We start from the raw sequence: 72,089 nt of genomic DNA, 5'->3' as shown, positions 1-72,089 counted from the left end.
CCTTTGTTTTCCATAATAAGTTCCTGTAACATTTTGTTTGATAGGTCTAAACATTGCAACCTGATGTTATTCCTGTTAAGTCTGAAACTGTTATTATTTGCAATCTTGCCATGTGCTTTTGAGCATGTTCTATTAGTTTCTGGAGATAACTCACTGTTCATGTTTTGTCGTGCTTTACCTGTACTTCATGCCCATTCCTTTTGTTCTTATGTGAGGTGCTGTAGCATATTGTTTTGATGCTTGCTAGATGCCTAGTTGCTGTTTTGAACAGCTTGTACTTTAAACTTGTATAGAGTGCATGTGTTGAACCGTTGCTCCGTTTTGAGTGTGCTCTATATGGAACTTGCTTGTTTTTGCATGAAGTTTCATATTATCATGTTGCATCCTTGTTTTGAGGTTCTTGCTTGATGTTTGGATGCATTTTGCATCAATGCCATGTTTAACTTGCTTTGCTCATATCTTCTAGGCCGTAGCTCCGAACTAAATGAACTTTATATGTAACTTGACTAGAATCTCGTGTAGATCATCTTGGTGCATCTTAACTTGCTGTTTAACAACTTCAACTTAATGTTTGTTCAGATCTGGACCAACGTCTAAATTTGAATATGAGGGCTTGCCGAAATTGTTATATGTTGGTTCCGGCCTCATTTAAACTTGCTTTGATGTGTTGCTCTTGTATGCATCATCTCTCGCCATGAGTAGCTTCATGTAGTCTTGTAATGCATCATACTTGGTTGAGCATCATGTGTTGTTCATGTGTGGTGTCTTTACCATGTTGTGAGCTTCTTCTCGATAGTTCCCGTTTCATTGCGATCGTGAGGATTCGTTCGTCTACGCTTGGTTCGTATTCGTGGCTTCATCTTCTTTATGGACTCGTTCTTCTTCCTTGCGTGATTTCAGGCAAGATGACCGCTACCCTAGACCTCATTACTATCATTGCTATTCTAGTTGCTTCGTTCTATCGCTTTGCCGCGCTACCTATCTTTTTTGCTCTTCAAGCCTCCCCAAATTGCCGTGTCAGCCTCTAACCTTTTCACCCTTCCTAGCAAACCGTTGTTTGGCTATGTTACCGCTTTGCTCATCCCCTCTTATAGCGTTGTTAGTTGCAGGTGAAGTTGAAGATTGCTCCATGGTGGACAGGATTTTGTTGGGATATCACAATATCTCTTATTCAGTTAATGCATCTATATACTTGGTAAAGGGTGGAAGGCTCGGCCTTATGCCTGGTGTTTTGTTCGACTCTTGCCGCCCTAGTTTCAGTCATACCGGTGTTATGTTCCCGGATTTTGCATTCCTTACGCGGTTGGGTTATTTATGGGACCCCCTTGACAGTTCGCTTTGAATAAAACTCCTCCAACAAGGCCCAACCTAGGTTTACCCATTTGCCTCACCTAGCCCTTTTTCCCTTGGGTTTCTGGAGCCCGAGGGTCATCTTTATTTACCCCCCCCCCCCGGGCCAGTGCTCGTCGTGAGTGTTGGTCCAACCTGTCAGCCGTCGGTGGCCACCAGGGGCAACTCTAGGATGGCCTACCGGAAGTTTGGACAATCTGGTGTGCCTTGAGAACGAGATATGTGCAACTCCTATTAGGATTTTTTGGCACATTCGGGCGGCTTTGCCGGTCTTGTTTTACCATTGTCGAAATGTCTTATAAACTGGGATTCCGAGACTGATCGGGTCTTCCTGGGAGAAGGTATATCCTTCGTTGATCGGAAGAGCTTATCATGGTCTAAGTTGGGACACCCCAGCAGGGTATTATCTTTCGAAAGCCGTGCCCGCGGTTATGTGGCAGATGGGAATTTGTTAATGTCCGGTTGTAGATAACTTGACACCAGATCTGAATTAAAACGCATCAACCGCGTGTGTAGCCGTGATGGTCTCTTCTCGGCGGAGTCCGGGAAGTGAACACGGTTGTTGGGTTATTTTTGACATAAGTAGGAGTTCAGGATCACCTCTTGATCATTGCTAGCTTCACGATCGTTCTGTTTGCTTCTCTCCTCGCTCTTATTTGCGTACGTTAGCCACCATACTTGCTTAGCCGCTGCTGCAACCTCACCACTTTACCCCTTCCTTTCCCATTAAGCTTTGCTAGTCCTGATACCCATGGTAATGGGATTGCTGAGTCCTCGTGGCTCACAGATTACTACAACAACAGTTGCAGGTACAGGTTATGCGATGATCATGATGCGAGAGCGATGTTTGCTTGGTTTGGAGTTCTTCTTCTTCTTCTTCTTCATCGATCAGGGGATAGGTTCCAGGTCGGCAGCCTGGGCTAGCAGGGTGGATGTCATTTGAGTTTCTGTTTGTGTTTCATCCGTAGTCGGATGTTGCTCTTATGTATTGTGAAGTTGTATTTGTGTGGCATTGTATGCCTTATGTATGTATCCCCATCTATTATGTAATGTTGATGTAATGATATCCACCTTGCAAAAGCATATCAATATGCGGTTCTATCCTTGGTGGGACCTTCGAGCCTCTTTAGGATAGTATCGCTTATTGGGCATGACAAGCTCCAACTTCACAGCCGACGACGTGAAAACTTGGTGCGGCAAAATGGGCATTAAGCTCAATTATGCCTCTGTCTATCACCCCCAAACAAACGGACAAGTCGAACGAGCAAATGGTCTTATTATGAGCGGCATCAAACCCAGACTAGTGCGATCCTTGAAGGAATCAGATACGCACTGGGCCGAGGAGCTTGACTCCGTACTATGGGGGTTGGGGACCACGCCAAATCGCACCACCAGATACACACCATTTTTTATGGTGTATGGCACAGAGGAAGTACTACCCTGCGATATCATTCATGACTCACCTCGAGTGCGCATGTACGAAGAGAGAGAAACTGAGCTAGACCGATAGGACAGTTTAGATGCCCTAGAGGAGGAGCGTGATGTTGCAAAGGCCCGTTCCACATTCTATCAGAAGTAGGCTCGAAGGTATCAAAGCAGAGAAGTATGGTCCAAAACTTATAACGTTGGTGAACTAGTTCTACACCTACCGGAGAAGAAAAAGGACAATCTCAAGCCCAAGTGGGAGGGTCACTTCATCATTGATAAAGTTCTAACCGGAGGAGCGTACCGTCTGCGTGATGCATCAGATAACCGACTCGAGCCGAACCCATGGAACGCGGCTAGACTCCGAAGATTCTACGCCTAGTGCCGAACTCTGTGTTCGTCTCCCTACCTCCGCCTTTTTAAAAAAAGTTATGTCTTCTTTCTTTCTTTCTCTCTTTCTTTCCTTTTTATATATAGCCTTAAAAGCTTTAAGTGTGCTTCGATCGCACACTCCTACCGCGCTATGCATGCTCAATATACCTTTGGGCTTCTTATACATAAGCTTAATATAATTATTTCTGGGCTTCATGCCCACCACATATGTGTCACTTCTCCATATGTGCCTTTTTTTCACCATTATATGCATTGATATGACTTAAGTTTTGGCCAAGCTGGGTTGCCTGGCTCTTGTGTTTATGCCCTACATTCCCATTAATTCGGCTAGGGAATAAGGGGAGCACCTCTACGATTGTTACTGCCGGGTCAGCTGGATGTGTACCTCAGACTGGGTGAAGCCGAAAGCTAGCGTTCTTAAGGGAATATTCGATCGGTGAACAAAAGATGTTTCTTACTTATTTTAATACATGCCCCCATATGTTTATATCCTGCGTCGCTTTTCACAGTTCGGACATGCACATTAATGAATGCGTACCCAGGGAAAGGAACCCTTAACAGGTATATTCTCCCTGGAAGATGTTTCTTACTATCCATGTAATGTAACATAGCTAGTTGGGTACTTGTCTGTTCAAGCACTTATGACCCCAACGCCTGGTTTCCACGCATACCCCGGTTTTTACATAATTGAGAGGGTATTCGGATACACTTCAGACTGTCGGTTCCGGAGGTTGAAGAGAAATGGTCCGCCATGACAAATGATTTACAATCCGGCTAGGGACAAAATATGTCATTTGAAGTACATAGTCACTTAGACTGACTAAATCTTCTTCTATACCATCCAACAGCCTGACTAGCCTAAAATCCTATTGGGAATACTTTGCGGCTAATGCTACCTAGTCATATACCAGACTAATGGGGATCTCGCTCCCATCTGACCCTACGGGTCCGACCTCGGCCATGTGGTTCGGGTCAGCCTTGGTGTACCGCGTCTTCACCATGGCCCTGGCTTCCCTTGCACCTTGTCGGTAGGCCAATATCTGCCATAATCGGAAGCGCCGCCATGCTCCCTTGAGAATCACCACAAGCTCTCCCATGCCTCCGAGCAGGGATGCGGACGACCACAAGGCCTGGGCAATACCCTGCATCACCTGCCAAATTTGTTCGTGCAGTTGTGAGAGCTCTTGCAGAAGATCGCCTATAGATCCGGGCATCTCCTCTTCGGGATGACCTGTCAGCATACCTACACACATAATTCTGTTAGCCCACTTCTTTGCCGAACTTTATAAAGGTTCGTTAGAGCCCTTACTAAAAATGCCATGTCGAAGCCTCTTATTCTCCTTCATGGAGTCAGCAAGCTGGTCCCGAACATCTTTTAATTCAACGTCCAGCCGGGTCTTCGTGTCCTGGAGATCATTTTTCTCCTGTATAACCTTTGTAAGAACGCACTCCCCAGCCCTTAGCTGTCGTTCAGCATATTGCTCATCCCCCGGTACGATCTCCGGATTACCTTCGGGATTGTCTGCAGAATCTATTGTTAGATTTGCATTCATCTCGAATACTAACTGGTACACATCATTATATTCGTTCCGATCAAGACAAGTATTACCAGATGGGGCCTTCTTGGACTCCTCCATTCCGGCAACTGCGGCCCGCAGCTGGGATTTGCACTCCTCCATCTCTTTAGATAGCTGGGTATTCTTCTCTGTAAGAACCTATGCATACAATGATCCTTAAAATTAGTTGTGCCAACTATTTCAAGTCTCGGGGGCTACTGATATACATACTTATCAAATTTTCTTACCCGTATATCCTTTACATACTGGTCTGTGGCTTTGGCGAGGCCATCTTGAGCAGCTCAGATGTACGCGTCCCCTAAGTTGAAGGCATTGAAAGCCTCTTCAGAGAAATTAGGGTCGTGTAGTGTGGCCCATCGGCGCCTGTGATTCATGGCGCTCTCCACTTCGGAGTTTGTAGCGGAGAATATATCTGCATCCTCTGTAGGAGGACCATCCGGCGTTGTCCCCGTGTTGATCTCTGCCCTTGAGTCCGGCCTCGGAGTCCGGCTGGCGGAGGCGTGACTGGCAGGCTTTCTGGATATAGTTTGGCAAACGCTTTTTCTGCCGGGGAACCATGGACATTGTTATATTTTAAGGACAATAATTACGTAGCAGGTTTTTAATCGTACCTCTTCGACGGTGTCTCGGTCCTGACCGCCTTCCTTTTAAGCCTACTTGGCCTCGGATGCAGGGAGTAGGCCAGGACAATCAGCTATGATGGACACCAAGGCACCGTCACAGCTTAACTGATAAAATGTCCTGTCGACGAATTCCACAAATATGTCTGAATCTTCTTCAAGTCCAGGGACGAGGGCCCGGTCAGGGTCCTCTAGCCGTGGAGACGGGCTGTGGACCTCCTTCATAGCTTTTCGCAGTTCCTGGTATGAATTAGCAAGGTAAATATTTATGATGAAGAATGCGGGAAGGACTGGAGTAAAAGATAGCAGCTCACCCAGCTTGGGTGGTTGTACATGGAGAATCCATCCCGTGGATTAATACGGGCGAACTCCTCTTCTTCTCCTTTGTACAAATCGAACAGTATCTTCGGCAGAGCAGCGGCAGAGTCCAGACCTTTACGACCGCAGCGGGTGGCATCATCTTCTCCATTGAAGTGCCACATCGGTTTCCCCCAATACTGAAGTGGCTGCACCCCCCGTATTATACAAATTGACATAACCTCAATAATTGTCAGCCCTGATTTGGCCAACATCTTTATCCTGTCCATCAGGAAAAGGACATCCCTGTTATCTTCCTCCTAGGGGCTCCGAGGGCACCAGCTATGGCGTTTCTTCAACGGGGCATTTACAAACTCAGGAAGGCCCATCCGAATAGGGTCCTAAAGGGGGACGTCCTCCATATAAAACCACTCCGAAGGCCAGTCTTCGGACGTCTTCTTCGGAGTACTGAACAGGTATCCGGTACTAGCGATGCGCCATATTTCGGCTCCGCCCACTTGATATATCGACCCCTCCTGAGTGTGGGGTACGAGGCAGAATAGCCTCTTCCATAGCTCAAATTGAGCTTCGCAGCCCAGAAACAGCTTGCAGAAGGTGACATAGCCTGCGATGTGTAGAATGGAGGTAGGAGTAAAGTTATGCAGTTGGAGGCTGTAGAACTCCAAGAGCCCACGGAGGAACGGATGGATTGGAAATCCGAGTCCCCTCAGCAAATAAGGGACAAGTCATACCCGCTCCCCCTTGGATGGGTTGGGAAAACTCTCCGCTTGCTCCCCGCCATTATAAGTGGCTAGTCCGACTCAGACGGGCACCATATACGCAGGCGGGAGAAACCCCTTGGTCTGCAACTCTACCAATCGGCTATGGGGAACATAACACTTCTCCCAATCGCCTGGCTTAGCGCTACGGGAGCGAGAGGAGGAGCTAGACGATCGGCCATGATGGGATGGTTTCTTCTGGGTGCGCTCTAATGAACACTCGCTGGGGGAGGATGGTGTGATTTGGATATGAGGATCCCCATCTCTTTAAATAGACGATTTACCTACATGGTCAGGGTGGCAAATGTAAAAATGCCCTGACTTCTCGCATTCGCTCGACACATGGAGATAGCCATTATTAAAGCACATAAGCCGAGGAGTGCAGCATTGATGGGAAGCCGGACACTGGTCGTTACAACAAGTACTCAAGGATTTTGGAGAAGAACCCGCCTTGGAATGCCGAAGACAATCTGCACCGGACTGGTTCAGGGGCTACTGAGGGAGTCCTGGATTAGGGGGTCCTCGGACTGCCGGACTATATACTTTGGCCGGACTGTTGAACTATGAAGATACAAGATTGAAGACTTCGTCCCGTCTCCGGGTGGGACTGTCCTTTGGGTGGAAGGAAAGCTTGGCATTTCAGATATGTAGATCTCCTTCTCTGTAATCGACTTTCTGTAACCCTAGACCCCTCCGGTGTCTATATAAACCAGAGGATTTAGTCCGTAGGACAACAACAATCATAATCATAGGCTAGCTTCTAGGGTTTAGCCTGTACGATCTCGTGGTAGATCAACTCTTGTGATACTCATATCATCAAGATCAATCAAGCAGGAAGTAGGGTATTACCTCCATCGAGATGGCCCGAACCTGGGTAAACATCGTGTACCCCGCCTCCTGTTACCATTAGCCTTAGACACATAGTTTGGGACCCCCTACCCGAGATCCGCCGGTTTTGACACCGACAGTACCAATCCGCCCGGAGAAGAGAGTTAATGCTTTAGAAAGACTATGTCTCGATCATCCGATCATGGATGCGGTCGATTCTTGTGGGTAAAAGTGCGCAAACCTCTACAGATTGTATAAACTAATCATGATTAGCTGTGTCCCCGAGTATGGACATCTTGAGTATCTAGTACTTGAATCTATTGATGTGATCTCAACACGTTACTTTAATTAATTTGTTTGGATTAATGATGATACTTATAATTGGGATTTGAGTTGGGGTTACCTTCTCAAATAATGGACAACTTGGGAGTAGTTAAATAAATTTATTCCTTTGTTGTAGAGAAAAACTAGCTTTATGCAAAATCATAAACTTACAACCTCCACCAGCCAAATATTGCATGTAGATGTAGTTCTTGCATTTCATTGCTTTACAGTGTAACTCTGCCAGCATGTTCAATGTGCTGACCTACGTGGCTGCAATGTCTCATGTTCCAGACTAATCAGATGACGAATACGGTGCGATAGGTCGTTGTTCTGCACTCAACTATGCTGTTGGAGTTGATCGACTCATTTGCCTACGAAGGCTGCCGCAGTTATCTAGTTTAGATAGCCTTCAACCATGATATTTTTTGTGTAATCATACTCTTTATGAGGACTCGATGTAATAAGTGTGTGATTGAAACTCTGTTATAATTCCTCGAGTACTGTGCATGTCAGCATTACCGATCCAGGGATGACACTGATTGACAGAGACTTGACCATTTGAGGTCTGGTCGCTACAAGATGGTATTAGAGCACACGCTGACTGTAGGATGCGACCACTAGAATGAGCCACAGGATTTCTCTTCTCTACTCATTTCTAATTCTCCTCTCTTTCTACTCTATAGATGGCGGATCCCACTAACAAGTTCACTCAGCCGGATGATGACTCCCCTTTCGGAAAACACTTGAAGGAAGTCACTAAGTATTTGAACATCGGACTACCAAGCTTCACGAGGCTTTCTCCACATCTGTACCGAAAGAGGCGCGCTAGAAGATCAAAGTCTGGGTACCTCGGAGGTCATTTGCGCCAACAATGGAGCCTATTGATTTCTACCTGGATGCACCAAGCTGGAGTATACGAAAGAGCATGGCAGCACATATCACCTGTGGACGCATATGTGAGGTGTATCACAAGGAGGTGGAGAATACCATTTACTAGATATGTGGCCGCTGAGATGACAAATGGGAGATGATTCGTACCAGGAGGGATGGATCAATTACAGCCTACATTCAAGAGATGGGAGGTCATATTCGTCGACAAGAAAATCAACAAATTATCCACATGAAGAAGATCAAGAAAATGGTGAAGAGAAACGACGAGCTAGAAGAGGAACTCAAGTGTACACGCAATGGATACGAGGAAGAGATTGTCATACTACTGGAGAAGCATGAAGACCTGAAGAGGAAGATGGGAATACCAGTGGAGAATATCAAGCGAGCAACAGAGATCCATTCAGATGTCTACATCATCCTGGACGACATCGACACGGATAGTGATGCAAATGATGACAGCGATGACAACTACGTCAATGAAGCTGGAGCAGACATCACGGATTCTTCCTCTAATGAAAATTACTAGATGACCCCCATTGTAACTAGTAGTATTCCTCCATGTAGTTATCAACGGTCGAGTTTGTAATCATAGGTTAGACCGATTGTGTGATCTTGTGTGATATTGATTGAAGTGAAATTGATTGTGTTTGTATCATTAGCATTATGAGTAGTGAATCTCTCTTAGACCTCATTCTATTCTGTTTTCTCACCTCTTCTAACCCATCAGATGCCTCCGAGACATGAGGATTTGCCTTCCCACTAGAGTTCACTCAGTTGATCCAGCAGCAGAATGCCTTGGTACAGATACTAGTTCAGAACCAGAACCAAGGAAACAACAACAACAACCCACCACCACCACCCCCTGTTGATCACCTAGCCCGCTTTCTAAGGTTGAATCCGCTGGTGTTCTCTAGTAGCACTGAGCCGATTGTTGCAGATGATTGGCTCCGCAAGATTGGAAGAGAGCTGACCACTGCAGGATGCACAGATGCAAAGAGAGTGCATTTTGCCGCACATCAGCTTGATGGACCCGCAACATCTTGGTGGGAGAATTTCATAGCCACTTACCCCATTGACACTATTACATGGGATCAGTTTCAGCATGCTTTCCACACTGCCCAAGTCTCAGCAGGAGCTATGAGCATGAAGAAGCGCGAGTTTTGCAACTTGTGCCAAGGAGGACGTACAGTGGGCCAGTATGTGGATGAGTTTAGTAAGTTAGCACACTATGCCCCAGATGACATAGCTACAGATGCCGCTAAGTAGGAGAAGTTTCTGGAGGGACTAAATGATGAGATGAGCATGCAGTTGATGGTGGAAACATTCAACAACTATCATGAGTTGGTAGACAGGGCTCTCATGATTGAAGGCAAGCATCAATAGATTGATAATCGCAGGAGAAAGTATGGACATGGGAGGTACACTTCAGGAGCTCAGCAGAAGCCCCGCTATTCCCTGTACTCAGGAGGACATAACCACAACCATGGAGGACATACGCACAATGGAGCAGGTTCGCACAACCATAGTGGCCCCAAGAATGGCAATGGGAATGGAGGAAGCAGCAGCCAGAATCGTTCCAACCCTTCAACACGAGCCAAGAGGGATCTCAGCCACATTACCTGTTTCAAGTGCCAGAAGATCGAACAATATGTCACTGAATGTCCTCAAGCGAAGAATGGAAATAGCAATGGAGGTTCTGCCAAGAAGCCCAACACCTTCACCAAAGGTCAGGTGAACCACGTCAGCATGGAGGAGATTGAGGATCATCATGACGCAGTTGTCGGTAAGTTTTTGATTAGTGTATTTACCGCACTTGTTCTTTTCGATATTGGTGCATCGGATTCATACATATAAAGGGGATCTGTGGATAAGTATAACCTGCCAACCGTAGCCCTTAAGTCACCTATGTTAGTAAGTTCCCCAGGAGCGGAGTATATAGCTAGTAGCGGATGCTATCAGTTGCCACTAACCATAGGTAGACATGTTTTCCCCACCGACCTAATTGTTCTGGAGTCCCAAGGATTGGATGTGATACTAGGAATGGATTGGCTATCCAAGTTTGAGGGAAACATCGACTGCGCCAGTAAATCAATTCTTCTCACCACCCAAAAATAAGGAGGATCAAGTATGTATCCTGGCATGCGCCGAGGAGGACTTAGGTGAATTCCTTATCAGGAGTTGTACAGGAGGAAGTACCAGTGGTGAAGGATTACCCTGACGTATTTCGGGAAGAGTTACCAGGCATGCCACCGGATCAAAACATTTAGTTTTTGATCGAGGTATTGCCAGGCACCGGACGAATATCACAGAGACTGTGTCGGATGCCCGCAAAGGATCTGGAGGAACTTAAGACGCAGATAAAGGAGTTACTGGAGAAAGGTTACATTCAACCAAGTTCATCACCTTGGGGAGCCCCAGTGCTTCTAGTGGAGAAGAAGGATGGATCTTTAAGGATGGTTGTTGACTATTGTGCGCTGAATGAGGTTACGATCAAGAACAAATACCCTCTGCCAATGATCAATGATTTGTTTGATGAGTTGCAAGGAGCTAAAGTTTTCTCTAATATCGATCTTCCATCGGGTTATCACCAGTAGAAGATCCGAGAGTAGGATATACCTAAGACAACTTTTTCCACAAGGTACATGCTATATGAGTATACCGTTATGTCATTTGGTCTGACTAACGCACCTGCTTATTTCATGAATATGATGAACAAAGTGTTTATGGAGTTTTTGGATAAGTTCATCGTGGTGTTCATTGATGATATATTGGTCTACTCGAAGAACGAAGAGGAGCATAAGGAGCATTTGCATTTGGTTCTCGAGAAGCTCAGGGAACATCAGTTGTATGCCAAGTTCAGCAAATGTGAATTTTGGTTAAAGGAAGTTGGTTTTCTTGGACATGTCATATCCGGAGAAGGAATAGCAGTAGACCCTATGATGGTTACTTCTGTCACTAAATTGGGGGCACCCACATCAGTTGGAGAGATCAGGAGTTTTCTTGGACTCGCGGCTTATTATCAGAGGTTTATTGAGAATTTCTCCAGGATTGCAAAGCCCATGACGGAGTTATTGAAGAAGGACACCAAGTTTAAATGGACTGAGGAGGAGAAGCCAATTTTCAGGAGTTGAAGAAACGTTTGGTTACATCCCCAGTGTTGATTCTCCCAGACCAATGCAAGGATTATCAAGTATATTGCGACGCTTCACGACGAGGACTTGGAGTTGTACTTATGCAAGAAGGAAGAGTTGTTTCATATGCCTGATGACAACTTAAATCTCATGAGCTGACTTATGCTACGCATGATTTGGAGTTAGCAGCTGTAGTGCATGCGCTGAAGACATGGAGACACTTTCTCATCAGAAACCATTGTGATGTGTACATGAATCATAAGAGTTTGAAATACATCTTCACGCAGAAGGAGTTGAACCTCAGACAAAGGAGATGGTTGGAGGCCATAAAGGATTATGATATGAAATAAGACTATCATCCCAGAAATGCCAATGTCGTAGTAGATGCGTTGAGCCGTAAGAGTTATGTTAACACGCTCATAACCGGAGGATTACCTAAGGAGCTAGCAGATGATCTTCGAGAGCTTTGCTTGGAGATAGTTCCAAGAGGTTATGTTGCAACAATGGAAATTTAGTCTATTCTTTTGGGTAAGATCAGAAAAGCCCAGAAGACTGACAAGGAGATTGCAGAGATAAAGGAAAGGATGAGTAAAGGAAAGGCTAAAGGATTTCGCGAGGATGAGCACGGCACTTTATGGTTTGAGGATCGCACATATGTGCCTAATGACCCCGAGATCAGGAGTTGATTCTGCAGGAGGCCCATGATTCGCCGTATTCGATTCACCCAGGCAACACAAAGATGTATCTAGATTTGAAGGAAAGTTTCTGGTGGACAGGAATGAAGAAGGATATTGCCGAGTATGTACAGTATGTGATGTATGTCAGAGAGTAAAGGCAGAGCATCAGAAGCCAGCAGGATTGCTACAGCCATTGCCGATACCCAAATGGAAGTGGGATAAACTTGGCATGGATTTTATCACCGGATTACCCAGGACTCGTTCAGGCTATGACTCTATCTGGGTTGTAGTCAATGGTTTGACGAAAGTAGCTCATTTCATCCCGATGAAGACAACCTATACGAGTGCTAAATTTTCAAAGATATACATGACAAGGATCGTATGTCTGGACGGAGTTCCGAGCACCATTATATCAGATAGAGGAACCCAATTTACTTCAAAGTTTTGGAATCAGTTACATGAAACTTTGGGTACCAGACTAGAGTTTAGTACAACTTTTCATCCACAGAAAGATGGATAGACCGAGAGAGTCAATCAGATTCTGGAGGACATGTTGAGAGCTTGTGCGCTAGATTATGGATCTAGTTGGGATGACAATTTGCCATATGCAGAATTCTCTTATAACAACAGTTATCAAGCCAGTTTGAACATGGCCCTTTCGAAGCCCTATACAGAAGGAGATGCAGGACACCGCTATTGTGGGATGAAGTTGGAGATCGATAGTTGGTTGGACCAAACTTAATGAAAGACTCGGAAGAGAAGGTTAAGTTGATTCACGACAGACTCAAAGTAGCCCATTCCAGACAGAAGAGTTATGCAGATACTAAACGTGAGGAGATAGTCTACGAAGTTGGAGACAGAGCATATCTTCGTGTGTCCCCACTTCAAGGAGTGAAACATTTTGGAATCAAGGGAAAGCTAGCACCATGTTTTGAGGGACCATACAGAGTTTTGGAACGCATGGGAGAAGTTGCATACAAGCTGGAATTGCCAGAAGGATTGTCAGGAGTTCATGATGTGTTTCACCTTTACCAGTTGAAGAAGTGCCATGCAGAGATGGCCGATATTCCTTTGAGAGATACAGTGCCATTGGAAGAAATTCAGTTAGACAGTGATTTGACCTATGAAGAGAAGCCAGTAAACATTCTTGAGTTTTCCAGCCGAGTTACTCACAACAAGGTTTCTCAAGTTTTGCAAAGTTCAGTGGAGCCACCATAACAAGGAGGAAGCCACCTGGGAGCGAGAAGAATATCTCCATAGAGACCACCCAAACATTTTTGCTGACCAACCCGAATCTTGAGGGCGAGATTCATCTTAAGGGGGGGTAGGTTTGTAACATCCCAATTTTCAATTTGGATGTTATACATAGATCATCATATACATATCATATTTATTCTTGCATTTGGTTAAGATCCTAGAAATCTTAAGCAACTCAAGGACCCAAGGAGAGAGTTGGAGATTTCACAAAATTCATATTTGAATTTAATTCAAATTCGAAGAAAGGATCACTTTGATTTTATTATTTTTCTCTCCAATTATTTCCAATATTAAAAATATATGAGAGGAGATAATATGACTTCTTCAACCTGAGAGAAATATTGGAGAAATAATTTTAAAATCAAATTTTGATTTATTGGTATTTTAGTTGGTATTTATTTGAATTAGAAAAATATTGTATTTTTGAAATTTGCATCTTAGTCCAGAAAAATGTTCATCTTGTCCTAAATATTAGGTTTGGACGGTGAAAATTGTTTCTCGAATTTATAGAATTTTTTTATATTTTTATTACGAATTTTCTTTTGGGCGACATTTATTTAAAAATAATAATGAAAAAACTTCCCGCCCGACTGGGCTGAAGGCCCAACTGAGTAGGCCAGCCCAGCAGCGCCGCGCCGCCGCCGACTCCGCGTGGGAGTCTGCCCCGCCGCTGTCGACCGTGTCCGAGGCAGACACGCCACCCGAGGTCGTCGCCCCTCCCGCAAGCCACCCCGCCACGTCGCACCCTCCTTTATAAACCGCCGCCACCGCCCCCTCTCCCCTCGCCAAAACCCGCCGCCGTAGCCGCCCTCCACCGCCGAGCGCCTCCGCTGCCAAAGGCTCCACCGACGCTGCCCGCGTGCAGCGCCCCTGCCTCGCGCCACCTGCGTAGCCGCGCTGCCGCCCCTCACCACCTTCCGACGCCCGCGCCGTCGCCCGCCGCCACCGACATCGCCGCCGTTGCCGTTTCCATCGAACCGGTACGAATCGGTCAAACCAAGTTTATTTTCGATTTAGTTCGGTTTGGTTGTTTTAGATCTGTTTTTTTAGGTTTTATTTTTAACGAACGTCTGTTCGTTCGTTCGTTTTAACAAACAATTTTCGTTAGGTTGATTCTATTAGCGAATGTTCGCACCGTAGGATTTTTCTTTTTAGTTTATTTTCGGCCAGGGACCTATCCGCGAATAGTTTTTCTCAAGATTTAGCCCCTGATCTTTAAACTAGTATAACTTTTTACTCGTTTATCCAAATTAGATGAAACCAATGCCTAAATCTTTTCGTATCGTTCTGTTCTTTCCAGTTAACCAACTTAAACATGATTTTGGTAATGTAAAATTTGAGTTTAGTCCAGATTAGTAAACGATCTTGTTTCGTTCGTATTTTGAGTTTCATTTCTTCGCTTGAGTTGAATCTTTTCGCAACTCGTAGCTAATCACATGTACCTACTGTTAAGATCTAATTCAGATGATAATAATGATGTTAGGTTTGACTTCTGTTAGTTTAAGCCATTTGCTTGATTCATGTTCGATTTGGATCTTTTCTCGGTTTTCCCGTGTTTCGTTTGAGTGATTGCTTATGTATGCTACTGTTTGTCTATGCTAGATTACCCTGAGTACTAAGCTTGTTACTACGGATCTCTAGAGTTTTCAGATCGTCACCAAGGCAAGCTACACTTTGATCATACTCTTCTCTACCTAGTTTTTACTATGCATTAGTTTTGCCCCTCAAATATTTGCATGAGTAGGATTGGGAATCTATGGTTTGGTTGTAGTGCATGAGGTAGGAGCCTAATACCTTTTGATCACCCCGGGAATATACGTGATGCTTATTATAGCTTAGCCATGCTCGTAGACGGGGATTGGATCGTGATTTACACATGGAAGTTTGAGAGTTATTAATCATGGATAACATTAAGGTGGCAGCTTTCATATACATCTGGGTGGATTGGTTGATGCACTTGGGGAACCCAGTGTTGCCTGTTTTTGGGAAATCACGGAGTACCTGTGTGATTTTTCCTATGGAATGCCACCCAGGCTCAAACGGATCATAATATTATTCATGCTAGAAACTTCCGTGTGCAGCCACAAGCCATTATGGGCTATGGCATAGTTGAGTAAGTTGCGTGAGCTCTTGAAGAGGTGGACTAGCAGATGTAGGGGAAAGTAGGTGTACCGATCCGCCCAGAGTAGAGAGTTAATGCTTCAGAAAGACTATGTCTCAATCATCCGATCATGGATGCGGTCGAGCCTTGTGGGGAAAAGTGCGCAAACCCCTGTAGAGTGTATAAACAAATCATGATTAACCATGTCCCCGGTTATGGACATCTTGAGTATCTAGTACTTGAATCTATTGATGTGATCTCAACACGTTACTTTAATTAATTTGCTTGGGTTAATGATTATACTTATAATTGGGATTTGAGTTGGGGTTACCTTCTCAAATAAGGGGCAACTTGGGAGTAGTTAAATAAATTTATTCCTTTGTTGTAGGGAAAAACTAGCTTTATGCAAAGTCATAAACTTACAGACTCCACCAGCCAAATATTGCAGGTAGATGTAGTTCTTGCATTTCATTGCTTTACAGTGTAACTCTGCCAGCATAGTCAATGTGCTGACCTACATGGCTGCAACGTCTCATGTGGCAGACTACTCAGACGACGAATAAGGTGCAATAGGTCATTGTTTTGCACTTAGCTATGCCGTTGGAGTTGATGGACTAATTTGCCTATGAAGCTTCCGCAGTTATCTAGTTTAGATGGCCTTCAGCCATGATATTTTTTGTGTAATCATACAGTTTATGAGGATTCGATGTAATAAGTGTGTGATTGAAACTCTGTTATAATTGCTCGAGTATTGTGCATGTCAGCATTACCGATCCAGGGATGACACTAATGCATAGAGACTTGACTGTTTGAGGTCTGGTCGCTACACCGGGAATATAAGAAACGGTTTTTGGCCAGATCTGGAGAGCGCGAAACAGAAGAGAACAGAGAGGGAGATCCAATCTTGGAGGGGCTCCAGCCCCTCCGCCGCCATGGATACCAAGGACCAGAGGGGGAACCCTCCTCCCATCTAGGGGAGAGGCCAAGGAAGAAGAAGAAGGAGGGGGCTCTCTCCCCCTCTCTCCCGGTGTTGCTGGAGCGCCGCCGGGGCTAGGATCGTGACTGCGATCTACATCAACAGCCTTGCTACCGTCAACTCCAACTTTCTCCCCCTCTATGCAGCGGTGTAACACCTCTTCCCCCCGCTGTAATCTCTACTTAAACATGGTGCTCAACTCCATATATTATTTCCCAATGATCTATGGTTATCCTATGATGTTTGAGTAGATCCGTTTTGTCCTATGGGTTAATCGTGATCTTTGTTGGTATGATTGTATATTTTATCTATGGTGCTGTCCTACGGTGCCCTCCGTCTCACGCAAACGTGAGGGGGCCCCGCTGTAGGGTGTTGCAATATGTTCATGGTTCTCTTACGGTGGGTTGTGAGAATGACAGAAACTTAAACCCGAGTAGGTGGGGTATGACGTATGGGAGTAAAGAGGACTTGATACTTAATGCTATGGTTGGGTTTCATGACCTTAATGATCTTTAGTAGTTGAGGAAGCTTGCTAGAGTTCCAATCATAAGTGCATATGATCCATGTAGAGAAAGTATGTTAGCTCATGCCTCTCCCTCATATAAAATTACAAGAATGATTACCAGTACTTATTATCGATTGCCTAGGGACAAATGACTTTCTTGTTGACAAAAGCTATCTACTTTTATTACCTTGAAATTTATTCTTAGTTTTATTCTTGCAAAGTACTCATAGTTTTATTTTCGCAAAATAGTTTCATACTTGTTTTAGGTAAAGCAAACATCAAGCGTGCGTAGAGTTGTACCGGTCGTCGATAGAAATTGAGGGAATATTTGTTCTACCTTTAGCTCCTCGTTGGGTTCGACACTCTTATTATCGAAAGAGGCTACAATTGATCCCCTATACTTGTGGGTTTTCAAGAAGAGCGCGCGCAGGGCAGACGCGAGGACAGACGCCTCAATGGCGAGCAAAACGCGCGGACAGACGCGAGGAGAGCGTGTCGCGGCCGCCTCAACGGCGAGCAACCGCGTAGTCAACCTTCTGCCATCAATAAATTTTGACCTTGTTTCTCATCACATTGCAAATTACAACACAATAAGTAATTCCAAATTTGTTCACAACTATCAAACTAATATGTGTTCACACTTAGCACCGGGCTGTAAAAACTACCCACTCGAAAATTACTTCACAGTTCCTCTCCCAATCACCCACAAAACTGGTCTTTCCTGTCAAGTCGTTCCGCCATGACCAGTAGGAGGAGTTTCGGGTGGACATATAACCAGGCAGCAAAGACCAAGGCCGCAGAAGCACTTGAGAGGTCTTGCCGTGAAGCGGCAGCCGCAACAGAGATGTCCCGGCGTGCCGCGGTGTCACACCCTAGCTAGTCATGCATTAGAGTGTTGCATCATGTTTACTCTTTCAACAGAAACTTGAAATGGGGATGACAGAACCCCCAGTCCCCTCTGAAACCAACTAGGGTTACTAAAATAATTTTTCAATGAACCTGAAATGCCCTCCTAAAATGCCCATCATTTTTGCCTTGGTTCAGAACCTCTGCCAAAAGTGGTGCACATTTTTCTAGGCCATCCTAGGGTTTTTGAATTAAATCATAGATATTTGAATTTGGGCATTTAAAATAATATAAAATATTTAAATGCTCAAATATCTCCAAACTAAAATGTTTCATGTTGGAAATATTCCAACTATGGACGAGGAGTAGTTTGGTGATTTTTAGAGTTGCCTAGGTATTTTATTTAATTCAACAAAGTTGCAGATAAATTAAATAAAACAGAAAACAGAAAATAAATAAAAGGAGTAGGCTTACCTGGACCTACCTGCCCAGCCCAGCCGGCCCAGCACTGTGCTGGCCCGCGCCAGCCAGCTGCTTCTCCTTGCCAGAGCAGGCAGGGAGGTGAGCATGGCGCGCCCGAGCTCGCCACGCACCACCCAGCCTCTCTGCATCGCCCTGGTCGCCGTTGCGCCGCGTGGATCGTCTTCTGGTCGTCGCCCCGACCACGCCGACACCCCATTCACTCTCCCCCGGCTCTCCCTCGCTCTCTCTCTCTCACGGCCGAAGCTCACCGTCGCCGCCGTTCGCCATAGCCACCGTCTCCGACCATCCCTCGCTCCCCCGATTAGCTCAGGAGCTCCGCCTCGACTCCCTCTTCCTCCCCACCGCTCCACGGGTCCCCGGAAGCCCTGCATCGCCGCCTCGTCGCCGTTCCCCTCTTCGGGCTCCGATCATCGTCGCCGTCAAATTCGTCGTCTCCGACGCGTCCCCGAGCCCGCCTCGACGCCCACTGCAACCGCGGTGAGCTATGCCACCGTTTCCCCCTTCTTCCCTGCTCTCTCCCGACCCCTAGGCCCTAGCCCCACCGCGGCCGAAAGCTTCACGCCGCCGGCGATGTCGCCGTCGTGGCCACGGTCGCCGTAGCGCCCAACCGAGCTCACCATCGTGCTCCACATCTCACTAGGAGCACGTAGCACGCTCCAACACCCCCCTAACGCCCTGCAATGCTGATCCCGACCGCACCCGAACTCCTGCCGCCGCAGCCGAGCTCGCCGCCGTCGACTCCGGCCACCCCGACCCCAACGGACTCCGCCAAGAGCTGCGGGTTGTCCTCAGCTTCACTCCGATGGCCTCCGCGGTCCATTTGGTGGCCGAAACGACCAAAACCACTATCGCCGCCGCGCTGATGGTCGCCGCCGGCCAGAACTCCGGCGGGCTGACGTGGCCTAGTTAATTAGCCACTAACCCCCCACCTACTGACGCTGACAAGTGGGCCCCAGGGCCTAGTCAAAGCTAACCAGCCCGGGTCAACGCGGGATTAGCCCCTGTGTCACTGACGTGTGGACCCCACACGTCAGGTTTGACCCGAGCCAGCCCTGTTGACCTGCTGATGCCACTGTGACGTCAGGCTGACGCAGTAATTGAATTTCTGGATTTAAATTAAATCAGGAAATTCCAGAATATTAATTAAACTTCAAAAATTCATAACTTTTATTCTGTAACTCCAAATTGGACAAATTATATATGAAAAATGATCAGAAAAATCCAATCTATCCATCTGTACTATTTTCATGCATGATCAAACAAGTTAACTTGATGATTTAAGCAGAACAAGAAAAGGCACTTTAAAAGGCCATATTTGAATTTGGAATTTGAATCTTTGATTCAAATTTGTTCAAACACATCTGGCTTTAGTTGCATTAGCCCAACACACTCATATTGCCATGTTTCATGCATGCATCATATTGTTGCACATCGTTTGGTGATGCTTGTGTATCGATGTCCTTTGCGACAGGATCTGTTCCTGAGGAGTACCGTGATTACCCTAACGAAGAACCATATCCGTGCATCGAACCATCAGGCAAGCAACCAACCATTTGATCATATCGATACAATCCCATGTTCTCGCTCCTGCTCTCTTTTACTGCATTAAGACAACGCGATTCAAACTGCTGTGTGCTACGGTAGTTGAACCCATTTCCTCTGCATGACCTGTCATTGCCACAGTAACTAGATGAAACCCACTAGCATGTGTAGGAGTTGATTGAGCCATATGTATGTGTTGTTCCTACCTTGCTATGCCTGCTATGCTTAGAGTTGTGTCAGGTCTGGTTCATCTGGGTGATGGCTAGAGTGAAATGTTAATGTCGGTAATGAGAGTGGTGTGGAGAACACGATTTGGTAAAGGTATCGATGAGAGGCCATGTAGGAGTACATGGTGGGTTGTTTCATTGAAGCCGACCTTAAGCACTGAGATCTGTATGTGTGATTCAAGATACAGCTACTACCATGCATTGGGCCCTGAAATATGACCCCGCTCGACTTCTTATTCACCCTAGCTCTCTGTCCAGGAGTTGCAAGTAGTTTCTGGTGTTTGTAGCCTACTGGAGGCCGTGGACAGCGCTGACCGTAGGGGTGGGCTGTGATGCGGTAGGTACGTGGCCGGGTGTACCGAATACCCGTTAGGTATCTCGGGAACCCTGTTCACATCGTTCGGGGCCGTATGAGAAACCTCGGCCGGACTCCCTGCGGATGGAACCTGAATAGGCGATAAACCTGGACTAGAGACTTAAGTGTTTAGGTAGGTCGTGGTCTACACCCACGTCGGCTTTCGCTTGAAGTCTGCCGAGCACATGTCGTGTGCAGACGCTAAGTGGTGGAAACATGTATGAGGAAGTACACCCCTGCAGGGTTAACATAATCTATTCGAATAGCCGCGTCCGCGGTAAAGGACTACTTGGTTGCCTATACAGTTCATAGACAAGTAAATGGAAACTACTAAAAGCCTCAAGATAAGTGTGAGTGCCGAGGATGGCTCTTCCGTAGGAAGACGGAGGTGGATCCTCGGTAGTGTATTGAAGTGGTGAGTAGTGGACTCGTGTGCGCAAAACTATTTCAAGTTGGAGTATCGTAGGATAGTCTAGCCAAGAGTCAAAGCTGGCTTGCTGCAATAACTCCACCAACCCTTCTTGATACTATGCATGTATGTAGGATCTGATGTAAGTCTTGCTGAGTACCTTTGTACTCATGTTGCTATATTCTACATTTTTACAAAAGACGCTGCAACCCCTTATGATGGGTTCTATGTAGACGTTGACATCAACGAGTAGGCTAAAGACCCAGGTGGTGACCCTGAGCTTGTGGAGGACCACGTAGTATAGCTAGGCTTTTCAAGCCTCTTTTATTTTACTAGTTGTCTGTACTCAGACAAGTTACTTCCGCTGTTGGCTTGTATGACTGTATGACTTGTATGTTGGGTCGTGAGACCCGTACCTTTGTGTGTATGTTATGTATGGCTCACTGAGCCTTAAATAAAGTACTTGTGTCGTAGAGTCATGTTGTGATGCTTCGTTGTATTTGCACATATCGAGCATATTGTGTGTATGATTGGAATGCTTGGTATGTGTGGGATCTGACTATCTAGTTGTTTATCTTTAGTAGCCTCTCTTACCGGGAAATGTCTCCTAGTGTTACCACCGAGCCATGGTAGCTTGCTACTGCTCTGGAACACTTAGGCTGGCCGGCATGTGTCCTTCTTCGTTCCTGTGTCTGTCCCTTCGGGGAAATGTCACGCATTGAGTACCGGAGTCCTGTTAGCCCGCTACAGCCCGGTTTACCGGAGTCCTGCTAGCCCAGTGCTACAGCCCGGACCCACTTGCTGATGACCGACACGTTCGAAGCTGGGTCATGAATGCCTGTCCCTGTAAGTCTGTGCCACTTTGGGTTTACAACTAGTCATGTCAGCCCGGGCTCTTTATCATATGGATGCTAGCGACACTATCATATACGTGAGCCAAAAGGCGCAAACGGTCCCGGGAAAAAGGTAAGACGACACCCGTGGGGATACCGTGCGTGAGGCCGCAAAGTGATATGAGGTGTTACCAGCTAGATCGATGTGACATCGAGTCGGGGTCCTGACAGCGTTGGCATCAGAGCCGGACTGCCTGTAGGTTCTCCAAGCCAAACTGGTCGATGTTGAGTCTAGAAATTCTTTAGTTATATGTAGGGGAATTGTTTGTGGGTTGGAACGTAAGGCTCTTTTTACTCCTTATACCTCATGACTTTCTTATCGGAGTCAGTCCATTCTTCCACCGGGGGTTAAGGAATTAGGATCTGTTCTCTCTATCAGGATCACGTGTTACTAATCAGTAGTACCTTATAAGTTTGATGGTTACCAGCCTAGTTCAGTTCTACTACCACATTATGTTGTTGGAATGGTTTCAGAACTTGATATGATGATGTTGAGTGTGTACGAAATCCTTTGTCAAATGTCTCAAAATCCTTTTTGAGCATTTACAGCTGTTATGCTGCTGAAATTTTGCTAGAAATTCTAATGCCTTTGCATTATGATTATGCTTTCAGATGGCCACTCGCGACCTCAATCAAGTGGTTCGCCTGACTCAATGCCTAGATGTACCCGGCCATACTGCTAAGTTGGTCAGGGTAATGACTGAGGCTGGATACCGCTGGTATCCTGAGTACACGGTCGAAGAGCAATTCCGAGATTTTAATCAAAGCCAGTATCTCTGCACTGTCAGGATATTTCCATCTTATCCTGGATCCACTGAGCCTCTTCACTGCTCCTATGGACTCGGGGTTACTATTGAGATGGCTGTGCAGGATGCCGCCTACTCTATGATGACCATTATGCGAGTCAGATCTGGTTTATTTCGGGACTCTGACTTCCGGTATATGCCAGGATCACTTCCGGGAGCACAAGGGTATCTCTAGGCTATCTATGCTGACTCCACTCAGGAGGATTCACGGACTCGCACCACTGCTGAGATGCTCGAGGATAAGGACCGTGAAAATCGGGCCTTAAGGTTAGAGCTCTTCAATACCCGTGCTGACCACTGGGCCACTTTGACTCGGTTCGCACCGGCGGTGCAAGCTGGATATTCAGATATGCGCGATCTCTATCCTGTGAGATCTGCTCTGCCGGACGTGATGGTTTGGCGTGATGTAGGAGGCATCACCCCACCTCGCGGTCCCCGCAGGCCACCGTTTGCTGGTCGAAGGCCTCATCCTAGCCCCTATGGTCCACAAGCTCCGCGAGACCGTCTGTTTCCGGATGATCACGTTGAACTTCCAGGCTATGGAGGTGACTTCTACGAGGACTACTACGGATCGATCTGAGTTAGTGATAGTATCCCTAGTTCGCACTAGCTGTGTCGTTTATCGTCCCGCGTGACTCGTGGGTTATGACCTAGTTTGTACTCCTTCCGGAGGTGTAGAAAAATAATGTATAGGAGCTTGGAATGCCTCCGATGAGATGTAATCCTTTTCTCACCGTAATAGTACTTTGTTTGGTCTTGTACTAAACCATGTATGGTGTGTATGACGATGGAATAAAGAAGCAGTTTCTGTATCTACCATGTCATACGGATGATCATCTTGCATTCCGAGTTATTCCTTACATTATGTATCCTATGTCGGAAATTTTACCATCCTGACTAAATCATTGTCTTGTTTACCTAGGATGGTCAACACGCGCACTAACCCTGCTCCTCAAGAGCAGGCCGAAGGCAGTGAAGTCAGGGATGCAAATCTGCCTCATCCTCCTTCACTAGCCGAGGTTATGATGGAAGCTGAGAGAAACAAGCGGGAGACAAACCGTTTGTTGGAGCGTATTGAACAGAACACAGCACACCATCAGAGGGCTAACGTGGTGTCACTCAGTGATTTTATCAAATTGCATCCACCCACGTTCCACCACTCCGTCGAGCCTCTCGACGCTGATGACTGGCTTCGCAGTATCTCTCACAAACTGCGTTCCGCGCTGGTAGCGGAGGCTGACAAGGTCACCTTTGCTGCATATCATCTTGAAGGCCCCGCCAGTCTATGGTGGGAGAATTATGGAGCTATGCGTCCAGCGGGCCATGTCACAACTTGGGCTGAGTTCAGCGAGGCTTTCCGTGAACATCACATTCCGGAGGGTCTCATGGACCGTAAGCGTGAAGAATTTTGCAATTTCACCCAAGGCCGACTTTCTGTGGATGTCTATAGCAGGGAGTTTGGTAATCTTGCACGATATGCAACCGAGGAAGTTTCTACTGACGCCAAGAAGCAAGCAAGGTTCCGTAAGGGCCTTAGTCCTGAGCTTCGCCGCGACCTCCGTCTGCATGAGTGCACATCTTTTTCGAAACTTGTCAACAAAGCCATCAGTGCTGAAACTGGTCAGACTGACTATGATGCAACACGCAAGCATGGACGTGACATGGGTTCCTCATCCGGTGCTGGTCCTCAGAAGCGCCGCGTGTGGGTACCCAACACCGCCCTGCCACCCAGGTTCACACCGAGGCCATCTTTCCAGGCGCCTCGCCCCGCTGAACAGTCTGCTCCAGCCAAGCCCTATGGGGGTCCAACCAATAATGCTCCTCCACGTACCAGTTCCGTGACTTGTTTCAAGTGTGGGGAATCTGGTCATTATATGCGTGAGTGTCCCCAGACCAACCCCAATCAATCTGCTAAAGCTGTTGGCCGTGGCAAGCCGACAGGAAAAGTGTTTCATGCCAAACCGGTCACCGCTTCACGTGGCCATGTCAACTGTGTCTCTGCCGAAGAAGCTCAAGAGGATGCCAACGTCGTTCTCGGTACGCTTCTTGTTAATTGCCACCCGGCATCTGTTCTTTTTGATACAGGAGCCTCTCATTCCTTTATATCTGAAAATTATGCTCGTTTGCATAACGTTGCATTCTGTGATCTGCCGTCCACTATGGAAATCTCTACCCCTGGGTCTAGATGGCAGACCTCTAGGGTAAGTTATGGAAATGAGATCCAAGTCGACGGACTTGTTTTCCTTGCGTCTTTGATAGCCCTTAAATCTTCAGATATTAATATCATTCTGGGTATGGACTGGATGTCAGCTCATCATGCCCAAATTGATTGCTTTTCTAGGACTGTTCAACTCACCCATCCTTCGGGGAAGATAGTCAATGTCTTGACTCGAATAGCCAAGCGACAATTATATTCTCTTAATGCCAGCCCTTTGCCAGACCTTGAAGACGTTCCGGTAGTCCGTGACTTCCCGGATGTCTTTCCAGAAGAATTGCCAGGTGTTCCACCTGACAGGGATGTTGAGTTTGTAATAGACCTCATCCCCGGAACCGTTCCGATTGCTAGAAGGCCTTATAAGATGGCACCCCTAGAACTAGCCGAGCTTAAGAAACAACTCGATGAATCCTTGAAAAAGGGTTTCATCCGCCCTAGTTCATCTCCGTGGGCTTGCCCCGTCCTATTCGTCAAGAAGAAGGATGGTACGGACCGGATGGTTGTAGATTACCGACCTGTCAACCTGGTCACAATCAAGAACAAATATCCACTTCCCAGGATCAACGACCTGTATGATCAGCTCGCTGGATCCTCAGTCTTCTCTAAGATGGATTTGAGGTTGGGCTACCATCAAATCAAAATCAGAAACGGGGACATTCCTAAAACGGCCTTTGTTACTCGTTATGGCCAATACGAGTACACCGTCATGTCCTTCGGTTTAACCAACGCTCCAGCCACTTTTTCTCGGTTAATGAACTCAATCTTCATGGAGTATTTGGACAAATTCGTCGTAGTTTATCTCGATGATATACTCATCTACTCCAAGAACGAGGAAGAACATGCCGAACATTTAAGGCTAGTGTTGAAGAAACTTCGAGAGCATCGCCTTTATGCCAAATTCTCTAAATGTGAATTTTGGTTGTCAGAAGTGACCTATCTGGGTCATGTAATATCTGGTAAAGGTATTGCTGTTAACCCTGAGCGAGTTCAAGCTGTCCTTGATTGGACTCCACCCGAATCGGTCAAGCAAGTTCGGAGTTTTCTAGGCTTAGCGAGCTATTGTCGTCGCTTTGTCGAGAACTTCTCCAAAGTTGCTAAACCCCTAACCGAACTCCTCAAGAAAGATAAGAAGTTCGAATGGACTCCACAATGTGAGCACAGTTTTCAGGAACTGAAAAGACGCCTGACTTCTGCTCCCGTGCTGGTACCGCCAGACTTCTCCAAGGACTTTGTTATCTACTGCGACGCCTCGCGACAAGGACTAGGTTGCATTCTCATGCAAGATCGACACGTAATTGCCTACGCTTCACGGCAATTGCACCCACATGAGGAGAATTATCCTACTCATGATCTAGAGCTTGCAGCCGTAGTCTATGCACTTAAGACCTGGCGACATTACCTCCTCGGTAATCGTTGCGAAATTTTCACTGATCACCAAAGCCTGAAGTACATCTTCACCCAACCGGATTTGAATCTTAGACAGAGACGTTGGGTTGAATTGATCACAGACTTCGATTTAGGAATAACCTACACCCCAGGGAAAGCCAACGTCATGGCTGATGCGCCAAGTCGTAAATCTTATTGTAACAACCTGATGTTACAACAAAGTCGATCGCTTCTCCATGAGGAATTTCGGAAGCTTAACCTTCACATTGTACCTCAAGGTTTTCTTTCCACCTTGGTAGCAAAACCTACTCTTACGGATCAAATCATCGCTGCCCAAAAGCGAGATAAGGGAATCTCTAAAATCAAAGAGAACATTGCTAGCGGAGGTGCTAGTTGTTTCTCCACAAATGATCATGGTGTTGTGTACTTTGAGAACCGTCTAGTGGTTCCCAAGAACCAGCATCTACGGCAGTTGATCCTTAAGGAGGCCCATGAGTCTCCTCTCACCATTCATCCCGGTAGTACTAAGATGTATCAGGATCTACGCCAGAGGTTCTGGTGGACTAGGATGAAAAGAGAAATTGCTCAGTTTATTGCTAATTGCGACGTCTGTCGTCGTGTAAAGGCAGAGCACCAACGGCCTGCTGGCACCCTTCAACCCTTAGCTATTCCTGAATGGAAATGGGATAAAATTGGTATGGATTTCATTACCGGTTTTCCCAGGACCAAGAGAGGGAATAATGCTATCTTCGTCGTGGTCGATCGTCTTTCCAAAGTAGCTCATTTCTTACCTGTTCGTGAGAGTATAACCGCTAGTCAGCTGGCAGACTTGTACATCTCCCGAATAGTGTCTCTCCATGGTGTTCCTTTGGAAATTAACTCGAATCGAGGAAGTCTTTTCACCTCTCGATTTTGGGAAAGTTTCCAAAATGCTATGGGAACCCGTCTCTCCTTTAGCACCGCTTTCCACCCTCAGTCAAGTGGTCAAGTGGAACACGTCAATCAGATTCTAGAAGACATGCTTCGAGCCTCCGTTATCTCTTTCGGAATGGACTGGGAGAAGTGCCTTCCATTTGCCGAATTCGCTTACAACAACAGCTATCAATCTAGCTTGGGTAAAGCCCCTTTTGAAGTTCTCTATGGACGACGATGTCGAACACCCCTTAACTGGTCAGAGACCGGGGAAAGACAATTCTTTGGCCCGGATATGATTCAGGAAGCAGAAGAACAAGTTCGTATCGTTCGTGAAAAGTTGAAAACAGCCCAATCTCGTCAAAAGAGTCAATATGACCGAAAACATAAGGCTATGACTTTCGAGGTTGACGAGAAGGCTTATCTTCGGGTCACCCCTCTGAAGGGAACCCATCGTTTCGGTATCAAAGGCAAATTGGCTCCTCGTTACATTGGACCTTTTCGCATTCTTGCCAAACGAGGAGAAGTTGCCTACCAATTGGAACTACCTCCGCACCTCTCCAGAGTTCACGATGTCTTCCATGTTTCTCAACTCAGGCGTTGCTTCTCGGATCCTATCCGTGAAGTGGACCACGAAACGCTTGATCTCCAAGATAATCTTACATATCGAGAGTACCCCATTCGTATCCTCGATCAAGCCGAACGTACCACGCGACGTCATAATATTAAGTTTCTCAAGGTTCAATGGTCGCACCATTCTGAAGATGAAGCAACTTGGGAAAGGGAGGATCGTCTTCGACTTGAATATCCCGCCTTCTTCTCGGAGGAACCCAAATCTCGGGACGAGATTCTTTTGAGTGGGGGTGAGTTGTCACACCCTAGCTAGTCATGCATTAGAGTGTTGCATCATGTTTACTCTTTCAACAGAAACTTGAAATGGGGATGACAGAACCCCCAGTCCCCTCTGAAACCAACTAGGGTTACTAAAATAATTTTTCAATGAACCTGAAATGCCCTCCTAAAATGCCCATCATTTTTGCCTTGGTTCAGAACCTCTGCCAAAAGTGGTGCACATTTTTCTAGGCCATCCTAGGGTTTTTGAATTAAATCATAGATATTTGAATTTGGGCATTTAAAATAATATAAAATATTTAAATGCTCAAATATCTCCAAACTAAAATGTTTCATGTTGGAAATATTCCAACTATGGACCAGGAGTAGTTTGGTGATTTTTAGAGTTGCCTAGGTATTTTATTTAATTCAACAAAGTTGCAGATAAATTAAATAAAACAGAAAACAGAAAATAAATAAAAGGAGTAGGCTTACCTGGACCTACCTGCCCAGCCCAGCCGTCCCAGCACTGTGCTGGCCCGCGCCAGCCAGCTGCTTCTCCTTGCCAGAGCAGGCAGGGAGGTGAGCATGGCGCGCCCGAGCTCGCCACGCACCACCCAGCCTCTCTGCATCGCCCTGGTCGCCGTTGCGCCGCGTGGATCGTCTTCTGGTCGTCGCCCCGACCACGCCGACACCCCATTCACTCTCCCCCGGCTCTCCCTCGCTCTCTCTCTCTCACGGCCGAAGCTCACCGTCGCCGCCGTTCGCCATAGCCACCGTCTCCGACCACCCCTCGCTCCCCCGATTAGCTCAGGAGCTCCGCCTCGACTCCCTCTTCCTCCCCACCGCTCCACGGGTCCCCGGAAGCCCTGCATCGCCGCCTCGTCGCCGTTCCCCTCTTCGGGCTCCGATCATCGTCGCCGTCAAATTCGTCGTCTCCGACGCGTCCCCGAGCCCGCCTCGACGCCCACTGCAACCGCGGTGAGCTACGCCACCGTTTCCCCCTTCTTCCCTGCTCTCTCCCGACCCCTAGGCCCTAGCCCCACCGCGGCCGAAAGCTTCACGCCGCCGGCGATGTCGCCGTCGTGGCCACGGTCGCCGTAGCGCCCAACCGAGCTCACCATCGTGCTCCACATCTCACTAGGAGCACGTAGCACGCTCCAACACCCCCCTAACGCCCTGCAACGCTGATCCCGACCGCACCCGAACTCCGGCCGCCGCAGCCGAGCTTGCCGCCGTCGACTCCGGCCACCCCGACCCCAACGGACTCCGCCAAGAGCTGCGGGTTGTCCTCAGCTTCACTCCGATGGCCTCCGTGGTCCATTTGGTGGCCGAAACGACCAAAACCACTATCGCCGCTGCGCTGATGGTCGCCGCCGGCCAGAACTCCGGCGGGCTGACGTGGCCTAGTTAATTAGCCACTAACCCCCCACCTACTGACGCTGACAAGTGGGCCCCAGGGCCTAGTCAAAGCTAACCAGCCCGGGTCAACGCGGGATTAGCCCCTGTGTCACTGACGTGTGGACCCCACACGTCAGGTTTGACCCGAGCCAGCCCTGTTGACCTGCTGATGCCATTGTGACGTCAGGCTGACGCAGTAATTGAATTTCTGGATTTAAATTAAATCAGGAAATTCCAGAATATTAATTAAACTTCAAAAATTCATAACTTTTATTCTGTAACTCCAAATTGGACAAATTATATATGAAAAATGATCAGAAAAATCCAATCTATCCATCTGTACTATTTTCATGCATGATCAAACAAGTTAACTTGATGATTTAAGCAGAACAAGAAAAGGCACTTTAAAAGGCCATATTTGAATTTGGAATTTGAATCTTTGATTCAAATTTGTTCAAACACATCTGGCTTTAGTTGCATTAGCCCAATACACTCATATTGCCATGTTTCATGCATGCATCATATTGTTGCACATCGTTTGGTGATGCTTGTGTATCGATGTCCTTTGCGACAGGATCTGTTCCCGAGGAGTACCGTGATTACCCTAACGAAGAACCATATCCGTGCATCGAACCATCAGGCAAGCAACCAACCATTTGATCATATCGATACAATCCCATGTTCTCGCTCCTGCTCTCTTTTACTGCATTAAGACAACGCGATTCAAACTGCTGTGTGCTACGGTAGTTGAACCCATTTCCTCTGCATGACCTGTCATTGCCACAGTAACTAGATGAAACCCACTAGCATGTGTAGGAGTTGATTGAGCCATATGTATGTGTTGTTCCTACCTTGCTATGCCTGCTATGCTTAGAGTTGTGTCAGGTCTGGTTCATCTGGGTGATGGCTAGAGTGAAATGTTAATGTCGGTAATGAGAGTGGTGTGGAGAACACGATTTGGTAAAGGTATCGATGAGAGGCCATGTAGGAGTACATGGTGGGTTGTTTCATTGAAGCCGACCTTAAGCACTGAGATCTGTATGTGTGATTTAAGATACAGCTACTACCATGCATTGGGCCCTGAAATATGACCCCGCTCGACTTCTTATTCACCCTAGCTCTCTGTCCAGGAGTTGCAAGTAGTTTCTGGTGTTTGTAGCCTACTGGAGGCCGTGGACAGCGCTGACCGTAGGGGTGGGCTGTGATGCGGTAGGTACGTGGCCGGGTGTACCGAATACCCGTTAGGTATCTCGGGAACCCTGTTCACATCGTTCGGGGCCGTATGGGAAACCTCGGCCGGACTCCCTGCGGATGGAACCTGAATAGGCGATAAACCTGGACTAGAGGCTTAAGTGTTTAGGTAGGTCGTGGTCTACACCCACGTCGGCTTTCGCTTGAAGTCTGCCGAGCACATGTCGTGTGCAGACGCTAAGTGGTGGAAACATGTATGAGGAAGTACACCCCTGCAGGGTTAACATAATCTATTCGAATAGCCGCGTCCGCGGTAAAGGACTACTTGGTTGCCTATACAGTTCATAGACAAGTAAATGGAAACTACTAAAAGCCTCAAGATAAGTGTGAGTGCCGAGGATGGCTCTTCCGTAGGAAGACGGAGGTGGATCCTCGGTAGTGTATTGAAGTGGTGAGTAGTGGACTCGTGTGCGCAAAACTATTTCAAGTTGGAGTATCGTAGGATAGTCTAGCCAAGAGTCAAAGCTGGCTTGCTGCAATAACTCCACCAACCCTTCTTGATACTATGCATGTATGTAGGATCTGATGTAAGTCTTGCTGAGTACCTTTGTACTCATGTTGCTATATTCTACATTTTTACAGAAGACGCTGCAACCCCTTCTGATGGGTTCTATGTAGACGTTGACATCAACGAGTAGGCTAAAGACCCAGGTGGTGACCCTGAGCTTGTGGAGGACCACGTAGTATAGCTAGGCTTTCCAAGCCTCTTTTATTTTACTAGTTGTCTGTACTCAGACAAGTTACTTCCGCTGTTGGCTTGTATGACTGTATGACTTGTATGTTGGGTCGTGAGACCCGTACCTTTGTGTGTATGTTATGTATGGCTCACTGAGCCTTAAATAAAGTACTTGTGTCGTAGAGTCATGTTGTGATGCTTCGTTGTATTTGCACATATCGAGCATATTGTGTGTATGATTGGAATGCTTGGTATGTGTGGGATCTGACTATCTAGTTGTTTATCTTTAGTAGCCTCTCTTACCGGGAAATGTCTCCTAGTGTTACCACCGAGCCATGGTAGCTTGCTACTGCTCTGGAACACTTAGGCTGGCCGGCATGTGTCCTTCTTCGTTCCTGTGTCTGTCCCTTCGGGGAAATGTCACGCATTGAGTACCGGAGTCCTGTTAGCCCGCTACAGCCCGGTTTACCGGAGTCCTGCTAGCCCAGTGCTACAGCCCGGACCCACTTGCTGATGACCGACACGTTCGAAGCTGGGTCATGAATGCCTGTCCCTGTAAGTCTGTGCCACTTTGGGTTTACAACTAGTCATGTCAGCCCGGGCTCTTTATCATATGGATGCTAGCGACACTATCATATACGTGAGCCAAAAGGCGCAAACGGTCCCGGGAAAAAGGTAAGACGACACCCGTGGGGATACCGTGCGTGAGGCCGCAAAGTGATATGAGGTGTTACCAGCTAGATCGATGTGACATCGAGTCGGGGTCCTGACACGCGGAGCCCTCGAATGAGCTCTCACGGGCACACGAGAGCTCTCACAAGCGCACTCGCCGTGTCGGCCATCGGAGGAGCTGGCGTTCCTGAAGTTCAACGACAACATCTATTGGAGATGCTATTAGAATCCCACTTGAGATTGATGATGTATGTCTTGTGCTGCTTCAGCCTTGACGTCTAACGGCTCAGCGGAGCTGCTCCAATGACAGAACGATCCATCACAACAGATCAGTAACCTGGACGCCGTCTACAGATTCCTTAGATTTTCCTCCACACCTCCGACAACCACCTCTACCTCAACTGCTTCAGCGACCAACCCAATGATTCTGAGGTCTACACGGCTACGGCAAAGAGGTTGTACACTTTTTGCATCACTTATTACTATACATTCATGTCGATCCATTAGGGCTATTTTGGTTCAACGGAAAAACATAGCAATACAGAATTTTCCAATGGCACTCTACTATTCAATTATTCATGCATTTTGTTGAAAGGAATGAAGCAAAACATCCACCTGGACCTACTTTTCAAAATCCTATGCATGAAAACAAGACTAAGTGCATTAGTGGAAGAATAACATTCTAACTGTACACGCTTTCATATGGTTTCACTTTATTTTGGCCATATTTCTTTGCCCTATGCTCTTCCAATTCCTGTAAACCAAACACCCAAGTTGACAGAAATCCTGTGTTTACAAATGCTTTGTTTACCATGTGCATTCCTATCCTATTCCAGTGTTTTTCCTATCCCTGCGTTTTTAGAATCATGCAAGCCAAATGAGCCCTTACCGAATTACTTTAGTTACAGGTAGGTGTCGAAGGGAACTTTGTGTGGTTTGTCCTGCTCCTGCCACGACGTCGTCCACCTCACCCAAGCTGCTCCATCGACAGAAGCATCCACCAAACCAAACATCACGACTCCTGACCGTCTTTCGCCACATCAGATCTCCTTCCCTGCTGCCGGCACCCACCGCATCGGCATCACCAACATCGACTCAGCAGATGAACCTGAGGAGTACACGGGTCCACAAGAGAGGTCACACTCTTTGGTTTCTGCTTATGTTATGCATTGCTTAAAATTACCTGCTACTTTATCGTCATGTTCACCTCTTGGACTACAAGTCAGGTCCAAATTAATGTTCAAACTTGAGTTCTAAATTAGTTGTGGGGCATATATCGAGGCAGCAATGAATAGTACGTCTGTCTAATATCTGGTTCACCTAGGGTATGCCTATGTTGTTCATCTTGGGTGGGACACAAATAGTAAAGCAATCATCATCTGTCTTTTTATTAAATTAAAGCAATCATCAGCCTGCTATCATTATTTTTGGATCCATCCACTGGTTGTTAACATCACTCTAAATTTCTGCATGCTCTCCTTACATAATCTCTCCATATTTTTTTTGTATGCATGTCAGATATTGTACACAGTCATGTTGAACATGTAGAGAAAAAGAGAAGATTTTGCGCGGCAATACAATGTCATGCAGACATCGCTCCATGGTGTGTTCAATGGCAAACCCTCCCCACCCCTCTCCAGATTGTAATCCAGAGGAAGATATCTCTTTTGAGGAGGATTCAGACGCCGCTGACCACTCCTATTTACCCCCCACGGTGTTTGCTCTACCTTGGCATGATGATGTTAGTCATATCATGAATATGTTGCCTTGCAGTGCCCACTTTAGACTTCATATATGTCATCTGCTTAGTTTAGACATGTTCTGTTAATGCCACCTGTTTAGTTTCTATATCATATATGGGAATTATGCAGTCTCATGTCTTTTAGCCAGCCATAATATATGTGAAATGTGCAATGCTTTCCTATTTAACCAGGCATCATATATTTGAATGATATCTTGTCCATCTTTTTCTTCATTACATTTCCATTTGTCGACAATGTTTGTACATTAAACTACTCTTCCTGTGAATCAGCCATTTGGGTGGGAGACGGAGAAATCTGGAGTGAAAACAAGGCCTTCAGAGCAGACAGTGCTAGCCGTCGAAGCAGATCTCTTGTTGGGTCCCGATAGCTCCTCAGAGATGGATTCAGAGACAGAGACCAGTCGTATTCCCCCATCGAGGTGTATACTCTAACTTGGCATGATTATACTGCTCATATCATGAATACGGTGTCTTGCATTGCATAGTTTAGACATCATATACACAATATTCAACACCATGTTTGTAGTTCGGACATCATATCAAATGCCCTCTGTATAGCATATAAATCACATATGTGAATTAAATGATGTGATCCTGATTACTTAGATAACATGTAGGTGAATTATGTCATGCAATCCTATTTAGTTATTAACTGTATCTTTGAATTATGTTATGCTATGCTATCCAGTTTAGATAGACATCATATATGTGAAATTATGTCATGCTATCCGTTTTAGTTAAACAATATACATGTCAAGTATTTCATGCCCTCTTTTTTCCACACTATCTATTGCATCTGTCTCTCATACAATGTCTGTACATTCAACTATGTTTCCTTTTTATCAGCCATTTGAATTGGAGCGGGTGATGCCAGTATCTAGCGGACTAAAAACACGGTCTTCAAATAAAACAGTGCTACCTCTTGATGGAGATAACACCCCGGTTGTACATGCACAAGAACCAGCCCTACCACATGTAACCCAAACCCTCGCAGATTGTGCCCCTACTGTGATGGATAGAGAACCAGCTTCACCTAATCTAACCCCAACCCCAGGCGATAGTAACCCAATTCCTGTTGACATAACACCATCTCCACCACAGAGCTCCCAAACAACAGCAATTAGTAAGGTAGCTCTAGTGCCCAAAGGGCCAGTACTATCACGACGAACCCCAACTCCACCAGTTAGTACACCTATTCCTGTGGAGGAAGCACAATCAGCTAGTCATAGTTTAGCATCTATCGTATTTAATGTTGTCAAATCGTATGTGCGTATCTTCCCATCTTGGAAATATTATACTGAAGATGAAGGAAAATGCCAGTAGCATGTGTTTGTCCAGGAGTTATGGTAAGTAATGTTATTCATGGCAATTACATTGCTTTGTCCCATATATCCTACCTCCATGATGGTTATAATACATCAAATTTTCCCATTTTTCTCTATAGAGAAGGACCGATTTGGAAACTCAGGATGAGGTAACCTATGCTAATACCTCTGCTATCTTCAAGAATTCTTGGTGGCAGTATTGGAATTACCTTAAGAAAACGTACTTCACCGGCAAAGAAGCTCATCAAATTCCCTTACGTTCTCCTGAGACACATTTATTGGATGATGACTGGGAATGCCTTTTTCTGTACTGGTCCCGAACCAAGAATGTGGTAAGGTCTATGAGCTCATTTTCTATTTTTGAGTATTATATTCTTGCGTCTTACTGTACTCTGTTGATGTAGAACAAGTGTCTAAACCTGAAAAATAACTGTTCTAATTTAAGATTACATTGCTATTATAGTTCAAAAAAGCACTAGGCGTTAATTGTGTGTTTTGCCACTGCCTTGCGCTTTACTGTCCAAAGCGCATGCTTATGCGCAGTTATGGACAGATTAAGCGCAGTTATGCACAATGCGTTTTGCCAACGCCTAGAGCCTAGGCGCGCTTAAGAGCTCGCTTAGGCCCGCCTTTTTTTAACTATGATTGCTTTGCTCTTCTATCACTGTATTTACTCATACAAACTTATTTTTAAATTGAAGGATCCAATTGAAACTCCAATGGCACAACATGTATGTTCATGCATGTTTCTTTAACAGGTTTGCTCTTATGAATAGCTCTGTTGATTTCAATTTCAATTGTGTATACAGTTGACTTCTCATATCATGCACATTACTAGCATCACAACACAGCCAATAGTGTTGTTGTACATGTAGACCCGTGGTACCCATCTGAAATCTTGTTGTGTCGTGTAGTTTCCCATGCTTTGTATTCTTTCATTGCTGCTTTGTCTTGAACTGATATGATTTGAACCGAGTCTCTATTTTGATTTGGCAAGACAATGAAGTGACCATAGGACATAGATATATGTTTGTTTAATGCTTTTATTATGTACTAGTACTTGGCAATAGAAGACTTGGTAGTTTAATCATGTTCACCTTATTAATGAACCGGTTCAACGAAATGAGTTTCACATACTAGTACATGCTAAACTTGTTATGTGTCTGCTTGTTTCTTCTTTTAGAATGCTAACAGAATATTGGGGAAGAGTGCCTTATTAAGCAATGGTAAATGAAGTAATGCAGATAAGGTTCAGGATAATGACACATCCTTGTTGGTCTCCAACAAAGCTGATAAAACCGCAAAGTCCTGTCTTGGTTTAGTGTTCGAGTTACTGGCCACTACCTCTTGCACAAGCTATTAAAACTCACTGTCTGAATCAGTTCGGTTTCTTGAGTCTCAACTACAAGCTGAAAGACATTGATCAGCTGTGCTGCGACAAGAAGGGGAAGGACTGCGGAAGTCCCTGGAGCATTCAGATGCATACTTTCTGGTGCAACAGCAAGCGTTGGAGGATTTTAGCGCCAAACATGACAAAGCTAATAAGCTTGACAAGCTTATTGCCAGCATGGTGTATACCCAGGATAACGTTTCTTCAGCTCTTCTAAAGTTGTTTTTGTTATGCTCTTGTTTTGCTGCCACATTTATTTGCACTGGTGGCCTATTTTGACGGCCAATGTATGTAATATGCTGCTTCGTTCCCTATATTTGCACTGGTGGCGAACTTTGGTGCCCAGTGGATGTAATATGTGTAATAGCAGTAATAGGCTAGCGTTAATTGCTTGCTTATTTATTTCCTTATTGTCTTGTTTAGTTGTTTGCTTGTAGTCACCGCAGTTCTTTTTCTGTGTTTTCCTAGTGGCCACAATCGCCTATTTTTGGTAACTAGGCTAAAATAATCATGGCAACACACGGAATGTTGTAACCATGGGCCTCCTGCTGGCCGTATGATCCATGGGCCTTCTACGGGCCATAGGATCCAGTGGTCTTCTATACGGGCCATAGGATCCATGGGCCTTCTATGGTCCATACAATCCATGGGCCTCAAACGGGCCGTAGGATCCATGGGCCTTCTACGGGGCGTATCATCATTTCACCAATCATGGGTCGTACTATTCATGGACCATAACGGGCCGTTAATAGGCCGTATTTGATAACTCTATGAAAACAGCCCAACGGGTTTTTTTGACATGAAAACTGCCCACGTATTAACGGTGCACAAACGGGCCGACTGTAACGACGGGCTAAATTTGGCCCACAAGACGAAAATGACAGTAATGGGCCATGTGTAACCAAATGATGCAAATGAGCCCAAGAATAAATGGGCCCTGAGAAGGCCGAAAGATAACTTGGGCTAACTGCCCAATGGAATGACGGGCCGTTAATGGGTATAAAGTGATACACTGTTCATTATGGGCCAGTTTCACCACTGGCCGTTAATGGGCCTTGTTGGGGGTTGGGTGCGACATATGCCAAAGGATGGCTTATCATGGTGAGAGCGAGTAGAACGTCGCCGGTGCTTGGAAGCGGCATAAGGCGTAGACACGTACGCCACCGAACTTTACCCAGGTTGGGGGCTCTCCATATAGATAATACCCCTACTCCTGCTCTGTGGGGTCTCCACATGATCACTAAGGCACTAGTGATACAAGGTGCTCCATGAGTTGTGTCTAGAGGTAGGAGAAGCAAAGGCTAGCTCTTCCCTCCCTAGGTAACTGGCTAGTTCTATCACGGTTGGAACCCTTTGCATGGGTGGCCTGGGGGGCTTATATAGGCCTGCCCCCCAGGGGTACAATGCTAATCGGGCTGACTGCTGGGGCCCGTCTGTCAGCGTCTCCAGCCTACGGCTTCTTCGCCGACTACTGGGGCCCACCGCCTAGTGGGCCCCGCCGGCTGGTTGGTGGCTGCTTACTGTAGTCGTGCGGTCTATGACGAGGGCTTGGTCATATTATCGTGGCTACAGTCCCGTCGGCTGGCGGGAGGTTACCGTAGCCACTCCTGGTCTCATCAGGTTAATGGCGCGCTTGCTTCAGGGCAAGGGACGACTGCCTACTGGAGGCCTGCCCTCCCCATGTCCGATTGACTGGGCGTCTGCCGTCTTCGGCGGTGTCACTGCTCGGTAGGACCTGCAGCTGGCAGGCCGTACTGACAGGCCGTCGTGGGGAACAGGGTTCCGCCTACTTGGAGCGACTTCAGGAGAGACACGGCACAGTGCCCCGCCGTGTGGAGATCTCCACCTATACGGAGCACTTCTGCCATGCCTGTCCCGTACATTGGGGGCAACGTGCTTCACTGTAGCCATGCTCCAGCTTGTACTCTCGATGAGGGCTCGGTTGCACCGAGGCCGTGAGGTGGCCGCCTGCGTGATGCCGCCCTTTCGGGAGGCCGGCCAGCAGGAGCCGGGTGCTCGTAGTGCCGTAGGATAGGGTTGGCCGCCCTCTGGTAGCCGGTCGTTGAGCCAGCCGGCCCCCCTAGAGGGCGGAGCTTCAGCTTGGGATCTAGCTAGGCGCAGCTGGCCCAAAGTCTTGATAAATTCTGGGACTCGGGTGAGCCTACCCATGGCCTATTACTCCGACAGTAGTCCTCGAAGCCGGTGAGGCGTTGTGGTCGAGGGGCCGCAAAGTCTCAGCGGCTTCCCCCCTCACCGGGCTCCAGGAGAACGTCGATCCGTCTTGTGGCTAGCCGACTGCTGAGGCCGGCCTCACCCAGGCGGAGCTATGCGGTCAATTTTGAACTTCAAGGCGGGAAACAGGTGGCGTGCCTGCTAAGCTTCCCGGGCCGCCGCCCGCCACGGACGCGCCACGCGGCGCACGCCAGCCCGGCTAGCCTGCCACCCCACGCCCCTGATGGGACGTGACAGTGGGCCGGGCCCGCCACTACCTCACCTCGGCAACCGGGCGGATCCGCTGTGCCGAGGGGGGCGGTTGCCATTCCCACGACCGTTTGCGGTGTGGTGAATGTGTGCGATAAATGGGGGTCGTGGGGTCGTGGGCGTAGTTAATCCCACGACCCACGCCCCGCCCCCTCGACTTCGTATCCCGAGGGCTATAAGTAGGGGGATGGGAGGGGTGCGGCAAAGCTCTCGCGCCCCCTCCCACTCTTCTTCTTCCTCTGCTCTCCTCCTCTACTGCCATTGCTGTTGCTCAGCGCTGCCGTGGAGCTTCCGCCATCGTTCGTCGCCGATGCACTCATCCTCCTCATGCCGCCAGCCGGAAGCCATGGCGTGCGAGAAGGGCGGCGACTAGGACGGGTCGACAGTGATCGAGGATCACATCTCCTTCCTCCGCGACACGCGCCAGATGCCTAGCGCGGCCTTCGTCAAGGCGCGGGTGCCGCCGGAGGAGGAGATCTCGCCGGCGCCGCGGGGAGACGAGCGGGTCGTCTTCCGCTCGCATTTCCTCCGCGGCTTCGACCTTCCAGTGAGCGGCTTCTTCCGCTCTTTCCTCGATTTCTACAATCTCCAGCCTCATCACCTCACGCCCAATGCCGTGACTCTACTCTCCGCCTTCATCATGGCGTGTGAGGGCTATATTGGCATCCTCCCCACACTCGAGCTGTGGGGAGCGTTCTTCTACGAGAAGTTTGGCACCTCCGCTAGGGAGACGGCGGCCGAGTGCGGCGGCTTTGTCACCGTGCGCCGACCGGTGAAACGGAATGCCTTCCGTGTCATCAAGCTGGCGCAGTCGGTGAAGATGTGGCAGCAGTCCTACTTCTACGTCGAGAATGTAGATACGACTACCGACTTCCTCAACCTGCCGCCTTATGAAGCCGGCCCCCCTACCGGGACTCGGCCCACCTAGGGGTACCAGCCGAAGCCGGTATCGGCGGACGCGGCGGCCGCCATCGGCCGACTCCGAGTGCTCCAGGAGTCGGAGGGCCTCGTGGCCTCCAACCTCCTTGTTGCCTTCGTCGAGCGCCGGGTCCTCCCGCTCCAGAGCCGCCCTCATCCGATCTTCCGGATGGGCGGGCACCGCGACCCATGCCGGCTGTGCACGAAAGGGATGCCGCCTGCTGAGGTTGCACGGATGGTGAATGAGATCTCCAACCTCAAGGTTTTGGAGGAATACTGGCGGTACAGGAAGCGGCGGTACTCCCGCCACAATCCGCCGCCTGCCGTAAGTTTCTTCATCTTTTCCTTCTGATCTATTTTCTTCAGCTTCGTTCTTGTCGTGATGCAACTCCTTTTTGGTCGCAGATTTACATGTCCGCGGTGACGGTCGCCCTCCTGGGGCCGAGCGATGACCTCCAGCCGGATAGGGCGGTGAGCGACCTGGACGACCCCGACTTGGGGGCCGCCGCCCTGGCGGACGATGCAACAGGTGGTGGTGGCAAAGCAGACGGCGGCGGCGGAGCATGCGGCTCTGAGGAAGGCGGCAGCATGGGGACTTGGCCCGATGACGACGACGACGAAGATGAACCGCGCCCCACCCGGAGCTCTGCCAATACCGGCGATGGCCCCTCTTCTGGGCTGCCCGCCCGCGGCAGCAAGCGCAAGCGGAAGCAGGGCGCTGCCCTATTTGGCAGCGCCCCGAAGAAGCCCAAGAACCCGGCCGCGGCGACCCGGTGGAAAGAAGCCGCGGCCAAAGTGGCCAAGTATCATAGGCAGCCGAAGGTGCCCATCATGGTGTCGGCGTAAGTATATTTTCCTTGTTTCCCGTCTTCTTGTCAATCTAGCGTGAGAGCCTTCTGACATGTATTCTTATTTTAGGGCCCCACTCACCCTCGAGAAGTCGAGCGCCGCCTCGGTCATCAGGTCGGCGGCGACCTCCACGACCAGCCGGAGAATCGACCCGGCCGCTGACCTCTGGGAGGCGACAGAGCGAAACGCGCACGAGGCGCGTGAGGAAGAGGCCGACCGTCTGGCCAAGGAGCTGGTGGACAAGGCCGCCGTGTCTTCTGAGAGAGCACTGGCGTAGGCGGAAGCTCAAGCCGCGGAGAGGGAGCGGCTCGCAGAGGCCGCACGCCGCCAAGAGCCGCTGCTCGTGGCGCTCCTGAACACCGCGCCGCCTCCGCCTCAGTTCATGGCGACGGCCGGAGGAGCCGGCGACGGTCACCCGATCCGGGAGCGGGAGGGCGGCAACAAGGCTATGCCAGACGTCTTTGTGCCACCGTCGCTGCCTTCGCCGCCGCCACCAGCCAGCGGGATGCAGGACGAGCAGTCGGCTGCACCGCCGGTGCCACCGGTCGAAAACACGGTGGTGACGGACATGATTCCTGAGGTCCGCACACCTACGCACCAACGCCTTGAGAAGGCGGCCTCAGCACCACGGCCACAGGAGGTCGGCACCGCAAGCTCGTCGGTCCCCGACACCGAGGCGACCAGGCCCTGAACCAGGCGTCCCTTGACGTCCAAGCCAAGCTCCGGGCAGAAGCCGAGGCCCTCAGGCGCTGCAACGAGGCCTTCTTGGAGTCGCGAACCGCCATCCGCGTAAGTTATCTTCGGCTTTCTTCTTTGGACGATTCTCTTGCTTTTCTCGTGGGGGCACTCAAGCGCACCCACTGGGTGTAGTCCCCAAGTTCCGGGCCGGCTGCTGAGCAGGCGGGCCAGAACTTTATCTTGCAAACATTGACTGGCGACTTTGTCTGGTGTTCCTTCTGCAGGACTACCATAATCTCCGCGCGACTGCCTACAACTCCAGGGTCCAGGAGCTGGAGATGCAGACCGCCCATCTGACCGAGAGCCGGAGTAAGCTCTATCTTCCTTTCTTCGCAGGGGCGCGCTGGCGCACCCGCGGGCCGTAGTCCTCGAGGTTCGGGCCGATTGCTGAGCAGTCGGGCCGAAGCTCCCCAGTATTTCTTTCTTCATTAGTTACTTCTTCTCTGCGGGGGTGCGATGGCGCACCCGCGGGCTGTAGTCCCCGAGGTTCGGGCCGAATGCTGAGCAGTCGGGCCGAATCTCCTCAGTATTCCTTTCTTCATTAGTTACTTCTTCCCTGCGGGGGCACGATGGCGCACCCGCGGGCTGTAGTCCCCGAGGTTCGGGTGGACTGCTGAGCAGTCAGGTCGAATCTCCTCAGTATTTCTTTTTTCGTCTTGTCTGCTTGACTGATGCTCTTTCCTTGTTTCCCTCTTTCTAGAGGCCAACGCCGCCTTGCAGCAGCAGCTAGGCGAGGCCAACACCGCCCTGCGCGGCAAGGAGGCGGAGTGCGGCAAACTGGCCGAGGAGTGAGACCACCTGGTCGCTCAGCTCGCCGAACAGGTGGAGGCCCTCAAGGCGGCCCAGCTGGAGGTGAAGACGAAGGAGGCCGACCCTCTCGCCGAGTTTGAGGTTGAGCGCTCTGCCTGGGCCGACAAGGAGGCCCAGATGACGGCCTGCTTCAGTAGCATTGAAGAATTGGTCGATGGTAAGCTTCATTCTCTTGATTTATTGTTTTGAACTGTCGACCCTTGTCCAGCCAGTCCCTTGCTTATAACTTTAGTCTTTTTCTCCTTCCGTCCAAACAGACTTCTTCCCAGGGCACTCTGTTGCTGCAATCCAGATGATCGAGGCCCAGCGCAAGGAACGGAGGGCGGAGGGCACGCAGATCGCTGTTGATGCTCCCCGGACTCTTGGCGAACAACTCCTTAGCATTCAGGCCTGCCTTCGGCCTGCTCATCGCATGCTGCGCCGTCTCTAGCACATCGGGGCTAAGGAGGTCTCCGCCCTCTAGCCAGGTTTGCCGGTTCCGCGCACCCCGAGTCGGACTGCCAACTAGCTGGAGGTGGCGGTCGGCCGCCTGGAAGCATGGAAGGGCTCCGCAGCCCGAGCAGGAGCACGCCGGGCCTTGGAGTTCGCCAAGGCGTGGTATCCTGGGCTGGACATAGCCCAGTTGACCATGTTCCGGCTGGAAGCGTAGGGGGAGCTGGTGGCGGTGGAGGCCGAGCTTGTCAACAGGGCGGCGGCGATCGCCGACTTCACCGACACTAGCATCTTCGTTCCGGAGGTGGTCGAGGAAGGCGGAGAAGCTCTGCAAGAGTGGCTTGGGTTGAACCCGGAGGACAGCGAAGATTCAGCTGAAGTCATCGACTCCAGAGATGAAGGGGAAGACGGGGAGGAGGAAGAGGAGGAGGAGGAGAGTGACGTCGACCTGTCGGAGGTCGGGGCGGACGGTCAGCCCCAGCCTGACCGGGCCTCAAGCAACGAGCCACGCACCAAGGTGCCGACTGCTATTGGAGACGCCCAGGCAGGAATCGACCAGCCGGCCGTTCCTCCGACGGATGCCACCGACTCCATCCTCCAGCCCTTCGCCGCCTCGACTGCTGCTGGCGATTCTTCTGCCCACATGGAACCACCTGCCGCGCCAGACAGTGCAGCCGACCCCAGCATCCGCCTAGAGCCTTTTGCCACGCCAACCGGCACCGCTCAGCCGGAGCCTTCTGCTGCACCAACTGGCACCGCCCGGCCGAAGTCTTCTGCTGCTCCTTAGAATTTTATCTTCTTTCTGCTTGCTACTCTGAACACTTTGTTAAATTCACACAATTCCACCCACGGGGTGTATGTCAAAACTTTGTTTGAATGCCAGTCAGAAGGCCTTTATCCATGTAAATATTTTATCACAACTTTATGCTTTGCTTTGCCGACTTCTATCTTTCCTTGCCTTTTACTCCTTGGTTTTTTCCTTTGCCGCCCTCCCTTGCCTATCCTCTCGCCAGCCAAGCAGCTGCTCTGCTGACTGCGGCTAGGTTGAGTACTTAGTCATTTGGGGGAGGGCTAGTACTTAGCCGTTCAGGATGTTGGCAAAGAAAGTAGGAGCCGTTCGGCCGGCTGCTCGGCAGTCGGACGAAAAAGGTGAGATGCCGGCCTTCGCTATATGCATTTTTTTCCTTAGTCGTTTTTCATGTGGGTGCCGGTTTGTGACCCCTGCCCGACGAACAGTCGCTCTGCGAGCTGTGGCTTCTGGCAAAGGAAGTGTCCGACGCCAACACACTACTTGTCCGGCTGCAGGAGGCGGCATATAGCAGAAGGCGGCGAGCCTCCGGGCCGACTAGTCGAACCAGGTACCAGGCGGAAAAACTATACATACTCATGGCATAATACTTATCACATATATAAAGGAGGGTAGTCCCCGAGTTCCTCTCGGGGGACCCGAAGTCTTTGTACACAATACAAAAGGTAGCATGGTACATACTGCTTTTAACTGTAAAATCTCCGGAGGACGTTTGCATTCAACGGCCTCTCAGTCTCCTTGCCCGAATCATCTCTCTTGCGTGCTCTAGGCTTCTGAACATCGATCAGATAGTAGGAGTCGTTGCCCAGCACCTTGTTGATGATGAAGGGGCCTTCCCAAGGCGCTAGGAGCTTGTGCTGGCCGGCTGTTCGCTGGATCAGCCGGAGCACAAGGTCTCCCTCTTGGAAGGATCTTGGCTTCACCTTGCGGTTGTAGTATCGGCGCAGACTCTGCTGGTAGATGGTGGACCGGCTGAGTGCCAACAGCCGGCTCTCTTCCAGCAGGTCGACACCGTCTTCTCGTGCCTCCTTGGCGTCCACCTTGGTGTACATGGTGACTCGCGGGGAGTCGAACTATATGTCCGTCGGGATGACGGCTTCAGCATCGTAGACGAGGAAGAAAGGTGTGAAGCCGGTCGACTTGTTCGGAGTTGTGCGCAGGCTCCAGAGGACGGCCGGCAGCTCGTCGAGCCAGCAGCCGGCCGAACACTCAAGAGGCTCGACCAGTCGGGGCTTGATGCCGGACAAGATGAGGCCGTATGCTCGCTCAACTTGGCTGTTTGACTGCGGGTGGGCAACGGACGCTAAGTCCAGTCGGATGCCTTGTGTATGCAGAAACGAGCCAAGGCTCCTTTGGCAAAGTTAGTGCCATTGTCGGTGACGATGCTATGTGGTATGCCATACCGAGTGGTGATGTCGGTGATGAAGGTCACGACAGTCGGCCCATTCAGTTTTTTGATTGGCCTGGCCTCTATCCACTTGGTGAACTTGTCCACAGTGACAAGCAGATGAGTCATGCCGCCACGGGCCGTCTTGAATGGCCCCACCATATCTAAACCCCAAACATCAAATGGCCAAGCAATCGGAATAGTCTTGAGTGCAGAAGCTGGCAAATGCGGCTTGGAGCGGAATCTTTGGCACCCTTGGCATTTCTGGACCAACTCTTTGGCCTCTTCGAGAGCAGTCGGCCAGAAAAAACCATGGCGAAAGGCTTTGGCAACAAGGGCTCTTGAGGCCGCGTGATGGCCACATTCACCCTGATGAATGTCTCTGAGGATTGCATGGCCCTGGTCCGGCTCCACACAGCGCTGGTACACACCAGTGACACTGCGCCGAACCAGCTCTCTGTTGACTATGGTGTATGCTGCTGCTCGCCGTTGCACCTGCCTGGCTGAGATCTCATCAGTCGGCAGTTCTTTGTTCACCAGAAATTTGAGGATTGGTTGAGCCCAGGACGGTGCTGCTATTTCTTCTACTGCCACAACTGCAACTTGTATGAGGGTGGTTGGGCCGGGAGGTGGCTGGTTGGCGATTGCTTCCGCCTGCTGAGTTGACGGAGTCCCCGGGTCGACCGCCGAAGTCCCCGGGCCGGGCTCTGGAGTCCTCAAGCCGGGTGCTACGGCAGCAGTCCCCGGGCCGACTGCCGAAGTCCCTGTACCGGCTTCTGGGACCCTCAAGTCGGATCGGACTACTTCGGAAGGGGCCGGCACAAAGATGGAATCTGATTCTGGGGACGGCTTGACGGACAGCTTGAGAAGGCGGCATAGGCCGACGCCGGCTGGTATTGCTTGTCGGGTGAAGCCAATCCGTGCCAAGGCATCTGCTTGTTCATTGTCATTTCTTGGCATGTGGAGAAACTCACACCCGTCAAAGTATCCACTGAGTTGCTGCACGAGGAAGCGGTAGCTTGCCATAATTGCATCCTTGGCGTCCCAGTCGCCTGACGACTGCTGGACCACCAAGTTGGAGTTACCATAGCACAAGATCCGGCGAATGCCGAGTTCCTTGGAAAGCCGGAGTCCGTGTATGAGTGCCTCATATTCTGCTACGTTGTTGGAGGCGGCAAAATGGACTTGCAACACATATTTGAGCTTGTTGCCTTTGGGAGAAGTGAGGACAATGCCGACTCCCAAACCGGTGCACATCTTCAATCCATCTAAATGTATCCGCCAATGGGTGGAGTCTGGTGCTGGTGGTAGGTACTGGGTCTCGGCCTAGTCGACGAGGAATTCGGCCAACACTTGCGACTTGATGGTGGTGCGAGGCTGGTAGTAGATGGTATAAGGTGCCAGATCGATGGCCCACTTGGCCACTCGGCCAGAAGCATCCCGGCTTCCCAGGATCTCAGCAAGCGGAGCCGTGTAGACGCCGGTTATTTAGTGCTCTTGAAAGTAGGGCTTCAGCTTCTTGGCGGCAAAGTGCACGCCATAGCACATCTTTTGATAATGCGGGTAGTTTTGCTTGGAGGCGGACAGTACATCACTTAAGTAATATACCGGTCTCTGGACCGGCAATGTTCTGCCTTCCTCCTTGTGCTCTACCACAATGACTATGCTGACGACCCGACTGGTGGCAGCAATGTAGAGGAGCATGGGCTCCTTCTCAGTCGGAGCTGCCAGGATAGGCAGGGTTGCCAACATCTTCTTGAGCTGGGAGAAGGCTTCGTCCGCCTTCTCATTCCACTCGAAAAAAGTGGTCTTCTTTATAAGTTGGTACAGAGGGAGAGCCTTCTCACCCAGCCGACTGATGAAACGGCTAATTGATGCCAGGCAGCCGGTGAACTTCTGCACGTCCAGCAGTCGGGTGGGCACCTCCATCTTCTCAATGGCCTTGATCTTCACCAGGTTGCACTCTATGCCGCGCTCTGAGAACAGAAAGCCAAGGAGCTGGCCAGCTGGTACTCCAAAGACACATTTCTCTGGGTTGAGCTTGATCTGGAATCCGCGCAAATTCTCAAAAGTCTCCTTGAGGTCTTCTAGCAGCATGCCACGCTTCTCCGTCTTCACCACCGCATCATCCACATATACATGGGCATTCCTGCCGAGTTGCTTGAGGAGACACTTCTGCATGCAACGCTGAAACGTGGCACCGGCGTTTCTCAAGCCGAACATCATGGCCAGGTAGTAGAAGGCTCCGAATGGCGTGATGAAGGCGGTCTTCAGCCTGTCGGCCGGGTTTAGCTTTATCTGGTGATACCCTGAGTATGCATCCAAAAAACTCAACAGGTCGCATCCGGCTATGGAGTCTATCACTTGATCAATCCTTGGCAGAGCAAAGGGGTCTTTGGGGCAGGCTTTGTTGAGGCTGGTGTAGTCAATGCACATGCGCCACTGCTTGTTTTTCTTCAACACTAGGACTGGGTTGGCCAGTCACTCTGGAAAGAACACTTCCATGTTGAATTTGGCTGCTAGTAGCCGGGCTATTTCTTCTCCGACAACTCTTCTCTTCTCTTTCGACAGGCGGCGCAAGGGCTGCCTGACCGGCTTGGCGTCAGGTCGGACATGTAGCTTGTGCTCGGCGAAATCCGTCGGAACACCCGGCATGTCTTTGGGAGACCATGCGAAGATGTCCCGATTCTCACGGAGGAAATCGACGAGCTCACTTTCCTATTTGCTGTCAAGGCCTGTGCCTACGACAGCGTGCCTCTCCAGGTGCTCCGGGTCCAGGGGTATCTTCGTTGTTGTCACGTCCCTAGCCTTGCTATGCACTTGGACTAGCTTGTTGCTGCATCATGTTTAAACTTTCATTTAAACCTGAAATGGGGATTGTTCAAACCCTAGCACCAGATCAAATCAAATAGGTTCAACCTAAAATAATCATTAATGAACCCAAAATGCCTTTGGAAATGTTCATGATTTTTGATAAAGGTGAAAATATCTGCCAAAAATGATGAGCATATTTCTTGGCCATTTATGGATTTTTGAATTAACTCATAAAGTATTTGAATTTGGGCATTTGAATGCTATAAATAATTTAAATGCTCAAATAATTCTGAAACTAAATGTGGGCTGTTGCATATATTTCAGAAGGTGCCACAATTATTTTCAGGAATTTTATAAGTGCTCTGGTATTTTTAATAAAGCCCAAACAACTACAGAAAATAGAAAACAAAATAGAAATAGGAAAAGGGAGAGAGGAGAGAAACTCACCTGCCTTACCTGGCAGAAACTCACCTGTCCTCACCCACCAAAGCCCACCTGGCCGGCCCAGTTGGACAGCCCAACCCACCTGGCCCTTCCCCTGTCGTCTTCCTCCTTGCCAGGAGGACGAGCGCGTGGCCGCAGCGCGCCGGCACGCGCCCCGGCCACCTCCACCCTGCCTGCCTGCGTCCCTGTCGCCTGGATCTCTCCTGCGTTGCCACGCACCCCCCAGGCCTCCCACTCTCTCCCCGTACCCCTCTCACTCCTCTGTCTCTTTCCCTCGCTCATTCCCGGACGCCCCTGAGACCACCGACGAGCACCACCGGAGCCACCAGCATCCCCATGCCCAGCCAGTTACGCCACGAGCTCCGCCTTGGATCCGGGAAGCTCTACCATGACGCACGCGACGCCGGGTGCCCTGAAGCCACGTCATCACCGCCATCTTCATTGCCACGGCCGGCGATCGCCGCCGCTCGATTCGCAGCACCAAAGACGCCCCCGAGTTTGCTGACCACCTCATCGTTCTCCCTGTGAGCTCCTGCTGCTTCCTCTTTGCTCGCCCCCTCCGTTCCCGTCCCCTAGCTCCGTCTTCCACCACGGTCGAAGCTCGTCGCCGTCGTGCCTCGTCACCGTCGTGGCCAGAGCCACAATGGCTCGAAGCCGGGCACACCACTGTGCTCCACACCTCACCAGTAGCACGTAGCACGCACCAACGCCTCCCCTAGGGCCCTGCATCGCCTAACCCGCCGTTGGCCGAACTCCGGCCGCTGCCGACGCAATAGGTATTTTTTGGATTTATTTTTTATATAGGAAATTCCAGAAAATACCACAAACTTCTAAAAATCATAGAAATTCAACTATAACTCCAAATGAAATAAATTATATATGAAAAATGATCAGAAAAATCCAAGCTATCCATCTGGACCATTTCCATGGATGTTAGAACAACTTTTGTTCACTGTTTAAGTCAAATAAATTAAATGGCATTTGAATAATCACATATGGAGTTTGAATTTGAATCTTGTATTCAAACCAACTTTATTTAATCTGTTGCTAGTTGCATTAGCTCAAATCATAGCATATTGCCATGTCATGATCATGCATCATATTGTGCCTTGCATTGATTGTGTTCTTCCTTGTTTGCCGGTGTTTGTCCCCTCTCAAAGACGTGGTACCGATGATGAGTTCCATGACACCGATGAAGAACTATACTATCTTCAGAAGTGCCAGGCAAGCAAAACCCCCTTGTTCATTCCGATACAATCCCACTCTCTCGCTCCTGCTCTCTTTTAATGCATTAGGACAACAACGATTCGACTGTTACATGCTGCGGTAGTTGAACCCCTTTCCTCTGCATGACTTGTCATTGCCACAGTAAATAGATGAAACCCACTAGCATGAGTAGGATTTGTTTGATCCCTGATGTGCCTACTCATTCATGTTTGTTTGTCATGCCTGCTACTGCTTAGAGTTGAGTCAGGTCTGATTCATCGGGAATGAATTGGAAAGTGGTGAACATGTCCTACTGTGTGTGAGCTAAGTGTGTGAACACGATTTGGTAAAGGTAGCGGTGAGAGGCCATGTAGGAGTACATGGTGGGTTGTCTCATTGTAACCGTCCTCAGGAACTGAGTTCTGTGTTTGTGATCCATGAACAGCTACTACCACACATTGGAATGCTTAAGTGCCCCTCTCGACTTATTAATCAACTTGATCTCTGTCCAGGAGTTGCAACTAGTTTCTGGTGTTTGTAGGTGGTGTTAGTAGTCTACCAAGTGGCACCCGGTACAGTTGGGCTTGGGACAGACTAGGCACAGTGGCCCGGTGTACCAAGTGGCACCCGGATGGTGTACTTGGGAACCCTGCACACATCGTTTGGGGCCGTGAGGGACACCCCGGCCGGATCTCCTTGCGGATGGAACCCGAATAGGCGAAAAACCTGGACTAGAGACTTGTGTGGTTAGTCAGGTCGTGGCCGACTCCCTCGCCAGGCTTCCGCTTTAAGGTTGCCGAGATACACGATGTGTACATGGTGGTAAGTGGCGAGAGCGTGTGTGAAGAAGTTGTCAGGACCCCGACTCAATGGCACATAGATCTAGCATGTAACACCTCATATCACTTTGCGGCCTCACGCACGGTATTCCCACGGGTGTCGCCTTACCTTGCCCAGGACCGTTTGCGCCTTTTGGCACACGTATATGATAGTGTCACTAGCATCCATATGACAAGGAGCCCGGGCTGACATGGCTAGTCGTGAACCCAAAGTGGCACTAACTTACAGGGACAGGCATACATGACCCAGCATCGAACGTGTCGGTCATCAGTGAGTGAATCCAGGCTGTTGCACTGGGCTAGCAGGACTCCGGTAAACCGGGCTGTAGCGGGCTAACAGGACTCCGGTATTCATCGCATGACATTTCCCCGTAGGGACAGACACAGGAACGAAGAAGGACACATGCCGGCCAGCCTAAGTGTTCTGGAGCGGTAGCAAGCTACCATGGCTCAGTGGAAGCACTAGGAGACATTTCCCGGTAAGAGAGGCTACTAAGGATAAACAACTAGATAGTCAGATCCCACACATACCAAGCATTTCAATAACATACACACAATATGCTCGATATGTGCAAATACAACATGGCATCACAACATGACTCTACGACTCAAGTATTTTATTCAATAGGCTCTGAGGAGCGAGATATTACAAACATGGGTCTCATGACCCAACATTCAGAGCATACAAGTCAAAGCACAAGCGGAAGCTTAACATGTCTGGGTACAGACATCTATAAATGAAAAAGGCTGAGAAGCCTGACTAACTACCAGATCTTGCCGAGTGCATAAGATCGTAGCTGAGGTAACAAGCTAAACATCGAAGTCCATGTGGAACTACTAGTGAGACTGAAGTCTCTCTACAAAAACATAAAATAGGCAAACGTGAGTACAAATGTACCCAGCAAGACTTACATTAGAACTAACAACATATGCATCATTATCAACAAAGGGAATGGTGGAGTTTAACTGCAGCAAGCCAGCTTTGACTCGGTGGCTATCCTGAACTACGACTGCAAGCGGCTCCTTTAGGTGGCGCACACGAGTCCACATATTCACCAACCAATACACCACTATGGATCCGCTGCCGTCTCCCTACGAGAACGCCATCCATAGCACTCACGCTTATCTTGCGCATTTTACAATATCCACTTTCACTTGTCTATGACCTGTTATAGGCAACCTAGAAGTCCTTTACCGCAGACACGGCTATTCGAATAGATGATGTTAACCCTGCAGGGGTGTACTTCTTCATACATGTTTCCACCACTTAGCTTCTGCACACGACATGTGCTCGGCAGACTTCAAGCGAAAGCCGACGTGGGTGTAGACCACGACCTACCTAAACACTCAAGTCTCCACTCCATGTTTATCGCCTATTCAGGTTCCATCCGCAGGGAGTCCGGACGAGGTTTCCACATACGGCCCCGAACGATGTGTACAGGGTTCCGTGACACCAAACGGGCGCCCGGCATACCCGGCCACGTGCCTACCGCATCACAGCCCACCCCTCGGGTCAGCGCTGCCCACGGCCTCGAACATACTACAAACACCAGAAACTACTTGCAACTCCTGGACAGAGGACAAGGGTGATTAAGAAGTCGAGCGGGGTCATATTTCAGGGCCCAATGCATGGTAGTAGCTGAATCATGGATCACAAACACAGAACTCAGTTCCTAAGGACGGCTTCAATGAGACAACCCACCATGTACTCCTACATGGCCTCTCACCGCTACCTTTACCAAATCGTGTTCACACACTTAGCTCACAAACAATAGGACATGTTCACACACCTCTGATTCATTCCCGATGAATCGGACCTGACTCAACTCTAAGCAGTACCAGGCATGACAAATAAACATGAATGAGTAGGCACAACAGGGCTCAAACAACTCCTACTCATGCTAGTGGGTTTCATCTATTTACTGTGGCAATGACATGTCATGCAGAGGATAAAGGGGTTCAACTACCGCAACAAGTAACAGATGAATCGTTGTTGTCCTAATGCAGTAAAAGAGAGCAGGAGCGAGAGAGTGGGGTTGTATCAGAATGAACAAGGTGGTTTTGCTTGCCTGGCACTTCGGAAGATAGCACTGAGTCTTCATAAGTGTCAACGATCACAACGTCGGAACAACGTCTACCGAGGGGGAACAACACCGACAAAACAGAGAAGAAATATGATCAATGCAATGCACAATATGATGCATGCTATGACATGGCAAGAAGAATGTGTTTTGGCTAATGCAAGCTAGAACAGATTGAGATGAGTCCATTTGAACCAAAGATTCAAATGCAAACCCATTTTAAGAGGTCATAATAGTGCATTAATTTGTTTCACCTAAACAACAAGGTTAATGTGTTCTAACATGCATGAAACCTGTGCAGATGGATAGATTGGATTTTTTTGATCATTTTTCATATATAATGTATTTGATTTGGAGCTACGGTTGATTTCCTATGATTTTTAGAAGTTTGCAACAATTTCTGGAATTTCCTGTGTACAAATAAAACCAGAAATTAATTATTGCATCAGCAGTGCGTCAGAGTGACGTCAGGGGGTCAACGAGGGGGGGGGCATCCAGGTCAACCTGACCAATGGGTCCCGCTTGTCAGTAGCTAATTAGACTAATTAATTTTGATTAAACCTAAAGTAGGTTAATTAGCAGAGGGCCCCACCTAGTCAACTAAGTCAGCGGGGTCAAACCCGCCGGTCAACGGGTCAAAGCTTGCCGGCGTTTAGCCGCCGGTGAGGCCAGACGCGGCGGCGTGCTGCGGGTTTTGCCCACAGGGCTTCATTTGCTATGCGGAGAGCAGCTACGGGCAGCTGGTGCTCGCCCGCATCTAGCCGTGGTCATGGCTTGGCCGAGGAGTGGCCGGAGCATTGCCGGCAATGAGTTTGGCGGAGGCCGAAGCTCGGGCCAGCTCGTGCGCGTGGCTGCAGTGGCCTAGGCGGTGTGGCGCTAGCACCTACGGCCTCTACGCGGCGCGAGGATTGTGACGGGCACAAGCCCGTGACCAAATGGTCACCGGAGTAGCACCGGCGACGAGGTCAGGCGGCGGCGCGTTCGGGCACAGGAGATGTGGCGTCTACGGTACTCTAGGGGCGAAACGGAAAGCACGGGGAGGTTCAGCAGCTCACAGAGAAACCGCAGGGATGGTTAGCGTGCTCGGGGAGGGCTCGGTGCGGTCGGAACGGCGGCGGCGATCTGGGCGGCCCGAGGTTGAAGACGACGGCGGCGGGGATGATGCAGGGGCTCCGGCGTCGTGCGGCTTGGCTAGTCGACGTAGACGACGACGACAAACCGTCCGGACATGGTGAGAGGGCGCGGGGATGGTGTTGGACGCGGCTGTGGCGAGCGGCGGCGACGATGACGTCTCGGGCGACATCGGGGAGGGCGAGAGAGAGGAGCCAGGGGGAGGAGAGGGTGTCTGCGGGGTCGGGGAGAGGGAGAGGGTCCGTCCCACGTCAACAGCTGGACGAGGGGAGCAGCGAGGCAGCGGGCAGCTGCCTGGCACACACGCTGTGCTCGCCGTCGAGTAGCTGCCTGCCTGCCTGGCCAAGCCAAGCAGCTCGCTGGAGCGGTGGCTGGGCTGGGCCGGCAGGTGGGCCTACTGGGTGGCGCCAGGTAAGGCTTTCTCTTTTGTTTCTGTTTTCTATTATTCTATAACTTTAGGGCTTTATATAAAATACTTAAATAGATCCAAAAATCATGAAACTAATCATGGCTACTGTTTAGAATATATCCAACAGTAAACATTTTAGTTTATGATTATTTGAGCATTTAAAATATTTTATAGTATTTAAATGCCCAAATGAAAATACCATATGATTTAATTCAGAGCCCAAATATGTCATGGAAAAATGTGCAACACCTCTGGTTACTGTTTCCAGCATTTTCCAGAAATGATAAACATTTTTGGAAGCCATTTGGATTGACTGAGAATATTTTAGTTGAACCTAGTGGATTCCTTAGATGCTAGGGTTTAGGAAATCCCCATTTGAAGTTCCATAAAATTTAAACATGATGCATGGATGCTAAAGCAAAAACAAGCAAGGCCTGAACTGGGGATGTGACAACTCACCCCCACTAAACAAGAATCTCGACCCGAGATTCAAGCGTAGGGTAAGACGAAGGGGAAACGCAACCTAACACAATCTTCACGATCCAAGTTGCCCTTCAGAAGAACATTGATTCGATCACCATCATTGACTCAATGTCTTCCTCCAGGAACTCCTACCAACATGACCACGAGAGGGAAAAGAAACCCTAGAAGGATCGATCTTCTCAAAGATCGAGCAACTCATGATCAACTCACGGAATGAGACATACAAACATCTCACGAGCTGAGACGCGAAGCACACATCCATAGGAATGGGGTGAAGCAGATGGCGAAGGTTCACTAGGTAGACAACAATTTTCACGCTTAAGAAGGTGGTGAACGGTTGTCAACGTAGCGAGGAGTTGAGTTGCCATGATACTATAACGAGACATCTTGGAGGAGGGCGATTCGTAGATTATTTCCCTAAGTGGCAAAAAGAATTACCTTGGATATAGAGATCATTGAAACTCTTTATACCAGCCTAAGGCAAATCACAATCGATCATTTGAAGGAGTCCAAAAGAATGACATTCTCGGACCAGAATGGATGATGTGGACTACCTTGTGGAAGACAACGCAAGGGATGATTTTGCTTATCATCGGAAATGGACGAGACCCATGGTAGGACCACATATGAAAATGATCCTGATCAGTAATTACTGAGAAGGATAATCCAGGGTAGGGTGGCACGATGGTGGTGCAAGCTGGAAACAGGGTGCAAATGCTGGGAATGATTCTAGTAAATGGGGAGAGGCTCAACAGTAGAGAGTGAGTCCACTGTTGAAAAGTTATAGCATAACCAAAGAAACTGGGAGCAATCCCAGTTAGTGTCGGCGATGAAGCCTAGAGCTTGTGCGTGCTCTCAAGAACTTGAGCATTTCCAAATTCATCAAGGTTTACCAATATCCGTGACAAGGATCCTGGCAACACAACATACTACCATGATGAATAATGGTGGAGGATGCAGATGCAAAGGAACATAACACTTTCTCAGATTTCACCTTAGCGAGGCCAAGGGATCAAAATCTGGATGATTGACCGAGAGACATTTGGCACTCCGCTTCTAATGTTCTCCTTGATGTGCCAACGCAACCCATTTATTAAACTAGGTTGATATCTAGGACATCAAGTAAAGGTCAGACTTCGGGATCACAAAATCATAAGGAATAATTACGGAAGTAAATCCATAAGAAATCCTCATGGGGAGGTGGCCAATTTTCTCAATCAAGATACTACAATAACAGGTCTTCCGGTTGGGTGTGTTGGCCACGACATTCTCTTTACCGGGTTACAAAGAGACCAATATTATAGTTCTTGGGAGATGTTCCAACCATCATAACTTCCTGAGATTCAGATCTGGTTGGTGTCAGAATATTCCAGACTCATTAAGGCTAGAAGGAAAAAAGAAAGTTTGCAACACAAATCGACGAGATGACGTTGCAGGATTCTCGGGAAATGAACTACGATAGCAAGCTCCAAAACATGAGCTGGTTCTGCTACAAACATGTGAACGCGTTGTCCCATACAAGCATGAACACATGGTAGTCTTACAACAAAACACTACCAAGTTCTGGTTGGGAACCATCATTAATGATATCAGAGTCTTCGCGCGGAAATCTAAAGTACTCACTTTAGAACAGACTTCTTTATCTTGAACAATTCAATCAGTGGCTTGGTGTGCTAGGAAATACCGATGGATTGGAGGTAGCTAATCTCTCAAGCCATGATATACTTCGCACGTGCATGACTGACTTGGAATGATTCCAGAGGAAACAACATTAACTTTCTCGAATCCACGATGGCAACTTGCATCAAATGCACATGAACTAGGAGAAAGTCACTTCTTACACCAAACATGTATTTCATGAACGGGACATGAAGATGATGCTTACAAAAGTTTCCAATACTATCTTAATGTTCAACAAAATCATGGAGAAGATAACAATGTTGCTGGTGGTCTCAACAACAATTCATCCAGGCTTCCATATAAATGGGATTCCATAATTATGAGAACAAGTGATAGCATTGGTCAGACCCAAGAGATATAATGGTGTATGCTTGAGGGATCGACCACGAGTAAGACAACATTAAGAATATCGTTGGTTCTCATTTGATTTGATGATAGCCCATACTCAAACCAAAGTTTGATGAGACAATAGGTCCAACAACTGATCACGAGGATCAATTAATGAAGATATTATCTTTCTTCAACACACACACACACAAGGATATCCCTTGGAGATGAACTAAGTCAGGTGAGCTTTTATCCTCCAACTCTCCAAGTTGTTGTTTAGCTCAACCAACTAGCTCAGGGTATCCAACACAGATTCTTGGAGAAGGGGTGGTTTACAGGAATAAACCAACTTGATCACGAACTCAACATAGCGGTCAGATGACAACCTGGTGATACATCCGAGAAGATATTCCAAAAATCACGAACCACTGATATGTTACTAAGCTCGAGAACAATCTTGCTTTTAAGGGCAAGACGATATGAACAAATGAGCAAGGGATTAACACAATCCTAACTCATTGATCGGAGAGTGCACCAAAAATAAGGACTAGGTAGCATGATCAACCTTAGGGTGATGATTCAATAATCAACTTGCTAAGGATGAGATTATTGTCCATTTAACTACCAAGCAACGGAGTTGCTAGCAGTATTGATTTCACACACCACGATTCACTTGTCGGCATTCCGGTTACAATAACATGGAAAGCGAGGGATGAACAATGATGGAAAGAAGTATCACTGTACCAAGAGTTCATAGGATGGTGTGCAATTCCTATAATAATCCCGATATAAAAGATGGTAATACTCCAAGGTAGAACAGAACAAAAGCTGGGTTGGCATTTCGATCTGTGAGATACAACTACTTTGACCCAATCCTGGATGCGGATGAGGTACTGGAGTTTGTTTCTCCTAGTCATTCCGAGATAGAATGGCTTGACAGACCACAAGAGTAATAGGCATCGATGAATGAATGCACACATACTCTTGACTATCAACTAATAGACAAAGGTCAGAATACAACTAAAGGGCGACAACTCAAAGAAAACATATGATTTTCTCAGTTGTGGATGCATAGATTAGTATGTCGAACCAAGCTCAACAAATTTCTTCCGGATAATCCATGCGGAGAGGTAGGATTGGCAGAGTTACAACATGGAATCGAGAACTCGTCAAGAGCACTCTTATTGTGATCTTTTGGTCAAGATCTTCTGCCATAAGCAATTCATCGTATTTGGAAGAAGGATACACCACGAATCTCAAGGACTATCGCAAAGGTTACTAATAACCTAAAGGACCTAGCAATTATTATCAACATGAGGCAAGTAGGGTGAATCTCGGGTTCAAAACCCAGAAGTGGAATAGCTACATACTAAGTGGAATCACGGGATGCTTTCGAGAATGATGGCCAGAGTCATCGCACTAGGACATAAATCATGGTTAGATTACTAGGTGATACTCTAAACATCTAGGGTCATAATAATAGCTCCAACATATATGTTGAGGCAATAGAGTACCTCAACTCACCATTTAGTGTGGTTAACCTGGCCAGAAAGGTCATCGAAAACAGAGGGAAAGGATTTTGCAATTGCATCAGATTATTTAGAAACCTGGGATGACTCGGACAGCATAACAGCTGTAAATGCTCAAAATATTGGAGACATGCTACAAAAATGGTGGCATAACCACTCAGAAGCATAATATCAAGGTTTCGAGATCAATAGTTAACATACAGAAGTAGTAGGAACTGAACTGAGGCTTAAATCCAACTATCTTATAGGGCTACGGATTAGTAACACGTGATCCTGATAGAAAGAAGAGAAAGCCTAGTTCCTTAACCCCGTAGGAAATATAAGATGACTCGGATCAAAAGGGCATAAGGTATAAGGAGTAAAAAGAGCCTTACGTTCCAACCCACAATCAATTCCCTTATATAACTAAAGAATTTCTAGACTCAACTTCGACCAGTTTGGCTTGGTAATCCTACAGGCAGTCAGGCTCTGATACCAAAGCTGTCAGGACCCCGACTCAATGGCACATCGATCTAGCATGTAACACCTCATATCACTTTGCGGCCTCACGCATGGTATTCCCACGGGTGTCGCCTTACCTTGCCCGGGACCGTTTGCGCCTTTTGGCACACGTATATGATAGTGTCGCTAGCATCCATATGACAAGGAGCCCGGGCTGACATGGCTAGTCGTGAACCCAAAGTGGCACTAACTTACAGGGACAGGCATACATGACCCAGCATCGAACGTGTCGGTCATCAGCGAGTGAATCCAGGCTGTTGCACTGGGCTAGCAGGACTCCGGTAAACCTGGCTGTAGCGGGCTAACAGGACTCCGGTATTCATCACATGACATTTCCCTGTAGGGACAGACACATGAATGAAGAAGGACACATGCCGGCGAGCCTAAGTGTTCCGGAGCGGTAGCAAGCTACCATGGCTCAGTGGAAGCACTAGGAGACATTTCTCGGTAAGAGAGGCTACTAAGGATAAACAACTAGATAGTCAGATCCCACACATACCAAGCATTTCAATAACATACACACAATATGCTCGATATGTGCAAATACAACATGGCATCACAACATGACTCTACGACTCAAGTATTTTATTCAATAGGCTCCGAGGAGCGAGATATTACAAACATGGGTCTCATGACCCAACATTCAGAGCATACAAGTCAAAGCACAAGCGGAAGCTTAACATGTCTGGGTATAGACATCTATAAATGAAAAAGGCTGAGAAGCCTGACTAACTACCAGATCCTGCTGAGGGCACAAGATCGTAGCTGAGGTAACAAGCTAAACATCGAAGTCCACGTGGAACTACTAGTGAGACTGAAGTCTCTCTGCAAAAACATAAAATAGGCAAATGTGAGTACAAATGTACCCAGCAAGACTTACATCAGAACTAACTACATATGCATCATTATCAACAAAGGGAACGGTGGAGTTTAACTGCAGCAAGACAGCTTTGACTCGGTGGCTATCCTGAACTACGACTGCAAGCGACTCCTTGAGGTGGCGCACACGAGTCCACATATTCACCAACCAATACACCACTATGGATCCGCTCCCGTCTCCCTACGAGAACGCCATCCATAGCAATCATGCTTAACTTGCGCATTTTAAAGTATCCAATTTCACTTGTCTATGAACTGTTATAGGCAACCCAGAAGTCCTTTACCGCGGACATGGCTATTCGAATAGATGATGTTAACCCTGCAGGGGTGTACTTCTTCATACATGTTTCCACCGCTTAGCGTCTGCACACGACATGTTCTCGGCAGACTTCAAGCGAAAGCCGACGTGGGTGTAGTCCACGACCTACCTAAACACTCAAGTCTCTAGTCCAGGTTTATCGCCTGTTTAGGTTCCATCCGCAGGGAGTCCTACCGAGGTTTCCTCATACGGCCCCGAACGATGTGTACAGGGTTCAGTGACACCAAATGGGCGCCTGGCATACCCGGCCACGTGCCTACCGCATCACAGCCCACCCCTCGGGTCAGTACTGCCCACGGCCTCTAGCATACTACAAACACCAGAAACTACTTGTAACTCCTGGACAGAGGACAAGGGTGATTAAGAAGTCGAGCGGGGCCATATTTCAGGGCCCAATCCATGGTAGTAGCTGAATCATGGATCACAAACACATAACTCAGTTCCTAAGGACGACTTCAATGAGACAACCCACCATGTACTCCTACATGGCCTCTCACCGCTACCTTTACCAAATCGTGTTCACACACTTAGCTCACACACAATAGGACATGTTCACACACCTCTGATTCATTCCCGATGAATCAGACCTGACTCAACTCTAAGCAGTAGCAGGCATGACAAAGAAACATGAATGAGTAGGCACAACAGGGCTCAAACAACTCCTACTCATGCTAGTGGGTTTCATCTATTTACTGTGGCAATGACAGGTCATGCAGAGGATAAAGGGGTTCAACTACCACAGCAAGTAATAGATGAATCGTTGTTGTCCTAATGCAGTAAAAGAGAGCAGGAGCGAGAGAGTGGGATTGTATCGGAATGAACAAGGGGGTTTTGCTTGCCTGGCACTTCGGAAGATAGCATTGAGTCTTCATCAGTGTCAGCGATCACAACGTCGGAACAACGTCTACCGAGGGGGGACAACACCGACAAAACAGAGAAGAAACACGATCAATGCAATGCACAATATGATGCATGCTATGACATGGCAATAAGAATGTGTTTTGGCTAATGCAAGCTAGAACAGATTGAGATGAGTCCATTTGAACCAAAGATTCAAATGCAAACCCATTTTAAGAGGTCATAATAGAGCATTAACTTGTTTCACCTAAACAACAATGTTAATGTGTTCTAACATGCATGAAACCAGTGCAGATGGATAGATTGGATTTTTCGGATCATTTTTCATATATAAAGTATTTGATTTGGAGCTATGGTTGATTTCCTATGATTTTTAGAAGTTTGCAACAATTTCTGGAATTTCCTGTGTACAAATAAAACCAGAAATTAATTATTGCATCAGCAGTGCGTCAGAGTGACGTCAGGGGGTCAACGGGGGGGGGGGGCATCCAGGTCAACCTGACCTGTGGGTCCCGCTTGTCAGTACCTAATTAGGCTAACTAATTTTGATTAAACCTAAACTAGGTTAATTAGCAGAGGGCCCCACCTAGTCAACTAAGTCAGCGGGGTCAAACCCCCTGGTGAACGGGTCAAAGCCTGCCGGTGTTTAGCCGCCAGCGAGGCCAGACGCGGCGGCGTGCTGCTGGTTTTGCCCACAGGGCTTCATTTGCTACGCGGAGAGAAGCTACGGGCAGCTGGTGCTCGCTCGCATCCGGCCGTGGTGATGGCTTGGCCAGGGAGTGGCCAGAGCATTGCCGGCGACGAGTTTGGCAGAGGCCGAAGCTCGGGCCAGCTCGTGCGCATGGCTGCAGTGGCCTAGGCAGCGTGGCACTAGCACCTACGGCCTCTACACGGCGCGAGGAGTGTGACGGGCACAAGCCTGTGACCAAATGGTCACTGGAGCAGCACCGGCGATGAGGTCAGGCGGCGGCGCGTTCGGGCACAGGAGACGCGGCGTCTATAGTACTCTATGGGCGAAACAGAAAGCACGGGGAGGTTCAGCAGCTCACAAAGAAACCGCAGGGATGGTCAGAGTGCTCGGGGAGGGCTCGGTGCGGTCGGAACGGCGGCGGCGATCTGGGCGGCCCGAGGTTGAAGACAATGGCGGCGGGGATGATGCAGGGGCTCCGGCGTCGTGCGGCTTGGCTAGTCGACGTAGACGATGACGACGAACCGTCCGGACACGGTGAGAGGGCGCGGGGACGGCGTTGGACGCGGCTATGGCGAGCGGCGGCGACGATGACGTCTCGGGCGATGTCGGGGAGGGCGAGAGAGAGGAGCTAGGGGGAGGAGCGGTTGTGTGCAGGGTCGGGGAGAGGGAGAGGGTTCGTCCCACGTCAACAGCTGGACGAGGGGAGCGGCGAGGCGGCGGGCAGCTGCGTGGCACGCATGCTGTGCTCGCCGTCGAGTAGCTGCCTGCCTGCCTGGCCAAGCCAAGCAGCTCGCTGGAGCGGTGGCTGGGCTGGGCCGGCAGGTGGGCCTACTGGGTGGCGCCAAGTAAGGCTTTCTCTTTTGTTTCTGTTTTCTATTATTCTGTAACTTTAGGGCTTTATATAAAATACTTAAACAGATCCAAAAATCATGAAACAAATCATGGCTACTGTTTAGAATATATCCAACAGTAAACATTTTAGGTTATGATTATTTGAGCATTTAAAATATTTTATAGTATTTAAATGCCCAAATGAAAATACCATATGATTTAATTCAGATCCCAAATATGTCATGGAAAAATGTGCAACACCTCTGGTTATTGTTTCCAGCATTTTCCAGAAATGATGAACATTTTTGGAAGCCATTTGGATTCACTGAGAATATTTTAGTTGAACCTAGTGGATTCCTTAGATGCTAGGGTTTAGGCAATCCCCATTTCAAGTTTCATAAAATTTAAACATGATGCATGGATGCTAAAGCAAAAACAAGCAAGGCCTGAAGTGGGGATGTGACAGAAGTACACCCCTGCAGGGTTAACATCATCTATTCGAATAGCCGTGTCCGCGGAAAAGGACTTCTGGGTTGCCTGCACAGTTCATAGACAAGTGAAAGTGGATACTCTAAAATACGCAAGATAAGCGTGAGTGCTATGGATGGCGTTCTCGTAGGGAGACGGGAGCGGATCCATAGTGGTGTATTGATATGGTGAATATGTGGACTCGTGTGCACCACCTCAAAAGAGTTACTTGCAGTCGTAGTTCAGGATAGCCACCGAGTCAAAGCTGGCTTGCTGCAGTCAAACCCCACCACCCCCTTTGTTGATAATGATGCATATGTAGTTAGTTCTGATGTAAGTCTTGCTGGGTACATTTGTACTCACGTTTGCCTATTTTATGTTTTTGTAGAGAGACTTCAGTCTCACTAGTAGTTCCGTGTGGACTTCGACGTTTAGCTTGTTACCTCAGCTACGATCTTGTGCCCTCGGCAGGATCTAGTAGTTAGTCAGGCTTCTCAGCCTTTTTCATTTATAGATGTCTGTACCCAGACATGTTAAGCTTCTGCTTGTGCTTTGACTTGTATGCTCTGAATGTTGGGTCATGATACCCATGTTTGTAATATCTCGCTCCTTGGAGCCTATTGAATAAAATACTTGAGTCATAGAGTCATGTTGTGATGCCATGTTGTATTTGCACATATCGAGCATATAGTGTGTATGTTATTGAAATGCTTGGTATGTGTGGGATCTGACTATCTAGTTGTTTATCCTTAGTAGCCTCTCTTATCGGGAAATGTCTCCTAGTGCTTCCACTGAGCCATGGTAGCTTGCTACTGCTCCGGAACACTTAGGCTGGCCGGCATGTGTCCTTCTTCGTTCCTATGTCTGTCCCTTCGGGGAAATGTCACGCGATGAATACCGGAGTCCTGTTAGCCCGCTACAGCCCGGTTCACCGGAGTCCTGCTAGCCCAGTGCTACAGCCTAGATTCACTCGCTGATGACTGACACGTTCGATGTTGGGTCATGGATGCCTGTCCCTGTAAGTTTGTGCCACTTTGGGTTTACGACTAGCCATGTCAGCCCGGGCTCCTTGTCATATGGATGCTAGCGACACTATCATATACGTGTGCCAAAAGGCGCAAACGGTCCCGGGCAAGGTAAGGCGACACCCGTGGGAATACCGTGCGTGAGGCCGCAAAGTGATATGTGGTGTTACATGCTAAATCGATGTGGCATTGAGTTGGGGTCCTGACATTTGTTTCCTTGGCCAGCTTGAACGAGCCCTCAACCTCCGACTCCTGGGGGATGGGTGACATTTCTAGCTTCTTGTCTGCCAACGCCACCACCCGGTCAAGGAGCCGCTTCTCGGCTGCGATCACGAGGGACTCGGCCAACCGGATGCTATCTGCGGCGCAAGCGACCGACTTCTTGTAGTCTCCGACTACTATCAGGACCCCCTTGGTACTAGGCATCTTCATCTTGAGGTAGGCATAGTGGGGGACTGCATGAACTTGGACAGAGTTGGCCGGCCAAGCAGTGCATGGTAGGGGCTTTCAAGGTCCACCACTTCAAACCAAACTGGCTCATGGTGGAAATGATTCTTGTCTCCAAATAGGACATCAATTTGGGTCTGGCCGATTGGTGACCAGGAAAGGCCAGGGACTATGCCATGGAATACAATCCGACTGGGGATGAGCTGCTTCTGCTTGATTCCCAACTTCTCCATCGTGTCACGGTACAGGATATTGATGCTGCTGCCGCCATCTATCAAGACTCTGGAGAAACGTGCTACCCGCCTCTCCGTTGCAAGGGTAGCTTCTAGGACCAGGGGATACGAACCAGGAGAAGGCATCACTTCCGGGTGGTCGGCCCTACTCCAACTGATAGGCTTCTCAGACAAATGCATGAATTGTGGAGTGCTGGAGGCCACTGCTTGCACTTCTTGTTGTTGTTGTCGTCTGCTGCGTCTGTCATCGGCCATGCTGGTGAACACAACGTATGCTCTGTGTTCCTCTGGGTACTCGTCTTGTATGGCACCGACTGGTCGAGCCGCCGGCTGCCGGGGCTGAGGAGGCGGCAGTCCGGCAGGCGGAGGAGGCAGGAGTCCATCTCCCTTGGCGATTCTGGTGAGCCAGTGACACATCCGAGTGGTGTGGTTGGATGGCTTCGCGCCACTATGGAACTTGCAGGGTGCATCTAAGGTTTGCTCATAAGAGAAAGCGGGCAACCAATTGGACTTGCCGCCCTTCTGCCGCTTGGGTGCCGCCTGCCCTTCTGGCTGCTGATCCTCGACCGTTGCCACCTGTCGGCTGGTGGAAGCCGGCTGGGTGGCCTTCCGCTTGTTGTCGCCTGGTTGCTGTCGCCGACTGGTGTCACCAGCCGGAGTCCGAGGGGCCTGAGGTGCCACCTTGCCGGATGCATCAACCAGATTTTCCGCCTTCATGGAGGAGTCGGTCGTGGCATGTTTGTCGGTGATGACCAGTAGCTCGTCGAGCGTCTCGGTCTCGTCGCAGAGGAGTCGATGCTTGAGGAGGGTGCCCTCTCGACAACCGGCGGTGAAGTACTAGATTGCCTGCACATCATGCACGCCTTCGCAGGAAGTGCACAGCTTGGTCCAGCGTGTGAGGTAGTCGCGAGTCGACTCTGTGGGCCCTTGAACGCAGAAGGAGAGCTGTCGGGGCTTGGGAGCCCGCTTGTAGGTGCTGGTGAAGTTGCGGATGAAGGCCTCAGTGAAATCAACCCAGCTGTTGATGCTGTGGGGCTTCAGGTTGTTGAGCCATGTTCGGGCAGTGCCCTGGAGCATGAGCGCGACGTACATCACGGCAAAACGCTTGTTGCTGTTTGCTATGCTGACGGGTGTCGAGTAGTCTACCAGCCAGTCCTCCGGCTTCACGGAGCCGGTGTACTTGGGCGTATCTCGAGGGAGGGTGAACCCTTTGGGAAAGGGCTCATCCCGAATTCATGGGCCGAAGCAAGACGGACCCAGCGCATCTTATTCCTCTAGTGCCAGGGACCGGTTGAGGCGGTCGATCCGATGGCGGGCATCGTTCTCTCCGACTCTCTCTTGGCGGCCAAGGCGGTCACTGAGTGCCGGGTGCGTGACAGGCGGCGGAGTGGGATATCTTGCTCCGCAAGGTGGAGGAGGCGGAGGATCGCCTCGGCGCTCCACCGCTCGAGGGCGGCCATCTGCGTCACGCTCGATGGAGAGGCGAGTCCGGCTCCAGCTGGCCTCCGGCTCGTTGCCTCGTTTTCCATGGGCGCCGCTAGTCAGCGTCTGGGATGTCGTGCCATGCTCTTGGCGATGGGGCGGCTCTTCATTTCGTAGGGCGGGCTCTTCGGCGCGGTAGCCGGCCTCGTGCAACACGGCAGCCGCGTCTAGGAGCTGCTGGACTCGCTCCGTCACGTGGCGACGCTCGTCGCCCTCGTATTTGTCCAGCTCATCCGTCACCGCCTGGGCGGCCCGGACATTCTCTCCAGGCATGGTGTAGACGGGGCATTCTGCCCCGAACATGCTGACGATGGTCCCGCCATGCTGCCGGACAGGGCCAATGCGGCTAGGCCCCCAAGGAGCCGGCGTGCCACCGACGGCCCAGTCCATCTCGCGTCGATAGGCGTCTGAGAGGTGTCGTATGCTGGCAAGCTGGCCAGGGCTCTCGAGAAGATGGACGCGGCATGCCTCTAGCATCTCAGCATCCGCGTCTTCTGGGATGGGCGCCGTCAAGTCTCGCAGTGCCGCATCGAGTGGGTCTCGAGCTTCTCCATTCGAGCGCTCGCCACTGTTAATGACAAGCACCTCCATGACGGTGCTCCCGCCGCTGTGCTCGCGAGGAGGTGGCTCGTCGTAGATCACCATGTTAGTGGGGAACGCATCAAGCGACGCTGTATCGGAGTGGACGATCATCGGGTCGGTGGAGCCAACAGACTCAAGGTCCACAGCAGGCTCGCTGGTGACGTGAAGCTGGTCGAGGAGGCCGACGAGGAGGCTCTCGGGGCAGCCAGTGCCTGCATCGGAGGCCGGCTCGTCGGAGAGGTGAATCTCGCCAACTAGGTCGGCGAGGCAACCCGCTGCACAGGCGATCTCCACCCCATGCAAGGCATCGAGGCTGAAGTCGTCGGGCGTGCTGGGCTGGCATCGCTCGCCAGGAAGGAACAAGGTTCCCGTCCAGAGCAGGTCTCCGGGAGACGGTGCACCTCGCCCCACGGTGGGCGCCAAATGTCGGGGGTTGGGTGCGACATATTCCAAAGGATGGCTTATCATGGTGGGAGCGAGTAGAACGTCACCGGTGCCTGGAAGCGGGATAAGGCGTAGACACGTACGCCGCCGATCTTTACCCAGGTTGGGGGCTCTTCGTGGATATAATACCCCTACTCCTGCTCTGTGGGGTCTCCACGTGATCACTAAGGCACTAGTGATACAAGGTGGTCCTTGAGCTGTGTCTAGAGGTAGGAGAAGGCAAGGCTAGCTCTTCCCTCCCTAGGTAACTGGCTAGTTCTATCAGGGTTGGAACCCTTTGCATGGGTGGCCTTGGGGGCTTATATAGGCCTGCCCCCCAGGGGTACAATGGTAATCGGGCCGACTGCTGGGGCCCGTTTGTCAGCGTCTCCATCCTCTGGCTTCTCTGCCGACTACTGGGGCCTGCCGCCTACACTAAAGGAAATATGTCAACTAGTGACCTTCTGTCAGTGACCCTGGAAGAATTGGTCATAGATCTATGACCATTTGAGACCAATTGGTCAAAAGCTGTTCGAGGGGCTCCAAACCCTAAACCATTGCGACCATTTTGGTCAGAAAGGTCGTAATTTCCTTACACGAAATGGTCACAAAGCAAACAGTGCAGGTCTGCTGCCGTATTTGCCTATGTGTCATGTCCATGTGTCAATATAGATGGTCATAGCCTTGTAGATTGTGGTGGGTTGTGATGACTAGGCGCCATCTCATCAGTTTTGCCTATGTGTCATGTCCATGTGTCAATTTTTGCCCTAGGTTGTGAAGCAACCTATATTTCTGTTATTCCAAAAATTCCCAAAAAATTCTCATAAATTGTTTAGATCATATCTTCATCAAATATGTCAAAAACCTTACTTGCCTAGTTCAAAAATAACTCAATAATATTCATTTTCCTATCCTGTTCAGAGCAGCACTTTGTGAAGGAAGTACCACTTTGGCATGTCCAAATGGTATCCATTTTCTACAGTGCTTTCCTATGCCCAAATAACCATCCTCCACCAAATGCCAGCTCAATCCATTCATTATTTTGAGCCCAGCTTCAACATTCGTATTTATGTCGAGTGTGGTACTTTGCAATGCAAGTACCACCTAGGCTCCTCCTTTTGAGGTGAAAATTTGGGAAGACGGTCTTCTTAGTAACTGGCCATCCTCAGCCAAAACTCACGCCCATTAGCCATGTGCATTTCCAGTACCGCAAATCAAACACTTGGCTGCTTATTCATGTTTGAGCATCGATCGGTCTCCTCGTGAGAATCTTATGTTGTGATTTTCTTCCTAGCACCTACATGGGGAGTGCCCAACCCACTAAACATGCCTAGGCCACCCAGAACACATGGCAACGCGGCGGGCATGCGAGCTTACGCGCTCTAGCATTGGGGCCCTCGGCCACCGTCCAAACCTCGATGTCTCGCCATCAAACCATGTATTTCAGATTAAATAGATACTTATTTACCTAGAAATGATTTTTGGAAAAATAAAAGAGCAAACTATGAGGCAGCTGCAGTTCAAATTTGACCCGCTCCCAACTGAATCGACGGGAATTTGTCTTTTTCACCAAAGGTGGATCAAAATTTTTGACACCCAACCATTTTGTCAATTGTGCAGTAAATATGGCCTAGTATTTTATAAATTTTATTAGGTCTAATTTTGCAACAAATATATGGTAGGTCCTTCACAAAAAAACTCATTTCGGGCACTCGGAAAATGGAAAATGAATTTTCCGTGCAAAGAAAATGAAAACTCCCTTAGGCAACATTGTTTGGAATTCCAAGATGCACCCTTGTGCACAATATGAGATCATTTGAACAAAATATGCCATGAATGTGACCATAAGATTGATCATTTGGCTTGAAAGTCATGAATCTTCACACTTGATAGCTTATTTCTGGGAACACTTTTTTAAAATAATTACCGTATTACAAGTTTATTATTTTTCCTGGAAACTTGGTCACATATAATGACACAATGCGAAGGTTTTCCAATTTTTTGTTTTTTTTTGAATTTTTTATGCCCGTTTCAAAATGCGGTCAAAACAGCGGGTTGACCGTTCCTAGCTAGTTGTTGAATTTTGGAATTTTTGGTGTTTCTCTGATTAAATAGATACTTATGTACCTAGAAATGATTTTTGGAAAAAAATAAAGAGCAAGCTATGAGGCAGCTGCAATTCGAATTTGACCCGCTTCCAACTGAATCGGCAGGAATTTGTCTTTTTCACCAGAGGTGGATCAAAACTTTTGACACCCAACCATTTGGTCAATTGTGAATCAAATATGGCCTAGTATTTTATAAAAATGATTTGGTCCAATTTTGCAACAAATATATGGTAGGTCCTTCACAAAAAAAACTCATTTCGGGCACTCGGAAAATGGAAAATGAATTTTCCGTGCAAAGAAAATAAAAACTCCCTTAAGCAATATTGTTTGGAATTCCAAGATGCACCATTGTGCACAATATTAGATCATTTGAACAAACTATGCCATGAACATGGCCATAAGATTGATCATTTGGCTTTAAAACCCTGAATCTTCACGTGTGATAGCTCATTTCTGAGAACACTTTTTAAAAATAATTGCCGTATTACAAGTTTATTATTTTTATTGGAAACTTGGTCACATATAATGACACAATGCGAAGGTTTCCCAATTTTTTGATTTTTTTTTTGAATTTTTTATGCCCGTTTCAAAATGCGGTCAAAACGGCGGGCTTGACCGTTCCTAGCTAGTGGTTGAATCTTGGAATTTTTTGGTGTTTCTCTGACTAATTGGATACTTATGTACCTAGAAATGATTTTTGGAAAAAATAAAGAGCAAGCTATGAGGCAGCTGCAGTTCAAATTTGACCCGCTTCCAGCTGAATCGGTAGGAGTTTGTCTTTTTCACCAGAGGTGGATAAAAACTTTTGACACCCAACCATTTGGTCAATTGTGAATCAAATATGGCCTAGTATTTTATAAAAATGATTTGGTCCAATTTTGCAACAAATATATGGTAGGTCCTTCACAAAAAACTCAGTTTGGACACTCGAAAAATAATTCTCTTACAGAAAACTTATTTCTGAGAACACTTTTTTATGATATTTGCATTATTCAAAGTTTGTTATTCTTACTGAAAAGTAGGTCACACTTGGTGACACAATGCAAAGTTTTTTTATTTCTATTTGTTTTTATAAATTTTCTAGGCCGTCAAATAGCAGACATGTTTTAACATCTTATTTTCAATCGATTATGACCAATTTAAATGGTCTTAAAATCATCAAAGGGTACTGTGTTTTGATTGGTCCAAAACCATCTCACGCGGATCATGGATTAGCACCATCGGATGCGCCCGGATCCAACGGCAGCCCACACTCCCCCCTCGTCGCTCTCCCCCTCCCTCTCATACTCATCCACCCATGAAAACCCTAGCTCACTTATCCCCATCGCCGCTGCCGCTCCCGCTCCCTTTTCCCCCGCCGCCGCCTGTCTCCTCCCATCGTACTCCTCCTCCCTCGTCCTCGTCTCGTCGCCGCCGCCACCTCCTTCCCGTCCTCGGCCTCCTTTCCTCCCCGTCCCCGGCTTCCTTCCGCGGCGCGCGATCCCCTCTCCCCTCCCCTCCCGATCCCACCCACAGAACCGATCCCGATCCAGTCCAGAGAGAGAGAGAGAGAGCCCCCTCCGCGTTTCCCACCGCCGCCACCCCCACCCACCACCGCCGATCCGGCCCCGACGGCTTGTTCCCCACGCGCAGCTGCTCCCCTCCTCCCCGCCCTCCCTGCTCTCTAGATCCATCCCCGACGAAGCCATGGTGAGTCCCGTCGCGGCGTCTGGCCACTCGGCGACGACGGGGATCGGCTGCTGCGGCGCCTCCGCGCGGGGACCTGCGAGGCCGTGCCGTGGCTGCGGGACGCGCCATGGCCGTGACCTTCTCTCCATGCCCGCGGATCCACTCCCGTAGCGGTCAGATCCACCCTCACTCCTCACACTGGAAACCCTAGCAATGGTCATCGACGACCACCCAACATCCATCACCAGCGGTGCCAAGGACCCAGATCCAACACCTCACCTTCTCTCCCTGTCCACCATGCCACGGCGCCATGAAGATGGATGGAGATGGCTCCCCTGCTCTGCTCGGGACGTACAACGACGCCAAGGTCCCCTTCTTCGTGGAGATGGATGGATCGAAGAGCCGATGACACCAACAACGAAATCGACCACGCGCTCGAGGTGAGGTCTGAGAATTTCCTCTCTCTCTTAAAATTTTCATTTTGGGAATCCCTGCCTCGGTTGCATCGCACGCCTCTGATTGGACTGGACTGATTCATTTTCTGCGTGCCCTTCACAAGTACACCATGACCATCATCTTCGACGACACCTACACGAGCGGAGGTCTCAGAGAAGATTAGCCTCCTGCAGCGGCTTGTGACCCAACCTCCTCAACAATGAGGCTTCATTCATGGCTGGTAAGGTTCTCACATCTCTTGCTAGAGATTTCTGGTTGTATTATACATACAGTCAAAATTAGACCTTTTGAGTTTTGATGAATCATGTGCTATTCCGTCCGGTCAGCAACAGTATCTGTTGTTTTCTCATGATGATAATCCTGCATCACTTGACTGAAACATACCAGTCCAGTCCATTCTCACAACCAATTAATTCCAGAGCTCACACCTCTCTGTTGATGATGCACGTACATTCCAGTTAAAGAATAACACATGATTAATTAATTCTTGGGGTCTTCTAGCCATGCTTCTTACTCTAGGTTCCAAGTAGAGATTCCTATATACATAGACTTGCTTTGCTGCAGATTCCTGACTCTGTCTGTCTGTTTTGGAACTGTAAAATGCAGTGATGCCAAACATAGCCTCTGCTTCAACTGATTAATTTTCTGCGTGCCAAACAGAGCCTGTGATGTTATCAAAATATTTGCTACTCTTAATGGGTTTATCCTACTTGATGATCTTAACCACCAAGTTACTGTAAATTTGTACAAAGGACTTATGGTTTTGGTTTGAGTTACTTGACCATTCTTAGCTTGCTAGATAGTGCCTGCATCTGGTCCTGATTAGAGGAAAACTAATACTGTATGTCGACATTGCAGTGTGGAGTACAATGCCTCGTACGCGTACCACTCCCTCTACGCCTACTTCGACCAGTACAATGTTGCCCTTAAGGTCTTTGCCAAGTAAGCACAGTGCTGTAGCTGTCTTCCATTACCAAAGCTACCAGTACAATATTCTGATCAAACTTGGTTCTGAATTCTGATATACGACTGTTTCTTTTCTCCAGGTTCTTTAAGGAATCGAGCAACGAGGAGAGGGAACACGCGGAGATGCTTATGGAGTACTAGGTATCAATGATTCCCTTGACCTTTGAATTATTAATACCATTGTCCTGTGCGTGCTAGCTAGAAACTGATGCATGATGCTTGGTGTATTCTTGTGTGTGTCCATCAGAACAGTCGTGGAGGGTGGGTGAGGCT

The sequence above is a fragment of the Triticum aestivum genome, chromosome 7B, assembly GCF_018294505.1.
Source record: "Triticum aestivum cultivar Chinese Spring chromosome 7B, IWGSC CS RefSeq v2.1, whole genome shotgun sequence".
NCBI lineage: Eukaryota > Viridiplantae > Streptophyta > Magnoliopsida > Poales > Poaceae > Triticum > Triticum aestivum.
The sequence above is the reverse complement of the archived record's forward strand: the minus strand, read 5'-3'. Positions refer to the sequence as shown.